This window comes from Lupinus angustifolius, unplaced genomic scaffold, assembly GCF_001865875.1.
Source record: "Lupinus angustifolius cultivar Tanjil unplaced genomic scaffold, LupAngTanjil_v1.0 Scaffold_17_6, whole genome shotgun sequence".
NCBI lineage: Eukaryota > Viridiplantae > Streptophyta > Magnoliopsida > Fabales > Fabaceae > Lupinus > Lupinus angustifolius.
The window spans coordinates 55-71,375 of NW_017718983.1; the positions used below are offsets into that span (position 1 = coordinate 55).

General features: G+C 31.7%; 7 protein-coding genes and 3 non-coding genes across 17 annotated transcripts; 3 read left to right on the plus strand and 7 right to left on the minus strand.

Annotated features, from left to right (window-relative positions):
• Positions 1-1,593: 1,593 nt before the first annotated feature.
• LOC109338025 (non-specific lipid-transfer protein-like 1) lies at positions 1,594-3,397 on the plus strand. Its single transcript, XM_019575153.1, has 4 exons — positions 1,594-1,801; positions 1,891-1,951; positions 2,849-2,951; positions 3,065-3,397. Exons 1-4 carry the CDS (start codon positions 1,673-1,675, stop codon positions 3,144-3,146), a joined length of 375 nt encoding a protein of 124 aa, XP_019430698.1. The 5' UTR covers positions 1,594-1,672; the 3' UTR covers positions 3,147-3,397.
• A 1,803-nt stretch (positions 3,398-5,200) lies between these two features.
• Positions 5,201-10,424, minus strand: LOC109338031 (protein WEAK CHLOROPLAST MOVEMENT UNDER BLUE LIGHT 1-like). Of its 3 annotated transcripts, none has more exons than XM_019575164.1 (4): positions 10,291-10,424; positions 9,816-9,947; positions 8,501-9,474; positions 5,201-7,626 (listed from the first exon to the last, which is right to left on the minus strand). In XM_019575164.1, exons 3-4 carry the CDS (start codon positions 9,440-9,442, stop codon positions 5,764-5,766), a joined length of 2,805 nt encoding a protein of 934 aa, XP_019430709.1. In that variant the 5' UTR covers positions 9,443-9,474; positions 9,816-9,947; positions 10,291-10,424; the 3' UTR covers positions 5,201-5,763. The 3 variants fall into 3 exon arrangements, with proteins under 3 accessions (XP_019430709.1, XP_019430710.1, XP_019430708.1); XM_019575165.1 differs by lacking the exon at positions 9,816-9,947 and having other exon boundaries at positions 8,501-8,853; positions 9,073-9,474; positions 10,291-10,423; XM_019575163.1 differs by lacking the exon at positions 9,816-9,947.
• Positions 10,425-13,048: 2,624 nt separating this feature from the next.
• TRNAG-GCC lies at positions 13,049-13,119 on the minus strand. The gene has a single exon. It is a non-coding gene; the product is annotated as a tRNA-Gly (tRNA).
• A 2,552-nt stretch (positions 13,120-15,671) lies between these two features.
• Positions 15,672-15,742, minus strand: TRNAG-GCC. The gene has a single exon. It is a non-coding gene; the product is annotated as a tRNA-Gly (tRNA).
• A 2,157-nt stretch (positions 15,743-17,899) lies between these two features.
• TRNAG-GCC lies at positions 17,900-17,970 on the minus strand. The gene has a single exon. It is a non-coding gene; the product is annotated as a tRNA-Gly (tRNA).
• Positions 17,971-19,431: 1,461 nt separating this feature from the next.
• On the minus strand, positions 19,432-23,112 carry LOC109338033 (polyadenylate-binding protein RBP47C-like). 2 transcript variants are annotated; one of them, XM_019575166.1, is made up of 6 exons: positions 22,597-23,112; positions 21,301-21,766; positions 20,652-20,707; positions 20,437-20,567; positions 20,233-20,329; positions 19,432-19,887 (listed from the first exon to the last, which is right to left on the minus strand). In XM_019575166.1, the coding sequence occupies exons 1-6, from the start codon at positions 22,960-22,962 to the stop codon at positions 19,723-19,725; spliced, it is 1,281 nt and encodes a 426-aa protein (XP_019430711.1). In that variant the 5' UTR covers positions 22,963-23,112; the 3' UTR covers positions 19,432-19,722. The 2 variants fall into 2 exon arrangements, with proteins under 2 accessions (XP_019430711.1, XP_019430712.1); XM_019575167.1 differs by having other exon boundaries at positions 19,432-19,884; positions 22,597-23,109.
• A 13,974-nt stretch (positions 23,113-37,086) lies between these two features.
• Positions 37,087-46,112, plus strand: LOC109338026. 4 transcript variants are annotated; one of them, XM_019575155.1, is made up of 16 exons: positions 37,087-37,225; positions 38,123-38,528; positions 38,629-38,854; positions 38,931-39,176; positions 39,294-39,409; positions 39,819-39,917; positions 40,010-40,097; positions 40,787-41,016; positions 41,425-41,606; positions 41,830-42,029; positions 42,963-43,295; positions 43,412-43,513; positions 43,680-43,977; positions 44,763-44,911; positions 44,995-45,279; positions 45,814-46,112. In XM_019575155.1, exons 2-16 carry the CDS (start codon positions 38,233-38,235, stop codon positions 46,021-46,023), a joined length of 3,060 nt encoding a protein of 1,019 aa, XP_019430700.1. In that variant the 5' UTR covers positions 37,087-37,225; positions 38,123-38,232; the 3' UTR covers positions 46,024-46,112. The 4 variants fall into 4 exon arrangements, with proteins under 4 accessions (XP_019430700.1, XP_019430701.1, XP_019430699.1 ...); XM_019575156.1 differs by having other exon boundaries at positions 37,087-37,220; XM_019575158.1 differs by lacking the exon at positions 37,087-37,225 and adding an exon at positions 37,380-37,490.
• A 491-nt stretch (positions 46,113-46,603) lies between these two features.
• Positions 46,604-49,754, minus strand: LOC109338029 (probable inactive heme oxygenase 2, chloroplastic). 2 transcript variants are annotated; one of them, XM_019575161.1, is made up of 5 exons: positions 49,241-49,754; positions 48,267-48,490; positions 47,372-47,479; positions 47,132-47,267; positions 46,604-46,864 (listed from the first exon to the last, which is right to left on the minus strand). In XM_019575161.1, exons 1-4 carry the CDS (start codon positions 49,632-49,634, stop codon positions 47,175-47,177), a joined length of 819 nt encoding a protein of 272 aa, XP_019430706.1. In that variant the 5' UTR covers positions 49,635-49,754; the 3' UTR covers positions 46,604-46,864; positions 47,132-47,174. The 2 variants fall into 2 exon arrangements, with proteins under 2 accessions (XP_019430706.1, XP_019430707.1); XM_019575162.1 differs by lacking the exon at positions 46,604-46,864 and adding an exon at positions 46,897-46,960 and having other exon boundaries at positions 47,177-47,267.
• Positions 49,755-54,509: 4,755 nt separating this feature from the next.
• Positions 54,510-57,991, plus strand: LOC109338027 (patatin-like protein 2). Its single transcript, XM_019575159.1, has 7 exons — positions 54,510-54,828; positions 54,971-55,152; positions 55,456-55,645; positions 55,997-56,158; positions 56,604-56,906; positions 57,508-57,683; positions 57,798-57,991. Exons 1-7 carry the CDS (start codon positions 54,691-54,693, stop codon positions 57,871-57,873), a joined length of 1,227 nt encoding a protein of 408 aa, XP_019430704.1. The 5' UTR covers positions 54,510-54,690; the 3' UTR covers positions 57,874-57,991.
• A 1,535-nt stretch (positions 57,992-59,526) lies between these two features.
• Positions 59,527-64,109, minus strand: LOC109338028. Its single transcript, XM_019575160.1, has 7 exons — positions 63,737-64,109; positions 63,121-63,209; positions 62,896-63,037; positions 60,749-60,826; positions 60,483-60,605; positions 59,993-60,255; positions 59,527-59,711 (listed from the first exon to the last, which is right to left on the minus strand). Exons 1-7 carry the CDS (start codon positions 63,903-63,905, stop codon positions 59,601-59,603), a joined length of 975 nt encoding a protein of 324 aa, XP_019430705.1. The 5' UTR covers positions 63,906-64,109; the 3' UTR covers positions 59,527-59,600.
• Positions 64,110-71,321: the final 7,212 nt, after the last annotated feature.

Here is a 71,321-nt window from a genome sequence, read left to right on the forward strand (position 1 = left end):
ATGTATATTAAGTACTTATGATCTTTTATATCTATGAAGATGTATATTCAGGAAATGTTGTATCATTTCAGTTACCGTTAGGTAACCGGTTTTGATTTCCGCGTTATATGTTACTTAAAGTGATGTCCCATAAAAGAAAGGTTTTTAAAAGAAAACAATTTTATATCACCAATACAAAAAAAAAAAATTTACTCACTTTTCCGCGTAATAAATAAAGAGTATTTTTCGGGGCGTTACATTTTGTATGCTCTTTATCAACATTTTAATTGTGAACAATTATATTAAATTTGGTTGTATGAAATTCTCTATGGTAGACAATTATGTTGTCTTTAGTTTTGTTGTAAACATTAGTTTCTTTATTATGTTTTTTGTTGTATAAGCTAAATCTAATTAAATACACAATTAAGAAATAAAAATTGAAATATGTATAGTTTTAATGTCTTCTCATTTGATTTGATACATTATTTTGTTACTAGCTTAAAATGATATTTCCCAAAATAGGAAAAATAATATAATGCTTAACTTTATAACATTATTGTAATTTATAAATATTTATGCTTAGATATTACTCTATTTTTATTCAAAGTTCATAACACAATATTTATTATCAATTTTTTATTATAAGTTGTTTTGTAAATTTTCACCTTATGCTTATTACTAAGCCAAAAGTCCCAAAAAATATAATTTTTTAAAGGAAAACGGGTAGCCCAAACTGAGTCTGGTTTGATAAAGCACAATTGGGTCGGGCTAAAAATCCTGGATTATATTAAAACTGCATAATATGATACCTGAACCCTATAAGTTTTTGGGCTTTGGCGGCCGACCCGACTGAGCTCACCCATTTTGACACCTTTAAATCTAAACATTAGTTCAAATAACTTTCTGCAAAGTAACAAACGTTGTATGCTCATTTTTTAAATTACAATTCATTCCAATTTCTATTTAACGAACAACTCTAGTAGCTTATTGTTTGAGTAAAAAAACTAAAAGCTATTTGAAAAACTAAAAGCTTATGTTGCCAGTCAGTGTCTTGAGGTAGTGTTTAGAAAATGATAGTAATTTTTTATTATTCAATTACCAATTTTACCATTTAAAATTTTAAAAATTACATTACTTATCCTCATATTTCCATATTATATATATTATGAATAATGGAATGATAACTATAAACTTATAGAAGTTAATTACATTTTTGGAAAAATATTGAAACCGGCAAAAAAAAGGATATGAAAATAAAGTAAACAAAAGATAAAAATATTACATATCTGCTTATAATTAAGTAATAAAATAAATTAATGCAACTTTTCACGAAAATAATATAGTTTAATAAGGTAACTATACACTAATACAATGTAAGACTTAGTTAAATCTTATATGACCAAAAAATTAACAATTCAATTTCTAAAAATAATACTCATTATATACATTTCGAAATAAACTAATTTATTATCCTTCCAAAACTAAACTTTAGGTAAATGGGACATAGATAGAAGGTGACAGCTATTTTTCGGAAGAGATCCAGAGAATTAAGATAGAGTGTGATGTCCCACTCTTCTAACCCCCAACCTCTAAATAAATAACTCCAAAACCAAACCTGTACTCTTCAACTTTCTTTCTTTCTGCAATCTGCATCACCGAAGAAAAAGAGAGAGAGAGATATATATATATCAATATGGCCAATTCAGATAACGTAAAATCTGAAGCGATTTTGGATCAGATGAAGCTGCATCTCGCCACCGATGCAGGCAAAAATCTCGTCAAAAAGATTGGACTCGTTTATCAATTTCGTATTGCCCCTAAGGTTACCATCGATTACGTTTTTTTAATTATTTTTATCATCGGTGTTGTTGTTTCCCTTGATTAATTCTAATTTGTGTGCTGATTTTGTAGAAACTTGGATTCGATGAGGTTGTCTATACTGTTGATCTCAAGAAAGGAGAGGTCATCAAAGGTATGCTTCCTTTTTTTCTTGCGTCAATTTTTCATGGTTCAGTAAGGGTTGTTCACGGACACCGTACAAGTTTTTTTTATGTCGTCAAATGTTATTTTCTGAATTTAGTATTTATGCACCGACAATATAATAGTTTTTTCGTTCCAGACAATGTAAGAGTTTTTTATTCAATTATTAATTGTTAATTTGTTATTGAGTCTTAAATTAAAATAATACGCATTAAACTCTATTTCAAAATGGATTAAGCCACACTATAATCCATTTTATGAGTGTGGCTAGTGTGTAGGTATTGAGTTATCTCAAATTTCAAAATAGAGTACATATATGTATGCAAATGTCTGGGATCAGGTTTCCTCACTAGTTGTATAACTAATGAAGTTTTATTCTATAATACTTTCCCTTCACTTGCATTTTAATTTAAAACGTCAAAGTATATTAGGCTTCTTATACATTTCAATCAATCATACACACACACACACAGAGACTTATCTTATGAAACCCTTCTATTGATTCTGCTATATAAACTGCTGTATTCCTGTCACGTAAACGTTAACATGGTACTACTGTGAATTGCTCTCGTTGATGAGCAATTCACAGTAGTAGAGATAGATCAGACAACCAAAATGTTCCTCTACTGTATCTAATCTTATGTTTGTTGCTTGATTTCATTTCTTCCATGACAGAATGCTTTCAATTTTGTTCATATTATAGGCTGCGTCATGTAAATGACTAGGTAGCAATAAGGTAGCTAATAAACAACCATGGCAATTTTACTTTGAACTAGATTCTTCGTCTGTACTCGTATATAATTTGGCAAAGTTTTTCTGAGTTTTCCATATAGAAAATACCTCTGGTGTTGCAATGTATGAATGGTTATTTTGTTGTGTCTATATATAGGACCATATGAAGGAGGAAAGCCCGATGCAACCTTCTCATTTAAGGATGATGACTTTGTTAAGATTTCCTTAGGGAAGCTGAATCCACAGATTGCTTTCATGAGGTTCAACCTTTCAATGGATTTTCTTTATTTCTTATTTTCCAAATCCTTTTCGATTTTCTTATTTGTCTTTGTATTCATGTCCATTCATCTGTTGCGGCGATGAATGGGTACAGGGGTGCAATGAAGATTAAGGGAAGTCTGAGTGCTGCTCAGAAGTTCACTCCGGATATCTTCCCAAAACCTTCCAAGTTGTGAGCAAATATGTCTACTACTTGCACTATGTTGGTTGAATTATGTTTGGAAGCAATCAAATAAAATATATAACATCAAAATCTGAGAACTATATCTGTAGCCAATACATTGATGATTCCTGAAGTTGTAGATGGTTCATTAGTTTAATATTGTTGTGAACTCTGTAGGATATTAAGATAATGTTCTACAAATCTATCAAAGGGTTTTTAATTTCACTATAGTTGGAACACTTCATGATGCATTATTTAGAACTACCTCTGCATTCTTTTTGCCATTAATACTTGGACCATGGCATCACTCAGCCAATCGTTGAAATAATTTTCAAACTTGCTACTTCCTGTCCGACTGCTCCGTTTCAGTAATTGAGTTTTTATGAGATTAGGGTTGTGAAAAATCGGAACTTTATACTCTGAAATTGATTTCAATCGGTTTTTCTAAATTAAAATTGCGTTGTGGCTGAGATGTCCGTTATGTGGTCTCTGTTATGGCCATAGTGCCATTCCGTTGTGTTGATTTGCTGTGATTTTGTTCATATCATTAAAATGTTTCGGTATCAGGAACAGTCAATTAGGTCTGTTGGTTAGAAAAGTAAAACAAGTATTACTCGAAGATCCACTTAAATATTTTTTGGACAAATTCTAGTGTCAACCTGACAAAGTCTATACTGTTATGTGTATATCTTGGATGTTCCTCTAGCAACTAAACTCAACCAGACAACTTTTGGGTAAGCATAATTGAACTTAGATGACTCAACTCTGCAACATAACATCAAAAGAAAAAGGGAAGTGAGCAATGTCCACAGAAATAATGTGAAATGGAATGATTTAAATTAGATCTTGTCATGTGTGGACATGTAAAAGTGACAAATATCTGTCATTTCATAACAGTTTGTTCTTCTCAGTTAAATTTTGCATACAACTATATTCCCCTAACTAGCTAACATGATGAGTTCCACTGCCAAGTGCCTACTTATACTATATTGAAGTCTCTTTCTTGTTTTGAACTCTTAGAGCCTCCAAAAGCTAATCTGAATAAATTCATCAGTGATAATGGGTAACATCAATGCAAACAATGTATTTAAACATATAATCAGTTTTTTGTTGTTCCTCCTCCCATTCTTTCCATTTTCACTCAACATTGAACCATTATCTTCACATTAGACTCATGATCTAAAGAAAGATTATTTGTGTTAACCAATTATAATAACTGATTTACAAATAACCATTTTCAGATGACAACTTGTTTTCAAATGAAAATTAGTGTGAATATTGTTGCAGTTTATGCTGACCTTTATGTAGTTGAGGTAAGTTGCAGTAATGCAAGCCAATGTTAACGTGTTCACAAACCAAAATAAAGTGCAGTATATTATTCACTCAAATACTTCTCTCCCTATACACATCCTTTCTACCATATATTTCTAACATTGTTGATGGGCACCAATATTAATGGACAAGACTATGTTCTGTGGGAGATAAAGTTAAGGAAGCACCAAAATTAGATACTAGATACATGTATATAAAACTATATAATATATATACAAATAAGTCTTGTTGATGAGCATAAATAAATCTTGTTGGGCTATATACACAAATAATACTGATGCTGCTGCAAAAGGCTGATACCCAATGATCATTTGCATGAGTAAATTCTAGTAAGTAAGAAAAGTATTTCATAAGTGTTTTTTACAATTTAACACAGCATTCACCATTTTCACCATTATGTATATGACTTTTACTATAAAATCAATTGTGTTTAAACATCATGGATAATGTGCTGGCTGACAACAAGCATTTTTCTCTTCATAAAAATGGTTACAAAAAATGACCAACAAATCAAGTGAATGTATAAACCATCATGGTAGGTGTAAATGACAGTTTGAGTCCAATACTCCAATTAATGGATTATTTAGTGTATATATTTGTGGTTAATGGTTAATCTGTTAACCATCCAATACATATGATTAATATGGATTTAGATTAGAGTAAATTCATGCATGACAAGAATCCAAAGATCAACAATAATATCTTATAATAATGTTAACAACACACTCCTTTCAATGCTATATTAAACACATTTTCTATTAATCAATGATCTCATATAGGACTCTCTAAATGGAGGTGGATTCATGTGTTCCAAGTGAAATTGATACAATGGAAATGTACTTCAATATGCCAGCAACATGTCATTCAAACTTAAAAGTACTTCAAATCTCTCACCAAAAAACAAAAGCAAAAAAATAGTACTTGAGTTCTCAAACTCCAAAACTTTCTTTGATTTGATCAAACCTCACAAATCCTTACAACAAGCTGAGGTTCAACATATCATAAGCCTATACACAATACAAAATCATTTTATTTTCTCTTCCCACCAACAAAGATGAACTGATTTTTATGTCCTCGCAAAGCACTGAGCAGAACGCAATTCATAGTCCTCTGAGTGAGATGGAGTATAATTCAATCAACCAACCATACATACAGAAATCACTAGCATTTATAAGTATGGTATAATTTGGAATAGTCCAGCTTCAGCACTATCATGTAACTGTGAAATCATCTCCAAAAGGATGAGATGTTAAGATAACTTCAGCATCACAGTGCATTAGGTTCAATAGAGAGTACTCTCAATGAGTTGAATGTGACTTTCTTCTAGCAAAGAACATCAAAATCCGAGGAAAAAATGACTTTTTCTTCTTCTTCTTTACAATTGCTGTATCCAGGGATGATCCAGTTGCATTGCTGTTTGCATGAACATAAGCCTTTGGACTAGACAAGTACTGTACAGGAATGGCTGCATTATGAGATTGGTCCAAGTTCTTTGCTTCCTTGCTCCTATCATCTAAACTAGCCTTCTGGTTTTTAATCTGGTTCACAGTTCCTTTGCTTAATTCACCGGCTTTTCTTCTTTTCTCGTGTTCAGACCTCCACTTTCTTAATTCTTGTTCTACACCTAATTTTTCTTCCTTTGCCTTCTCAGCTTTATTCATGGCAATCTTCAAAGATTCCCTTCTTTCAGACATTTCTCTATTCACTTCATTCAACTTCTTCAAGGTTTTCAATTCAGACTCCTTGGCTAACTCAATCTCCAAATTAACAGCTGCAACCCTCATATTAGCTTCCTCTTCTGCTTGATGTGCTTGTTTGCTAAGCTGATAGTACTCCTCCAAAGAAAGTGTGACGCCACTTGATGCATCGAATTCATTGTTTCTTCTAGCTGATTCACTCTCTTGCAATGCTTTAATTGCCGCGATCGCCAACCTTTCAGAAGCCCTGGCAGCTTCTATTTCCTTTTGAGCTGCAAGTAATCTACTTTTCATTGTAGTTTCTCCAGCCTTGGCTTGATCAGCCCCCTCTTTTACTTTCCGAAGCTCTTCACGAGCTGCTTGAGCAAGCAAGTTGGCCCGATTAGCCTCTTCAGCTGCTTGTTGTAGTTTCTTGGGAAGTTGTGCCATTCTCTCCCGGCCTTGTTGTTCGTTATTTAGAACCAAAGCTATTTCGGATCTAGTCTTGTCCAGTTCAGCTTCAAGAGACGCAACTGTAATAGATGCCATTCCCTCTCTTTGCCTAATGGAAGCAAGAGCTGATTTATTCTGTTCAAGTTCATCTTTTAATGATATTGCAGAAATCTTTAAGTGTTTAACTTCCGAAGTTTCTTTCTCTATGTTAAGTTTTACTTCCTCAAGTTCCTTTTTGGCTGACGCAACCGCTGCTTGTATCTCAGTCTGTGTCTTCTTCTCTGGTTCCCCTTTCGATTCTCCTTCACCACCATCGGATTTCGAGTCCGTATAAGAGTTTAGTTCAGCTTTCAAATCAAGTAGCAAGGTAGAGGCTTTGTCCAGTTTAGATTTGAGATCCTTAGCAGACTCAATTTTCTGGTTGAGTCTCTTGACTTCTTCTTCTGCCTGCTTAAGTTCCTTCTCCCAATTGAGAGAATCTTGATCTCTTGCCATGACTGTTCCTATTTGTTGTTCCTCGGCTTCCATGTGTGCAGCATGTGCAGATTCCAATAACTCCTTTGTGGAAATTAGTTCAATAGTCAAGTCTTCCACAGTCTTCTCTACTTGCTTCGATGCACCAACAACTTCTTCAGCTTTTGTCATAGCTTCATCTTTTTCAATAACTAAGGAAGCATATTCCTTGCGCAAAGCGTCGAGCTCCTCTCTCACAGATGTTAAATCCATAATCGATGCTGTATACCTTGCTTTAGCAACCTCGAGTTGCGCTTTCGCTGCAACACTAGATTCTTCGGCAATACCTTGCTCCATTTCTTCCACTCTAAGCTTCGCAAGTTCTGAGTCCTGCCTAGCCTGATGCTCTTCTGTTTCGGCCCTCTCTAGGTTAAGTTTTAGTTCTTCTATAAGTCTCTTAGTGCTGTCCAGTTCCTGCAGTACTTGGACCTTTTCTTGTTCAGAAGCCTCTGATCTTTTTCGGTACACCGGGATCTCCTCCTGCACCTTTTGTAGTTCTTGTTCTACAATCTTGCGTTTCTGTAAATTCAGAGGGGAAAAAAACTAAACTTAATTGCGGTTCGAGCAGACAAAGCTAGTATCCGTAGTGAGGAATACAAAATAGTTATCTTCCTGACTCGAAGATAAATGGCATCGGATCCATGTAGCTCTAACCAACTAGTGGGAAAATGACTTTTTGTTTTTGGTAAGTTTTGTGATAGGAACCAAGTATGGAAGACACATCATTGCATTTCAAAGATAGCAATTATTTTCACATAAGGAAGACATAAATTAGTTGAAAAGACCCAAAATATAATTCCTCCCTCATTTCTGTTTAAAATCAATTCATAAACAATGAAATCGTAAAATGCAAATCATATATGAAATGCATGTGTTGTGATTTCATTATAGTTGAGGACAATGTATTTAACTTTCAGTATCACAAAATTCTTATTTTCTTGGTGATTAGTATTAGTAACATTAGTACCAGCAGAGTATCATCATCAAAAACTTTATCCTGTTTAACATTCAAAGCTGCTAATAAGTAACTCTCCCTTAATTCTAGGTGACACACATAAAAACCAATGTAGAAAACAAATGCATTTATATCTTAGTCTTTTCATAAAAATGAGATATGGTATACAATATGCTACCATATTGGTATGAACACAGCCATCAAAACAACCTTTCATAGTTCATTGTTGTCTATTAACAACCATAACTGCAGTTAATAATGAAAACAACACCGGAGACTATAGTTCCGGTCTTTTTCTCTCTTATCATCGCAAAATTGCCAAGAGAATTATTTCCTCATCAAAGCAGTAAAGTGATAGCGTAGCACTATTTTCGAGAAAAAAATTGTAAAGAAGGTACATTTAAATTACAATGTTGATATAAAAATATGGATATATACCTCCACAGTTTGCATCCTATGAGCCTTCCAATCCACAATTCCTCCAAACTTGGAAACGGCTTCTTTGACAGATTCAAATGGAGCTGTAGTATCAATAAGGGCCTTTCGCGCAGCCATTTGCTTCGAAAGTGTAGGTAAGTCAAGTGCTCCCACTGCAACATCGGTAACCTTGGTTTGAGGTGAATCGATCTCATTCTCCAATTGTTTTGTCTCTGAAGGGGAATCCAAGAGTTTCATCTGATTATCAATATCACTGCCAGCACTGACATTAGAACCATCAACCTGATGCACCTTAAAGATATCTTCTAAACTTCCGGGTTCAAAATTTGCAGCCGCTGTTCCCTGCTGGCTTTCTTCTATTACATAATCCGTAGCGTTCGGGATTGAACTTGAAGCTGAACTATCTATGTGAACATCAGTAAACTCGGTTTCAGGTAGATTTATCTTTAGTTCTTTGAGCTCATTATGCAACTCTTTTGTTTCAGAAGATGAAGTTGAGAGTTTCATCAAATTATCAACATCACTGATAGAAGTGACAGCAAAACCATCAACCTGCTGCCCTTTAAAGATATCTTCTAAGGCTCCGGGTTCAAAATTTGCGGCTACAGTTCCCTGATGGCTTTGTTCTGTTACATGAACCATTGTAGCATTTGAGGGTGAAGCTGAATTATCTATGGGAAGATATTCACCTTGTCCTAATATTTGACCTTCATAAACATTTGGTGACATTGCTAATTCAGATAACTCAGTCACTAGCAAATGAGTCTCAAGCTCCACTACGTTATTACTAAATGTGTTGATGGATCCTTCAATGGAAGAGTGATTATCATGTGGATTTGTCACTTCAACATTTTCTTTAGGGGTTTCTGCCAATGAAATCAGTTCAGCTTCAGCACTTGTTGAAGAGGATTTTGAGTGTGCCTTGCTTTCAACATCTTCCATCTGTAAGAAGCGGTTGAGAGCGCTAAAGATATCTGGAAGACAAGTAGTAAATAAAATCCTTATATGACCGAGGTTTACGCAAATTGATTAAAAAAATGACGACTTATGTGAAACAGAACATTCCAAATTTGTATGCAACTTGATACTTATATGTGTGTATAGTTCTCCACTTACGAAGGTAAGACTGCATATATTTACCCTTACCATATCCCACTAAATGGGAGTCTCGTGCAGGGGACCATAACCCTATTTTGTGTATGTAGTTCTCCTTACAAGGAGAGTTCTTTTGCTCAAATTTAGGCTACAGAAAAAGTAATAACTCCTTTTTCCTAAACAATTAGACCTATACATTAAACCATACGTACTTGCTAACCTTTTGAAGACAAAGGTATAAGCTTTCAATTGTTAACCATATTGGGTAACTGTGGACATATTTTTCTGTTGAGGGGCACATGAATCAGTGATCATAGCTTTGCCAATTTTAGCTGGGTTGTTGAAAATTCTTCTTATATATGTATATATCAATAGATAAAAGAAAAACTAAAACTTATGGTAAAATCCAAATATGGCTAGCAAAAGCTACAAATATCATATCTTCAAACTTTGTTTCCACTCCTATAAAAGTCCATGCAATTATTCAACCATGTAGGAAAAAAATTATATCCGGCTATAGTTACAATTCATAAATACTAATCCAAAATTTTCAAGCCAGAAAACTTATGACTATATCTATATCCATGTACTAACAAAATTCTAATGATTTTTTTTACTAAAGGGCCTTAATGGATAGGGAGAAAATGAAAGTCAAAGAACAAAACATAACAAAGGATGCAGAGAGAAGAACATACCAGGAATAAGCAGAAACCAAACTAATGATTGAGAGTTAGCAGATATTAATGATCACTGTAAAGTCTGAGGAGGAAAAACAAAGGAAATTAAAATTAGCTTCTGCAAAAATAAACACAAGGAGGAAAAAAGTTTTAGCTAAAATTGGAATAGAGAAATTAACTTGAAAAGGTCAATGGTGCACAGTTAGTGGAGCCTACCTTGTTACACAAACAATACAATATCCATTTTATGCTCTTTCTTTATTATTTCTTAAAAATTTCCAATAAGGTCGTTTTGTTAAAATTAAGTCAAAAGATTGTGATGTTTTTATTCAATGTGTGTGCTACTCCTATTAGTATTATTTGTTGTGAAACACTGGGTACTACAGGAAATGTCAAGCACCATTAGATAATGTAATATTTTTTTTGGTTTCCACTGCTATCCTCACAGTACTGGAGGGTAATCCTATCCAATATCCGAGCTAAGAACATTATGTGAGGTTAACTCTCTTAATGGGTATTTTTTTCATCTACAAGAATTGAACCCAAAACCTTGCTTAAGGGGAATCAAACATGTACCACTTGGACCAACACCGGTTAGTTGATAATGTAATATTACTTGTAATAATATTAATAATAATAAGCAAATAGTGATATATTCATTGATATTATATGATTTTTATACACCATCATTACATCATTCATATTTAAAAAAATTAATGCAAATGAACGAGAGATAATATAATAATTATATATAAATATGTACACACAACATACAATAGATTTTGCAGTGTATTGTTATTATTACAGTTACAAGAGACAAAAAGTTGTTTCAAGATCATCTCATAGTAGCCACCGTGTGACCTTATCCCTTGTGAGCCAAGCCAACTAGGATATTTGAGGTGGCAGATTCAGCTTTATTTCTTTTTGTTGTTTTGTTTTTAACTTTTTCTAACCATGCTTTTCATCTTTTTATGTTTTCCAATGTAAGATGAACTTTTCTTTTCTCACACGTTACATTTACACTATTATACACGGTATGTTTTAGTCTTTTAGAATGTAACATAAAAAATTATACACGGTATGTTTTAGAATGTAACATAAAAAATTGCTAAACACATCACTTATCCTAAGTTATGGACTAATACATACACGTGAGGAGCATTGTTGTATAAGTAAATATGATATGATTGTGAATTTCACCCCAAAAAAATTGTTTTGACTTGTGAATTAAATCACATGAGAGTATAAAAAGAGAGAAGTATTAATTTTTTTATAAAAAAAAGAGCTCTATTTGCACCAGCTGGGAATCAAACTCAAGTCCACTGGTGCTTTGATGTTTACTGGTTTATGGTTTATTATATTCAAATATTCAATCAAAATTTATTTTAAGATAATAATACTATAGTGAATATAATATTTATTAAATTTCAGAGCATAGATTTTATTTGGTATGAGAACTTAATATCGAAAAATAATATTGGACAATTATTAAATTGTTTTACATTGTTTTATTATATACTACATAACTCTAGTAGGACTTGGCTTAACTCCTTCCCACCGTTAATTGGTGAAATTGCAAATAAAGATTAAAAGATACAATACATTAATGTTAATTTTAGCCTCTCAAATTTTTCTTTGTATTTTAGTTTTTACTTTAGTTGATTATTTTGGTTTTAATCTCTATTATCCATAGTACTGGAATGCGATGAGAATGAGAAATTTATAAATTTGGTGTTACATGTTAGTATATCTATCTAGTACTAGAAATGACCTACACTTATCCATGATATATCAATGCAACAATAGGTCATACACCAATTGATATGGCATGAGACATATGTGAGTCTTAATCACATTATTACTAAAAGATAAGTGAATTCTTTTAGAATATACAATGATCAAAATCTAAAAAGGGGAAGTAGATAGACTAAAACCAACGTTCCACTTGCCTAATCATCATCACCTTGAAACCAAACATCGTCATTTTATAAGATGTCAAATCCTCTTCAACATAAACAAAGTTGAAGAGAGAGACATGTTCATGAGAACCTTCATGCCTTCCACCAAACTAATTGGTGGCTATAGAGTCTTCTCTTACCTCGACCCCTTGAACCCAACCATGACATCCTTAAATGCATTGTTTTCCTTCGATTGAAACTATGTCGCGACAATTTGATCCCTAAGTTTTGGTATGGTTGAGTAAAATTATCTCTAAAGGGAAAGCAAGTTTTAGTGATACTAATGAGCAAACGATGTTTAACTTTGTAATTCGATCGCTTGATTCAAATCCTATAGACAACACTTTTTAGGATGCAATGGTCCTAAAATAGTTCAAAAATGGGTTCTATTTTCTTAGTCTCATACACCCATTTTGAAACTTGGTCTTCCCAAGCTTCTAAAATACACTGTTCTACACATTTTGTTATCCTCTAGATTTTGTTAGAAAATATTGCCGGAAGTTCTACTTTTTTTCTACTAGTGTTAAGATTTTTTCAATGAGAAGAAGCTATGTAGTTAAGTTCTGAATTATAATTACTCGTGAGAGTACTCATAATCGATTTACTCTAAGCTATGTGAGCAACTCAATTAGTTAATATATTGCACAAGTATTTGCTATTGCACTATTACTTTCCTATCTACTAGGTCTCATTGCAGAATTGCAAACCATGTAATGAAAAAAAATAGAGCTCAGAAGCACATATTTTCATCTAAGAGATGATAGTGATTGACCAACAGTCACAGAAATGCTTATTATCGTCATAGCTCTAAATATCAATGCACCAGCCGGGAATCGAACCCGGGTCTGTACCGTGGCAGGGTACTATTCTACCACTAGACCACTGGTGCTTCATGTTTAACTCATTACGATTTAATATGTAAAAATGACACTGGTCATTAGACTCCAAAAGACTATTTGAAAGAGCAAATTGTCTCATACTTTACTATTATATATAGGATATTCCTTAACTCCTTCCCATTAGCACCTCCTAAAATTTCAAACTTGTTGTCACCATTCTCTATCTTCACTCTTCCCATGCTCCATGACAATGAAAGTCCATGGTGGTTAAAGGCTTCTCATTTGGGGTCCCACAAATAATTATATAATTATACCAAATGGTTTAGATTAAGATATGGTCTAAAGAGTATAGCTTTTTTTGTAAAAAATATTGCTGATGGCTGCACAATCTTTCAATTCTACATAGTGTTTGTAAAACTAAGTAGAATATACATGCAAGTAAAGTATTTTTGATTGTTTCCTCAAAATTATTGCAGAAGGAGTTTGTTGATCAGTACAGAAGTTTTTCTCAACTTGTGGCGAAGGTTTACCCTACTGAGAATATCCCTTCTGTAGCTGAGATGAGAGACCTTTTGGCTTCCATGTAAATGTTTGTGTTTTGTTTTTTTGGTGTGCAAAAAGTCATGCTAAATGTTTGTGCATATATATTTATTTTTTCCCATCTTATTCGATGTAAAATCTTTCATTTCTTCCATTGTATGTAATTTATTTATTATTCAATGAAGTATATCCTTTTATAATACTTTTTTATCATTTCAAAATAGCATTTTCAAGCCCAACCTCCTTGCCATATTCAAGCCTTTATACATATCAAAATAACCTAATATTCTAGGTATGATAGAGCATTCTACATATATATAATTATACTGATAGTCATAGTTTATCATAGCATTGTATAAATATAAAAGTATGAGTAATTTTTTTGTGAGAACAATGAAGGTGAATAAAGGATAGAATGTCTAATTTTGAAAAGCTTGCGCGAATAATGAAACTAATATATAAGTGGTATGTGTAATTTTTAAAATTTACTCCGCAGAAACGAACTTATTTTTGGACAATCACAAACACATTGTATAACTAGTTCAATTACAAATTGACATAACAAAAATTTGCTCTTTGCAGAATTACAACAACATGACCTGTAATTTAAAAAAAAACGGAGCACAGAAGCACATATTTTCATCTAGGAGATGATAGTGATTGACCAACAAACACAGAAGTGCTAATTATCCTCATAGCACTATATAAGTTGCACCAGCCGGGAATCGAACCCGGGTCGGTACTGTGGCAGGGCACTATTCTACCACTAGACCACTGGTGCTATGATGTAAGCAATTTAAGATATAACAATTATATAGAGTATAACCGTCACTAAAACCCAAACCCAACCTAACACACTCCTTCAGTTTGAATCGATTGTAATTGGATCCAAATATGATCGGACTTTATCGAGTCTATGACTAAATTCGAGTTCAAAAATTAGACTTGTTCAATATTTAGGTTCAGGTAAGGAGCAAACATGACCTAGTCCGACCTATCCTATGATAACTCATTCATCATATATTGTATGCGTGTCTATTCAATTGTGTATAGAGTAACGATATCTTTTTAATCGAAAGTATCATTGATTATATAATTTTTCATCATATATGATATATACATGATTAGCATTATATATACACATATATCATTTCATATGTCAAATTACATATCCATAATAACATGTAATATTGAGAAGAATTTATCTAAAATGGATATGCATTATATTTAATCGAGTGTAGAGTCAGGTTCAGTTTCAAAGGTTGACCCAATTGATATTTAGAGTCAAGTTATCTTCAAATTTATGGTCAAGTTCGAGTTCAAAAAATAATCAGACCAATATTTAGGGCGAGTAAGGAACAAGTCTTACCTCACTCATGCTCATCCCTATCTCCCCTAGCAATTGAAAAAATTTCAAACTACATACTAAAAGAGATAAATCATGTATATGTGCAAATGTTGATTTTAGTTTCTCAAATTTTTCTTTAATTTTTAGTTCCTACTTTAGCTTATTGCTTTAGTCTCTCTATGATATGTCAACTCCAGAATTGATCATGTTATCAATTGATATGACATGAATTATATGTAAGTATTAACCACATTATCACTAAAGACTAAGTGAAAAATTCTAGAATATACAATGACCAAAATCCAAAATAAAATAAAATATGAAATAAAACCATAATTTAATAAATTTGTTTGGAACCAAAACATATTTAAATCATAGGAAAAATGATATCATTTTTACATCACTAATTCTAATTCAATGTGTTCCAAAAAACATATTTTATACAATTACTTTTTATAGGCAAAATTATTATTTTTTATTTTAAAGAGGAGGGGAATGAAAGCACATTTACAAGGGTTTGAAACCATTTGACAACTTTGATTAAAAAAGTAAGGGAAAGGGTAGGGATAACATTAATAGTATTATAAGCATGGGTTGATAAGATCATGCTATGCCCTCTTTTGTGAATCTTTAACACACATTTTCATCTAAGAGATGACAGTGATTGACCAACAAACACAGAAATGCTTATTATCATCACAGCTCTAAATGAGATGCACCAGCCGGGAATCGAACCCGGGTCTGTACCGTGGCAGGGTACTATTCTACCACTAGACCACTGGTGCCTCATGTTTAACTGGTTACGATTTACTATTTGCTATGAGAACTTAATATGTAAAAATGACGCTGGTCATTAGACTCCAAAAGACTATTTAAAAGAGCAAATTCTCATACTTTACTGTTATATATAGGATATTCCTTAACTCCTACCCATTAGCACCTCCTAAAAATTTCAAAGTAACAACCAAAAGAGACAATAGATACAAATATAGATAACGTTGATATTAGTCTCTAACTTTTTTAGTTTTAAGTTTTTACTTTAGTTGATTGCTTTGATTTTAGTATCTATCAATGATATGTCAACANAGACAAATGAACAATTCAAGAATATGCAAGGACTAAAATCCAAAGAAATAAAGTATATGGACTAAAACCAAAATTTGGTAAATTTTTTAAGAATGAAAGCTCACTTTCATGTAAAGTCATTTGACAACTTTAATTAAAAAATAAGTGAAATGTAAAGATAAATTTATTTGTCCTCAGCAAAATTATCAAATTTTAGTGTAAGAATAAAATTACTAGTATTATAGATATGGGTTGATAAGATCATGCTATGTCCTCTTTTGCCTATCTTTCACACATGGGATACTTGTTTTTTTACAGTTTCAGTGACTTCAAAGTATAATAAAATCACACTTTAAATGGAATAAAACATGGGTCATCATGATTCATCTACCAATTATTGGTTCTGAAAATGCATGAATCCAATGTATAAAGAAGAGTGTTATTAGTTCAGAGTGTATACAAGAAGCATATAGAGAATGTCATGTGTATAATGCAAAGGAGGAGTGACTGATTCCAAATAATCACGTAATCTTAAAATAAGGAAAATATATTAGATAATGCAAATGAGTGACTGATTTGGAGGAATAAAGTAACCTTATTTATAAAGGTTTATATATTCTTGAGAGTATTTCTTGTGAGTCATGATGTAATGATAAGATTGTTATCTCATGACTTGTAGATCATGATTTCAAATCCTAAAAACAATCTTTTTATTAACAAAGATAAGACTACATACATCTATACTTCTCAGACCCTAGTAGGTAGAAACCTTATGCACTAGGCCTTCCTCTTTTGAGAGTATGTTGTGCTTTTTTTAATAAGAATATAAGATGTGTGAGAAGACATGTTATAGTTTTATTGATGAGTTGTTACATGTTATATCTATCCCTCTCTATTCTATTCCATTTACACAAACATATTATCAGTCTTTGTCTTTCTACAACCTAATCAGTTCCATTAAATAATCTTTATTTGCTAGTGTAATCTATAGCAAATAAATCCATCAGTACATGTTAGAAACAGAATGATGCTGTGGTAATTTAGCTTAGCTACTCATAAACTTTAGTAGCAAAAAGTTTATCAAAATGAAACATGGACATAGACAGCAGAGATAATATACATAAATTGTTCAATGTGCATATTGTTTTTGTACACCATTTTTCAACCTTTATAACAGACTGTATCATGTGCTCTACATAACACACAAAAATGATGTACAAATGGTACATCATAATAATGATGTACAATAGTATACATCATAACATTTTCCTTATGATGTAATACAAATGTACACATTAATTATTAACCAAAACTAAAATTGAGGAAACTGATTTGCAGGCATCATTATCCATATACACCATAGAAAACAAAATATGGGATGAAAAGCCATGCAAAAACATTACATACTATAATGCTATAAATGTGTTCATCACATAATAGCTTGGACTTAAAAATCATCTATGATGGTTCATGTTCTAGCTGGTGCATCACATCTTCAAAATTAGTAATCATACTATACACCTAAAAACTTCAGAATTCTGATCAAATAAAAGGAAGAACTCAAGTTAGAAATCCAATTAAAAAGGTATAATGTGAGTATAAAGTACGAAAATTAAAATCCTACAATGGAGTCTAAACAGATTATGTGCAACAGAAAATCAAACTTACCTATATAATTCTGGACAATAAAAAACACATTGTATAACTAGTTCAATTACAAATTGAGATAACAAAAATTTGCTCTTTGCAGAATTACAACAACATGACCATGTAATGTAAAAACATAGAGCTCAGAAGCACATATTTTCATCTTAATGATGATTGTGATTGACCAACAAACACAGAAGTGCTATTCATCATCATAGCCCTAAATCAGATGCACCAGCCGGGAATCGAACCCGGGTCTGTACCGTGGCAGGGTACTATTCTACCACTAGACCACTGGTGCTTGATGCGTAACTCTTTACGATTTACTGTATCCTATGAGAACTTAATATGTAAAAATGACACTGGACATTTGACTCCGAAAGACTATTTAAAAGAGCAAATTGTCTCATACTTTATTATTATATAAAGGATATTCCTTAACTCCTTCCTATTTTCCTATAAGCACCTCGTAAAATTTCGAACTTTTTGTCACCATTCTCTATCTTTGTTTTTCATACAATTTCATTCCCCAATGAATGGAGGAAATCATTATTTAGACCATAAATCCAAATTTGACCATATCATGTTTGTATTAATACTTTCATGTATTCTCTAAATACCTTCATGTAGATTAATTAATCAAGTAAAATACTTGCATATTTTCCTTTAGCATTTCTCTTGACTAATTTTTTTAAAATAATGACTTTTGCTCAATAGGATTAGTAGAAAGCTACCACAAGTCATTATTTTCAATTGATTCTATCTCCTCATTAATTATATTATCCATTTTGTACTTTTTATTTCTTAGTCATTTTCTTCCACTTTCAAATATTTTCATGATCTACTTATCAATTGTTGTTATTGTGAACAAAATGGTCTTTTTCTACTTGTTCTTTATCTTCAAAGATATGGGGTGTTCTTAGTTGCTCTTCTTTTTCATCTACAAGATGATTTTCTTCTTCATGAGTGAGATAAAACCAACATTTATGGTACCTTTGAGATGATAAAATTGTAAAACTTTAGTCATAACATATGGTAACTTTAAAATGCAAGAAGTGGTAGGTAACTTAAATATCCATAGTTTGGATAATGCAAGAAGAGTCAAGGAATGTCTAGATATCTACTCTGCTGAAGTTGATCTGTTTTAGACATGCACTGATTATGATTGGAAAAGAAGACATTAATTCTATTAAACTATACAACATTTCATTCCTTATGCAATGGTACAACCCTTCCTGAGAATTTTAGTGTTTTGATGTACAAAGTTCTTGTAAAAATAACATTGTTGTTTACATCTTATGGTGTCAGTAGTTATGCACCTCTTAATAGCAATACACTTTTCATTTTATCCATGAATGCACATGCAGAAACTCAAGGAAATTAAAGAACCTCTAAAGTTGAAGGTTCATAGAACTCATCAAAATGATTGAGATCTCAATCCTAATCCTAAACAAGTCAAACTTGAATTTTTCTTGCTTGAGTTGCTTCTAAGTAGCATAGTTACATGCCTTTATTTATACAGTGTAATATATATACACTGACAGTGTAAAGATTGCATCAACCATAGTCCATTTGTATTACTTTTATTCAAGAGTCAATGATGATTGAAAATGAATGAATTATGGATGATGCAGCAACAATGCAAAAAATCCTTACACTGTCGGTGCATACATCTTTTTCACTTATATATAATATAAGAGAGGAATTAATGCAATAACCCTAAAGCAACCAATGTCAAAGCTACAATATCAAGTGCATGATATAAATAAAACAAGCACACATGCTATCATACTTAAAAGCAATTATTCAGATAAATAAGTTTTGAGTTCCTCATTAGTCACTACTCCTATAAGTCTTAACAAATAATTAAATTGAATCCCTACAATGCGACCTTGGGATGTCAAAATTCAACTCCACTCCACAATTAGGAGGGGTTCTTATGAACTCAACAGACCAAATAGGTTACAAGGGAGAGAAGTTAATTTCCTCTTTCAAGCATGAAATGCTGTAGTGACTTGTGAGAGCTAGTTACTCATGCAACGCACTTAACTCATCAGCTAACTTGCTGTTGGTAGCCTCCATAAGCAGGGTAAGCTCCATAAGCAGCAGCATATATTCTCGGGTCGTGGGGAGGCGGCAAAGCATATCCGTATCCATCATAAACAGGGCCCCCGTAATACGCTCCATTCCAGGGGCTGCCGAAATCCATCCTAAACTGCTATCAAAAGATATAACAACTCAGAGAATTATCACAAATGCATTAAATCATAGACAGCAAGAAGAAAATGCAGTACTATAGCATTTGCAATCCAACTTATTTTGAGAAATGAGACAATAAAAAATGGAAAATTTATCTATTGATTATATTAAAAATCCAGTAAACCCCTTTAGACATTTTGTTCAAAATGATTACAGCAAACTTAAGCTAAGTTGATGCAAACAGCTGGGGACTAAATCAAAACCACTTTCTTTAATTAAGCTCGGCGCAATAAATGGCAGTCCTGGTTGGACTATAGGCCCTTCATTAAACAACAATCATACGAGAGAAAGAGAGAGAAATTGCCTGCTTATTAGCTGGATTGCGGCCCCAAGAAAGGCGAACTGTTTGCTTGCCTATCGTTGTACCATTTAGCTTCTGCAAGGCTTCTTCAGCATTATTTCTGAAAAGGTTGCTCAGATAACAGTATTGTAGTGATTACACCAGACGAAGGGATTAAAAAACATGTTTGGAAATTGTGCGAAGATTCGAAACAGACAGAACTTTTACCTGTTAGCAAATTGGACAAAGCCACAACCCTTTCCGACAGGTATCTTAACAGAGACTATCTCACCATACTGGGAAAATGACTGCCTAAGATCTTCATCTGTAACATCAGGGTCGAGTCCTCCAACAAATATCTGTAATGAATCGTGGGCAAGCTATTAGAAAATAGTAACCGGTCGTTTATTTGCAAAACATAATAAAAGAATTGAAAAACACACAGTTGTGTTCGTAGAATCCGCTTCTGCTTGGTTGGATGCACCATTTGATTGGCCTCCTAAACAAGGAAAGAGACAAAATCAATACATAGCTGGTAGAGATATTTCAAACTCTTGCAGCATCATGTGATGGAAAAACAAATGAAAATAAATGAGAAATGTGATAAGAACAAATTTAAGGGATCTAAAACCAAAGACAATGGAAAATATACACCACAGTGGACAAAATTGACACTTGAGCAGGCCTCACATAAGTAGAAGTAACTACTAAGTTAAATGGTTTTTCAACTACCTGAATACTTGTTCAATAAAATCAGCAAACAGATTCAATGTTCATTTTCATTGAGTAAAATACATGATAATAATTGCCATTTCGAGTAATTTATTCATCTTAAAAAGATATGACAATTTACTTCCTTCTAAATTGAAATCATCAGTTACTCTATAAAAACTACAGTTACTGTTTATATAATGAGTGGTGAAAAATAAACTTCTCAAAGTTCATCAGTAACCTGAAGCAGAACAAAGAAATCTGAGGATAAAGATTGGTAGCCAGAATCAACTTTTTAATGCAATGTAAAATGAACTTATCTTTTTCAAATAAAAAGATTACATTTGAGATATGAGAAGCAAGTGTTGTGATTTGGCATACCTTGTTGATAGCCAGATGATTTTCTCGGAGTTGCAGCACCGATACGCATAGCCCTGCTAGAACAGTGAACACCATTCATTTCAGTCATAGCCTGGGACCTCTCATTATCATCTCCAAACCTAACGAAACCATAGCCCCTTGAACGGCCGGTATTGACATCAAAAACAACTTTTGCAGATTTAACAGAAGGATATCTAGCAGAAAATGTTTCATGCAATAAGCTATCTGTAACATCTGCAGCTAAATCTCCAACAAAAATGGATAGATCCGGAACATTATCTGAACCCTTGTCTCCGGTACTAAATGTTGCCCAGTTCAGCCGGAAAGGTTGCTCTGTATTGGGCATCAAAATTCCAGCATAATTCTGTAAAACATTCTCAGCTGTAGCATGTGAATAAAATTCCACAAATCCATAACCCTCTGATAGACAAGTATGCTTATTGCGAATAACCTTGATAGAGGAAATCTGCAAAATATACAGAGTCAGAAGCAGTAGACTATAAATTTTTACTTGGTAGCGGCATTCTAACTGAAACAACAAGTACAAGAAACATTTTCTGCTGTAACAAACAAAGCTTTTAAAATTCAAGTTTATTTTCAACAAATTGGAGTGGTAGAAAAGTAACACTTGTACCACCTTTCCAAGTTATATAATTAAACCAAATTAGTTCAGACATGTACATAAAACCAGTTAGAGTTCCCATATATTTTCATTTTAAAGAAAATCAGGTGGTGCAAACATTACCAGGTTTAAGGAAATGAACTAGCTTGGTTTTCTTTCAGAATTTAATTTTGATACACTATTCTGTTACACTATCAACCAATCATGCAGCAGAACAATGACTTTTGAGGTAGTTATTACAAAAGTTAAATATTTTAATGCATGATTGATGACCGTGTGCTAACTAAAGCTAAAACTGCATAAAGACAAACTATTTCGCTTGTTGAAAAGTTGCACTATTTCTGGCTTTTATTTGAGCTTCAAATATCACAATTTAAAATAAGAAAAAACTTCTATATTCCACTGTGACCAAAAAACATAAACACTGCAATGTGAAAAAACCTTTCTAGTATACAAGTTAAGCTCTTCTTTTATATTCCATTCTTAACAACATGAAATTAATTTCCAAAGACCATTTCAAATTAAAAAAAAACACTACCAGATACATTTTTATATACACTGAGAACACTATACATAATTCACTAAACCCAAAACACGTGAAAATCATAACTATATAAAAATACGATTTTGAATTAAATATGACATATATAAGGAGAGAGAGAAAAACATAGAACCTCTCCAGTGGAAGCAAAACAACGATGTAGATAACTTTCATCCATCCAGTGAAACAAATCACCGACCCATATAGTTTTATTCTCTCCGCTTTTAGATCCATGATGATGATGCTGTTGCTGGTGATGTGTCACGTGCGGCACATGCTGATACTGGTGGTGGTGGTAAGGCAAGTAGGGTGGCGGCGGCGCGTAAGGTTGAGGCGGCAACATGTGGTGTGGCATTACCATAGCCGGGTACTGCACCGGTAACCAATGCTGCGCCACCGCTACATGTGGCGGCGGTTGCGGTTGACGGTGTTGTTGCGGCTGGTTCTGCTGCTCCGAGTGTTGTTGTGAGGAAGAATCAGAGTCGTTGGATTGTTGCATCTTAGTTAATGAACGGTGGTGATATTCTGGGTGTTTTGCTATAAAAGAATATGAGAGAGGTTTTTCCTCGTAAATAAGGAAAGAGAGAAACGTGAAAAGGATAAAGAAGAATGGAGTGAGAGAAAGAGAAGTGAGAGAAAGAGAAGAGAGAGAAAGGTTGAATCTTGAATTTGGAAGAGAGAGAGAGAGAGAGAGAGGTAAGGGTATAAGAGAGGATGAAGGATTCTGGGGTTACGCGGTTGTTGTTATGACCGTTGGATTAGAGGATGTGGTTTTATGAGGATCGTTGGATTGAATTTGAGGATGTTTTGTTATTATTACTTTTTGTTTCTGTATCCGCCGCCACCTTTTCCTCACTCTGCTATGCTGCTGCTCCATAATTTTTTTTTTTTTGGTTTTATGATTTTTCACCTTTTTTTCCTTCTAATTTTTAATATTTTTCTAGTTGTGATTTGTTGGATGAACTAGCAAGCACACCTAAATGATCAAATTGCACATGACCTAGAGTCTAGAACAAGTTTAAGTGTAAATAGATTATGTGATATTTTGGCTCAATTAAATAGGGTTTGAACTTAAGGGGTTCCTAATCAACATTTTATGTCATATGAAGAGTTCATCTAAATCATTATAAAATTGGTCAACGTTGAGTTTAGATAAGTGATTTTCGACCATATAAAATAGAAGTTTTTTGACCTTACAACTTGAAATTGGACGAGCCAAATCTTATAAAATATTGAATATAGACATCAAAATATGATATCTAAATTGATGTTGGACTTTTTAGTTTGGTCGAATTGAGCATGTATCATAATTATATTCGAACTCCTCAATTGATTTTGACTGAATAAAATATGAGTTATTTTTTAAAGTGGTATAGTCATGGCTAAAAATTGGATAGGCCAAATCCATTAAAATGTAGGCATGGACATCAAAATATGAGACCTAAATTAATGTAGAGCTTTTTAGTTAGATGGAATTGATCCGGTTTCAAAATCCTGCATATGCTCCTAACTTCTGATTAGGGATGGCAATAAAAACCGAACCCATGGGTACCCGCTCGAACCGAACCCAAATTTAATGGAGAAAACCCGATGTGATTGGGTTCGGGTTCGGGTTTGGTATAGCAAAGACCTTAACCCGAACCCGCCCCGAAGTAAGGTAATTCAATTTAAAATTTAAATTTCTATCATTTGCCAATTGTTTTTAATTTCTAATGTTACTTTATATACTATTGGATCTTCAAACATAAAAGAAATGAACTAATACAATAGAAAATAGAAATGTTAGAGTAAAATTACACGAAAATAATATTATATTTTTCTTAATACTTTAGCATTTTCGGGGATGGTATTTTTATTTTCAACCCCGTTGAGTTTGGATTCGGGTTTTGAATTTCGAATTCGGGTTTGGGTGTGTACAAACCTGACCCGCCCCGTTGCCATTCCTACTTCTGATGTACTTTTTCACCTTCCATGTATTGAAACAGTGTTGTTTCATGGAGACCAAAGTTGCACAACATCACTCACAAAGCCAGGTTCCTTCTCATAAGGATAAAGATCATATATCCTAAATAAATGATATCTCATATCATGTCTTAAGTTAATTAGAATGTATCATTTTATTACTTTTATTTTTAATTTTTTTTATTTTATTCACATATTAAAATATGACTGACTTGAAACATGAGATATCGTTGAAGCATGATCTCATCCAAAGCACAGATGTTTGTGAACTTTGCATGTTATGTAATCCAACGATTAAAAAGAATTTGTTTATCCAACGGTAAGTCCCAAGTCAAAGCATTATTTATAACTTTATCATGAAAATTAATGTAAAGTATTTCTTCGACATGTCTTTGAATATTTCCGATAAAACATAATTAAACATGCACACAATCATCTGAATCGTAATTATATCTTTATGTATAACTTATAATAATAAATGATAATACCAGTAATTATTGCAAAAACAATAGTAATAAAAATAATTATTACGCTTAATTATTAATTTATAATTTTAAACTGCGTTTTATGACTTACAATGATTAAAATATATACTTACATCCTGTTTTTCTAACTTAGTAATACCAAATGATGAACTGCAAAAATAACTATCTCCTAAAATTATGTAGTTAGTTATTGACCAACAATGCTTAAAGCCTTAAATTATTATCTCCCTTAACCTAAATCTAATATTGTCATATTACGTTTATATTTTTTAATATTTCAAATTTTACTCCTTCGTACAACTTTTATTAATATAAGTTTTAATGTACAATATTAAATTACATGAATTAAAAAATGAGGTAGCCTTTGTCAAATTGCTAGTAATAATATTAAAAAATTAATTGATAAAAATAATACTAATAGGTAATTATAGTAAAATCGCCAAAATAAACTACCAATAGATGGTAAAATTGTAGAAGATGAAGTATTATTCATCTATTTATCTACAGTTATTGTCTTCTTCTTCTATTGATAAAGGGAAATGATACGGATAAAAAAAGGGAAATGATAGCTAGATTTCAAGTTTTCAACTTACATCATAGTATTAATAAAAATAACTGACAATTATACGGGGTGAATGAATTTTGCTCTATTTTATTATTATCAAATATTCAATTTTATCTTAACATTTCTTTAAATTAGATTCGTCTTTACCACTTATAATTCTATTAATAAAGGGAAATGATAGCTAGATTTCAAGTTTTCAACTTACATCATAGTTTAATAAAAATAACTGACGATTATACGGGGTGAATTAATTTTGCTCTATTTTATTATTATCTAATATTCAACTTTATCTTAACATTTCTTTAAATTAGATTTGTCTTTACCACTTATAATGAATTTTATATTTTTATTATGTTACATTATATGATATGTTGTTATCGCAACTTGCAACAATTTAAATGGTACGAGTAATACTTATTGGCTTAGTCACGATCAGACCGCTCTCATTAAGACGTTTTGTGGCACTGTCCGAAATATGCAAGCAGACTATCAACCCCGCTGTCCCCAGGATAAAACAGCTCATATCTCTGTTATCGAATTCTTACTACATTGTAAGAACTGATCTCAAATACACCCACCACAATATTGCTACCACTATCAATTCTCGAAATTACCACAATATGACTACATATGTCAATTCTTTTTCCACAATAGTAACTATTAGTGTCAGTTCTCGAAATGCCCACAATATGACTACATGTGCCAATTCTTTTCCCTCAATATTGATTATTACTGTCAATCTCAAAATGCACACAATATGGCTGTTTGTGTCAATTCTAAGTACCACGAAAAGAATGGGGGGGGAGTTTGCCAGAAATGCATCGGCAGAAAATATGAGGGGGAAGAAAAAGTTGAATGAAAACGCATTCAACTAGGTGCGAGTCATAATGAGGGGAGAATGCCTCTATTTATAACACGATATTTTTTCTATGTTCCTCATCTTTACAATGTGAGATTTAGGAGTTGTTTTTTCAAAAAAAATTCTACGTGGAACTTGAGAGTTTTTTAGATTTCACAGCCAAAAGTTCACATTAATGACTTCCAACAATCCCCCACTTGAAATTAAAAAACGAATTTCGAGAATGTTTGTGGTCTCAATAAGATTGTGCATAAACAAATGTGTCATACGACTTGAACCTTTGCATAGTGAATAAGATCTAGATTTTACTAGAGTAACTCGTAGTTTTGAACTCTATCTCTAGCATCAAACCACACACAACCATTTCAAAGGTGTATTATGTAAAGCTTATGCATTAAAGGTCATGCACGTCTATCCCAATATAGTGAATGCTCTAGAAATTATGCCCCAAAATTTCATAGGAAGCGGCCCCCACTTCCATATTCACGTAGGTGGGTCTATCAAGAGTACCCATATAGCCTAGGTACTCTACTCCAATTGGAGTATAGATCTCTTTAAGAGTTTAACTCATCCTTACATATGTTGCAGGAGTCGTGCTTCTCATAATTTTATAGCATGTTCATTCTCATATCACTTCACAACTTGTTATTACTCATTGAACCTATTTCTTGAGATTTCTAGTGAGTTAGGTCGAGTTACTATCATGAATGGTCATCATTCCAAGGGCAATAGTTTCATACTCTTAGAAGTATTATGAACTTTCTCTCTAGCTAGTCCTTTCGTTAAAGGATCTGCTAAGTCATTCTCAATGCGTATATGATTCACTCTAACAGCTCATGTTGAGAGTAACTCTCTAATGATGTTGTGATTTCGACGAATTTGTCGTTTCTTACCGTTATAAAAGTGGTTCTCAACTTTTGCAATAGTCGCGGTACTATCACAATGAATCAACACAATTAAGATCGGGTTTTTCCATAGGAGAATCTCTGCAATCAAGTTTCTTAGCCAACTTGCTTATTTACTAGTTGTTGCTAGTGCTATCATTTCAGCTTCCATAGTAGATTGAGCCAAAAATAGTATGTTTTTTGACTTCCAAGAAATATCCTCACCAGCTATGCTAAATATATAGCCACTAGTTGCTTTGGAATCATCTGAAAGAGTGTTTCAATCAACATTGTTGAACCCTTCTAAAACAGCTGGAAACCTTTGGTAATGTAATCCAAGGTTTATCATTTTCTTAAGGTATCTCATTACCCTTTCTATAGCATGTCAATGTTCCAAACTATGGCTACTGGTAAACCTGCATAATAATCTCACAACATAGGCAATATCGGGTCTAGTGCAATTAGTGGCATACCAAAGGCTGTCAATGATGCTTGCATACTCAATTTGTCTTACACCTTCACCAGTGTTCCTAAAAAGTTTTACACTTAGATCATATAGTGTGTTAGCAGATTTATAGTCGAAGTATTTATATTACCTTGAGATCTTTTCTGCATAGTGAGATTGATCCAAAGAAATTCCTTCTTTTGATCTAGTAATTTTTATTTCAATGATTACACTTGCCTCTCCAAGGTCTTTCATATCAAAGTTGTTACACAACAATGATTTCATATTACTCACAACATGAATCATAGAACCAAATATGAGTAGGTTGTCTACATAGAGACATATGATAGTGCAAATGTAATTTTCTGATTTGTAATAAATGCATTTGTCATTTTCATTCACCTTAAACTCATTCGAGATCATTAAGCTTTTCATACCATTGTTTAGGTATTTGCTTAAGACCATACAATGGCTTATCTAACTTGTAAATCTTATTTTCTTGCTCATGTATAACAAAACCTTCAGGTTGTTCCAAATCACCATCTAAAAAAATAGTCTTAACATCCATTTAATGTACTAATAAATTGTTTATCGCAGTGAGCGATATTAGTACTCTAATAGATGTTATTCTAGTAACATGTGAAAATGTGTCGAAGAAATTTACATTCTCCCTTTGCCTGAAACATTTGGCTACAAGGCGAGCCTTGTATTTATCCATCGTACCATCATGTTTCAGTTTCTTTTTCAACACCCATTTACAATCAATAAGTTTGCAACCATGAGGCAAGTTAGCTAAATGTCAGGTCTTGTTAGACTCTAGAGAATTCATCTCATCATTTATGGCCTCTTGCCACAAATATAATCCAAAGAAGTCAAAGCTTATTGAGTGTTAATGGATCATCTTCCAATGTATTGGCTAAATAATCAGGTTCATACTCTCTAGCAGTCATTGCTCTCTTACTTCTTTTAGGTTCTATTTCTAACTCATCGTTATTATCATTATTGCTAATCACATGTATGTGATTAGTTGATGTGCCCTCACTATTCCTCAATTTAAAAAGGAATTTATTTTCATTGAACTCAGCATCATTAGACTCAATGATCACTTTGCGTTAATGTCATAAAATCTGTACGCCTTGTTGTTTACATCATACCCAATAAATAAACATTCATAGGCTTTGTGAGTTCAACTCTCTAGGGGCATACCATTTGAAATGATTTCATGATAAACAATTCTATATATCTCATAGGACTGAGACTCTATTAATTTATTATCAGTCATCTGATACTTGAGGTAACGACTATAACATACTTTTTAGTCTTCGCTTCCTCATTATCATATTTTTTTTTCAAATGTATACCAAATTAATTTGACAGACTTGTATGAGCTGTAGTAATCATAGAGATCACCTTACAACTCATTCAGAATGAAATTCTTACAAATGTAATCATTTTCATTCCAGAGAGTTACATCAATAGCTAGTTTATCCCTTTCCTTTTTCAGATTTTTCCGGCAGCATTGGGACATTGATTTTCAAAACGTGTACAACTTTTCTCATAGTCTATAAAAATTTCATCTTATGTTGTCACTGTTTGAAATTTGTTCTATCAAATTGAAATGGTTTGTTCATGTCAAAATTGTTCGGTCTAGTAATATTATCTACGAATATCATTGTAATAGAAACATCTTAAAATTGATGCTACCATAGCTTACAACAATTCTAAATGACACGAAATAATACTTACTGGTTGAGTCACGACTAGATCGTTCTCTTTAAGACGTTTCGTGGCACTGCTCAAAATGTGAAAGCAGACTATCAACCATACTGTCACTAGGATAAAACAGCTCAAATCTCTATTATTGAATTTTTACTGCATTGTAAGAACCGATCTCGAATACACTCACCACAATATGGCTACCAGTGCCATTTCTCGAAATTCCCACAATATGGCTACACGTGTCAATTCTTTTTCCACAATACTGACTACCAGTATCAGTTCTCGAAATGCCCACAATATGGCTACCTGTGTCAACTCTTTTCCCTCAATACTGACTACTAGTGTTAGTTCTCGAAATGCCCACGAGATGATTGTTTGTGCCAATTCTTAGTACCACGAAAAGAGAGGGGGAGAAGTTTGCTAGAAATGCATCAGTGGAAAATATGAAGGAGAAAGAAAAGGTTGAATGAAAGCGCATTCAACTTGGGGCAAGCTATAATGAAGGGAGAATGCCTCTATTTATAACATGAGATTTTTTTTCCATATTCATCATGTCTCCAATGTGGGACTTGGGGGTTGTTTTTTCAAAACTTTTCTATGTGGAACTCGAGAGTTTTTTAGATTTCACACCCAAAAGTTTTCACTAATGACTTCCAAGAAACTAAGTTTTAACAATGACAAACCTAATCTCTTAGTAGATTTGGACCGGGGAGAGCAAGATTCGACCATATTCGCTTACCTGGTTTGGCATCATCATGATTAGACCTAAATATATGGTCAAGTGTCATGGGTCTAGGCTGATTTCAACTTCAAAAATTAGACTTAGACAATATTTAAAGCGGGTATGGGGCAAACGTGACCCAATCCACCCCGTCCAATGATCACATGGCATCTCTTAGGTCAAAAGTATCGTTGCTTCTCTAATATTTTATCAAATATACATAATTAACAATATATATACATATATCATTTCATATATCAAATTACATATTCTTAATAATTATTAAAATATTGATAAGACTTTATCTAAAATATGTATACAATATGTTTAATCATGTCTAGATTCATGTTCAAAGGTTGTCTTAATCGACATTTAGAATAAGATTAACTTCATGTTTAGGGTCTAGTCTATGTTTAAAAAAATGATAATATCAATATTTATATTTGGGTAAGGAACAAGTCTTACATAGACAAACTCAGCTTATGTTGAGCTCTAATTTGAACTCATCTCCTAAACTCTATAATACTAAAATGTAAGAAAAAATAAGATATTATATATTTCAAATTATTTAATTAAAAAATAAATAGAAACATGAACCATATTTTACCATAATCTCTGCCTAGAGGATCTGAACCCGTGTTGGTAATAGAAATCATTGCATGGGTATAATAGAAAGATGTTGACAGCATGTGTATACAACAGGCAATTGAATACTTGGATCTTTATTTCGGGGTTGTCATTTGTCTCAATCTCATCAAAGTTTGATGAACATGCATGTAACAATTGTAAATGCCACATGTAATAATATTAGACAAATGTTACAATTTTGTGCAGATTGATCTATGCGAACCAATTAAGATCACTTACTAGAACGAGCCACAAGGCGTCGGAGGGTGGTCCAAAAGAATCGAAAGGCTGATGAGGATGTCAATCCTGATGCATTGGAAGAAACAGATTGGATCCTTCTATGCTAAATTTGTTGGAGAATGAACAACAACTTCTTAGGAAGTGCAAAAGGAGACAGAGAAAGAATGAGATAATTTATTTAATGATAATGTATGAATTTTATACATTGTCATTATATTATTCATCGTTTATGTATAATCATCATTGACTTTTTAAAAAAAATAATAAAAATAAGTGAAAAAACATTTACACTAATAGTGTATAGATATTATTGTGATAGATAAAATGAGCAAATTAATGTACATAAAGTAAGAATGAGGATCTCTTTATCAATGGAGGGGAGAGAGCTACTTACTTAAAGAGTAATTTTTTAATTTACTTCACATCTTAGCCTTTCTAAGGAAGTCAAATAATTTAAACTAGTGAATAAATTTAAATCATTAGATTTCTCTATAATTGATAGCTAAAATATAAATTCTTGAAGTAAGTGGATCCCTCTATTACACTGAAGAGAGAAAAATTCATTGTCTCTTTTTATTTTCATTGACAAAATGATGATTTCATTACATATATAAAAAAAATATAAATATCACATCTTATTATTATTATTTTCTTTCATATTTTCAACAACATGCCTCTCTAGTATCTACTCCTAAAGTAAGTGGAACAAATCAAATATAATGAGAGAGAAAGGACTAAATATAATAAGGAGGTGACTATTACAATAAGATTGTCAATACTCTTCTAAAGTTATTTTTTTAAATATATTTTCATGGTTCTTTCAATTCTTAATTAAAGTTCATATTTTTTGAGTTCGACATTAAAACGTTTAAACCCACTCCTAAACTTAGGTTCAGGTGCAAATTGGTCTAGAATGTAAAAAATTTGGTTGAATGCATAGATGTGCTTGGCATAAGGGTATTATCGTACTTTAGAATCATTCACATTACCAAAGTATTCCTTCACTGAAGAAGAAATCCTATTTTGGCAACATCTAAGATACTCATTCTCCTTTTTTTACTATATAAAATCTTTGTCTCTAACAACATTTGTTTATATTTTTTTGAAGAGTCAATAATAATTTAAAATAAATGATAAATAATAAATAATAGACTGACGTGTATGAAATTCTTACACTATTGTTGCATACATTTTTTCTCATATTACATTTTATAAAGTAAAACAAATGTATATGTAATCAGTGTGTTTATAATGATGTGTACCTTTTTCTTTTGAGTATGTCTGTATTTCAAATCAATGCTACACAATCACCCTTTCATGGGGTATAAATGGCAAAATGAGTATTGCATGCCTACGGGCTCGCCTACATATTCTGCATTTTTGTGTGGATAGTGCATATAAATTTTATTCAATTGCTCGTTTTGTCCGACCTATTTGCTTAAGAAGCATGCAGACATTTCTAATGGTCAATGTCAGTGGCATGTGGACATAATATAAGAAAAAAGAAAAGAAAAAATTTAATAAATTGTGATGTAATGTGATTTAATGTTTCAAAAAAATTGTGATGTAATATAATTTAGTCAACTTTACAGAAAACATCAATTTTTAAAATTTTTTATTATCTTTTAACTACTTTATTTAATTTATTTTTATTTTATTATATTAATTTTTTATTTTTAAATTATTCGTCAATGTTTGCATGCCGTCCATGTGCCCGTTAGCCCGTTTTAAAACGACATGACATGTCATTTTATCTGTTAAGTTAATACGGGCATGTCTACCGGGCTTAAATTGTGGCGGATATTTGGAGGCACAGGTGAAACAGTCCAGACTACCTGTTTTTGGTTTCCCACAGATATCCTCGCACTGGAGGCAATCCTGTCCGAGCTGGGCACATCCACAGGTAAGTGAGGCTAACTCTCCCAACGGGCATTTTTTCCATCCACAAGACTTGAACCCGGGTTCTTGCTTAAGGGGAATCAAACATGTACCACTTGAACCAATGCTCGTTGGTTAATGTCACTTAATTTGAAAATGGCATAAAACCTTTCATATTTTGATATTTAAGAAAATAATATAATATATACACAATTAATACAAACTTGTGTTTATAAAGTAAGTAATATATATATCCACTGGTAGGATCTCTAGATCTGTGTTCAATCCCCTTCTTGAGAAGATTCAGAGGCGGATAGGTACGTGGAAGTATAATCTTTTTAATAAAGCGGCCAGACTCTGTCTCGCCAAATTTGTGCTTACGTCTCTACCTACTTACACCATGCAAAATATGTGGCTTCTATATAGTATTTGTAGAGAAATTGATAGGATGACTAGGAATTTTGTTTGGGGTCGTGACATTAACAAAATAAAATCTCAATATAGTAAAGTGGGATACTATTATTGTGCATAAAAGTGATGGTGGGCTTGGGATTCGCGATTCTCGTTATGCCAATGTGTCTTTATTGGGTAAGCTTGGATGAGATCTGCTACAAGATAATAATAACAAGATTTGGTGCAAGGTCATGAAAAGCAAATATTTAGGGAATAAGTCGATGTTACATGCTACAAATAAGTCATATGCTTCTCCAATCTGGAAGGGTATTTTGAAGGCCTTCTTGGACCTAAAAGATGATTTTTCCTTGAACTTAGGAGATGGAAACTACTCCCTTTAGTATGTGAATTGGATGGAGATAGGTCAATTATGATCTATGGTGGACTATGTTCATATTTCTGATCCTCAGATGCATATGAAAGATCTTTGGCAAGATGGTGGTTAAAAATTTGATAGCCTATGCACTTACCTTCCTAGTCATGTGAAAGAGATCATAAGTGAGATTTCAGTTCCTACTACTTCTGTCACCAGATTTCTTGGAGTTGGGATAATAACTCTTCGGGCAGTTACTCAACGAATTCATGTTACTGGTGGTTAAAACATAGTGTTGGGGTTGGCAGTCTTCCTTTTTCTTGGAGATACTTATGGAGATTACATGTTCCTGAAAAGGTGAGATTTCTTTGTTGGCTCACAGCTCATGATTCGCTTCCAACCAATTTACTCAAGTTCAATAGAAAATTGGTAAACTCTCCTAACTGTTGGCGGTGTTATGGCGTAGCTGAAGATCTTTTGCATACTTTTCGTGATTGTGGTAACTTTGTTCTTCTTTGGCAACGGTTGGGGTTTAATGATTCAGCTTTCTGGAACAATCTCTCCTCTACATCTTGGGTGGATTCAAATTCTAGGCTTGCTCAAGGTCATCTTTTCCTCGCGGGTATCTGGTGGGCATGAAGATGGCAAAATAATTTAGTATTCACTAATACTTCCTGGGAGATTGATTATGTTATAAGAAATATTCATCATGATGTCAATGATTGGAGCAATGTGGATAATTTTGTAGTTGGCCCTACCTTGTCGAAGGTTTTCTGGTGCAAACCTCATAATGGTAAAGTGAAGCTTAATGTAGATGGTAGGTATAATTTGAGAGATAAAATATGGGGTTGGAGGAGTTATTCGCGATTATGATGGTTTGTGGATCTCTGGCTTCTCGAGAAAATTTGGAATGGACACTCCTATTTAATCAAAATTGTTAGCTATGGAATACAGTCCTCTCTTGGCTTGGAATTTAGGCCATCAATCACTTATTTTGTAAAGTGATTGCTTGGAGGCGATTAATATCATTTTGGAGAAGATGTGTATTCGTATGAATAATATTAATATCATTGTTCACAATATTCGTCATTTGCTTTCTAGAGATTGAGATATGCATATTAATCATGTTTTCAAAGAGGGGAATATGTTGGCTGACTATATGACTTCTCTTAGTGCTTCATAAGAGGAGGATGTGATAATTTGGGATTTGTGATCCAAGTTCAGCGAATGGATAATTCTAATTTGTTTTAGTTTCTAGTTCTGTTTATTTTCAATGTACCAAAAATATATATATGATATTTCTTATTATTAAAAGTCAATAATAATTAGCACATAAATTAATATGCAAAAAAATATAAAAAATTCTTACATTATCAATACATAAATATTAATCTCTTAAATGAAATTATCATTCACATTTCCCTTTTCTAAATAAGATCAGAACTTTGTAGTAGACAAGTGAACCTTCTTTCCTTCTTTTGCTTTCTCACTGATATAGGTGATAACATAATGTCCCTTGATCCTTGATTTTGACCCACATTTTGTAGGACCCAATGGCATTAGCAAGGCCTATACATTTTGGGCCTAGCTGCAACAAGGCACTGATAGAGGTATTCCTTGACGAGTCCAATTATAGAAAAAGACTTGCGTGAAGACGAAACGATACAGAAACAACTAATAAGATCTTGATAATATATTAATTTTTTAATTCTAATTAAATTTAATTTTAAATAATAGTATCAAACAATGTAAAATATAATTATTTTCAAATATGACGTGTTACATGGGTCTCAAGTTTTTCTCCCAACTCTGACCGTAATGAAAGTTGCAACCAATAGAAACCTTATAAAGCTGATTTTGGGAGAAAACGCAAGGAATGAAGCCACCGCAGAAAAATTGAATACAATGTGAAGGCCAGTCAAACTTCTTCTATATAACATTTTTGTCCAACTTATGTCATAATCAAGTACTAGAAAAAACTTACAACAAAAGAATACAAGAGTTTAGTTTAATATCTATTTAGGCGTAAATTTTGTGGGTGTAATATTTAAGTATTTATATATATTTATTATATTATTCATCATTAAAATTATTTTTTGAATATTTGACAATGATTAATGATTAATACTGTGATAGTATATAAAATCATATACTCCAGTACATATATTTTTTCCTCAAATTTTTTATATGGTCAGTAGTGTTACAAACTTTTGCACTATATATATGAGAATGAGAAAAATGTGTATGAAAACTTAACCAACACAACATATTTCAAGACACAGGTTTGTTATTTGAAGACACATGTTTGTTATTAGTGCTATCATTTAATAATAAATTTTAATTGGAATTGAATTTTTAATGTGTTGTCAATCATCTATTGACTGTTTTTACATAGATATTTCTTCACACAAGTCTTTTTTCATGAGAATAAAATATTTCATCATAACATAAGATAAGTAAAAGTATGACATGCGTACTATTTTGATAAGTTTTAGATATATTTTTAAAAAAATGATTAAATAATATATATGTCATAAATCTAGTGGTTGAAGGAAATAAATTATATTCTTATATCATGACATACTTTATTATATATATTATCTATACTAATAGATAAAGGGAAAACATAAAACAACTACACATTGAATATTTTATGTTTCCCTATTTTATCTTTTATAACTTCTAATTTCATGTTTATCCATACCAATACTAATAAACATAAAATTACTACCCGAAATATTTTATGTTTCTTTATTTTAACTTTTATAACTTTTAATTTCATGTTTATATAAATTTCTATAATCTGTATATCTATATTTATACTATTAATAAAACCAAAACAAATAATAAGCACCACTATGACATAATTTTTATATTACAAATTTATCCTTTGAACATCGCTCATTAATAACTAATATAAACTTCCATTGCTTTCATTTTTTATATTAATATATCATTAATATTCAGACACTCTCTTATTTATATTTTTGTTCTCTATTGAGTTCATATATTGCATTTTTATATTTAAATTGTTTTTCTTAAATTGTACAACATGAAGCTGATACATTATATATTAGAAAAAATATGAATGCAGGTTAATAGGCATAAAGTGCCGGTTGACACGCTAGTGACAATAAAGCTATTGATACTAGTTATCTCCATGGGGAGTATATCCACTGTCCCACTTTACGTACAATCACATCTAATTGGTTGAAAAAAATTATTTAAGTTAAAATTTTAATTATTAAAATAATGGGACAGCAGATGCGTACCCATCTCCATATGTCCTATTTTTTTTAGCTTTTAGATTTTTTTATAAAAAATAATTAAATATGACATAATGATATAACTAATATAAGTAGAGACTTTATTTTTCTTTATTACAAAATATATAACTAGAAATTTGTTGTGGCATATGTTGATGTGATGTCAATAGCGTAATTCCAATTAGATTGTAACAACATGGTTTCACAAGTAATAGTTAGTTTTATGTTGTAAAGTCATGGTCGTAGTTCAAAAGAATATGCTGTTGCCAATGTCCCTTTTCACATGTTAACCATAAATTGCACGCACTTCACATGCGTTCCATTTTTCTCACGATAACAAGTTTGGTATCACGCTCTCTCTTTCTTAGTTTTCGTGTCTCTTTTGTTTTCTGTTTTTTAATCATTAGGAACATTGCTTATGCTTGTGTATTTGTGTTGTTTCATGTGTGTAACTGACAGCTTTTTTGATTATAACATGTTCGTTTCTTTTATGGTTTTTTTTTGTTGTCTTTGCTTGTTATTATGAATGAGCTATGTTTTTTGTTTTTAAGATTTCGTTTCCCAATATATTCATTGCTTTCTTATGTTGTTTTGCCTTAAAACTTGCATGGTAAGGGGAGTTAGGGTTTTGATCAATCTCTTACTAAATTTGATTGATTTTTGTTAACTGTTCACTTTAAGTTAAGTGCTTAATAGAATCTAGTTTTGTAGTTTATTATATTACTAAGTCTTCTTTGTTATTTTAATTTTTAGTTCCCTGAGTTTCATTTACTATGAGCTTGGATGAACTTTCATTATGGCTATTATTTTCTAGGAATGAGATATGCATCATTAATTTAGTGTACATTGAACATGGCTAGATATGGAAGCATTGGGAAATTTAATTAGCAAAATCAAGAGAAAGCTGAATGCCTAGAATGAGTTCTTATATAGAGAAACGGATTTGTGGTAGGATGGTGGAGAATTTGATTGTAGAAAATAGATTATGAAAAAACGGATTTCAATTATTTCCAATTTTGACCAAGGATTTGCTTAGGCAGCCCTGAATAATTACAACTATTACATTTTTATTTATGTTCTTCGATCAAATTTTTATTGTTGATCTGTGTCCCGTGACTCTAGCTCCGCGCGTACTTAGATTATCTGATGGTATTGGTGTTTCTCTTGCTGTTGATGATGTGATGCTGTTACCTAAATTACCATAAAAATACTAACACTATGTATTATTTTCATCTTTTACAGGATTATTTTGGTGCTTTCACAATGATCTTCTGGAACTCCTAAAAATTGGGTTTATTTGCAAGAGTTTTAATACATTAGTGACATCTTGTTTTTAAAATATTGGAAGTGGAATGATCACTGATAAGCAGTCTGGTTTTCTTGATACACTCAAAATGGAGCGGGTTAGAACTATTCTAACCTACACTTACCCTTACCCTCATGAGCATTCCCGCCATGCCGTAATTGCTGTTGCTGTTGGTTGCCTCTTTTTCATCTCATCCGACAATATACAGACCCTTGTAGAAAAATTAGACAACAATATTAAGTGGTGGTCTATGTATGCCTGCCTGTTTGGGTTCTTTTATTTCTTTTCATCACCATTTATAAGGAAGACTATCAAGCCGAGCTATTCAAATTTTAGTCGATGGTGAGTTTCTTTAACAAATTTATTATTGTGCATGTGTTATTTTGTATTTTTATGTGAAAGTACTTATGGGATTAGAAATAATATGGTATCCACTTTGCAGGTACATAACCTGGATTCTAGTGGCTGCTGTGAATCATCTACCTAGTTTTTTGTCAATGGGGGTGGACCTAAGGATGAATCTATCTTTGTTTCTGACGATATATGTTTCTTCTATAGTGTTTCTTCTTGTCTTCCATATTATATTTTATGGCCTCTGGTATATCGGCCTTGTTTCACGTGTGGCTGGAAAGAGACCAGAGATCTTGACAATTCTTCAAAACTGCGCTGTAAGTTCGGAAGATGATTTTTTGCGTCTTTAAAACACTTGATATTGTTCTGATGCCTTTCTTCTTCTTCTAATAGGTGCTTAGTGTGGCCTGCTGTGTATTTTATAGCCATTGTGGTAACCGTGCCATGCTGAGAGAAAGACCGCTTGATCGAAGAAACTCTAACTGGTTTTCTTTCTGGAAGAAAGAAGAGAGAAACACATGGCTTGCTAAGTTTCTCCGAATGAATGAGTTGAAGGACCAAGTTTGCTCATCTTGGTTTGCTCCAGTTGGATCTGCAAGTGATTATCCTCTTTTATCGAAGTGGGTTATTTATGGCAAGGTACTTAATAAGTTAACATCATTATGTGATTTATGCAATCTTCTGTATTAGATCATGTCTATTTATGTTCTGGTACTTTACAAGCTTTGACGTTGTAATTATTTTTTGTTATTTTAGATACCTTGCAATGGCTCGTGCCCTGGTTCATCAGATAAGATTTCCCCAATCTACTCACTTTGGGCCACATTTGTTGGACTTTACATTGCAAATTATGTGGTTGAAAGGTCAACAGGGTGAGTGGTTCTTTATTTTTGATTTTATAATGTGCTAAATTTTGTGACTTTCTTTATTTCCTTTTCGGGTTCAAACTACAATTTGTATCATACTGGCATTCTAATGTTAGATTTCATTGGAGATTACTGCCACTAAAAGGTCAATAACATATGTATTATTGTGGACCATATTAAAAGGTCAATAACATCAATGGAGATTACTGCCATTAAAAGATTTTATTTTGCATTGTACTGTATTATTTTGGACTATATTTCGTTGCGCTAAGCAATATGCATCGGTGACATGAGGCATTCGTTCAATATTGAACACTTCACAATATTTTAGAAATAGTACTGCATTTTGATATTATGGACCTTTTATTTTCATTAATTCGCTTACCATCTGTTTTTATGCCTGCAAAATGAACAGGTGGGCTCTCACTCATCCGTTATCTGTTGAAGAATATGAGAAGTTGAAGAAGAAGCAGATGAAGCCTGACTTTTTGGACATGGTTCCCTGGTACTCTGGGTATGTATTTAAACTATTCTGTTTCCCAATTACGGTCTTGTAGTTGGACATAAATATGTTCTTACACCTGCTATCAATTCTAAATGATGCAGAACATCAGCTGATTTATTCAAAACAGCTTTTGATCTCCTGGTATCTGTGACCGTTTTCGTTGGGCGTTTTGACATGCGTACGATGCAGGTAACATTCTATATGGCTTGAAACACTTAGCTGACTACTTTATATTCCATGAAGTAATCAATTTAAAATCACTGTCACAGCAAGCATGTGCATACCTTTTCAGGGGATTCTTAGTTACTCCAAATCTGGTTTCAGACAATCTTAAAAGGATAATATTTTTATATATTGTTGGCAATTGCTTTAAAGAAAAGGTGGCTCAGTGCACGAGGCTCTCATTTAGTAGGGTCTGGGAAGGGTAGATGTACGCAGTCTTGCCCCAGTCTTATATTGTTGACAATGACTTTGTATTGGTATTTTCCTCCTTTAAGAACACAACTCATCAAACATTAGAAATCAACTGCTTTTACAACAGACAAATTTTCATGCTTTTGTTTTTATCACAAGAAACATTCCTCTTAGTGCAATATATATTATGCTCTCCAGATTTTGTTTTAAATTTTTATGTGCAGTTAATGGCATCCTATTGAGTCTACTGAACTGGAATTTCCTTGTATATGTAGTTAAATTTGTATAAAAAATCTTTAAAAAGTGTTCATAGATGACTTTAAAAAGTCGTCTTTAGAGTTGATTGATTATTATATATTACATTCAGATGCCAATGAGTTTTGCTTTGTCTTATCATTAGCCTTGTTACAAGAATATAAATTTGATATTTGTGAGGGTGTAACAAGTCTTATTTTCATCAACAGGCAGCAATGAGTAAGGTTCACGATGGAAATCAACAAGGTGATCTTCTATATGATCATTTCAGTGAGAAGGATGATTTTTGGTTTGACTTCATGGCTGATACTGGTGATGGTGGGAACTCATCTTATGCTGTTGCACGGTTACTTGCTCAGCCTTCCCTTCGTGCATTGAAAGGTCTTTCTGTGCATACCCTACGTCGTGCAGATTTGCTACTAATTGGAGGTGATCTCGCGTAAGTTGGCTACTCTTATTCGATCTGGCTGGTTTCACGTGATGTGATCAATTTTTACTTGCAAACTTCTTCAGTATGTTAATTTGACACCAGTTAAAGCGGTGGTTTAAATACCTAAAGTCTAAAATCAAATCATGAATAATGGAATTCTGAGTTTTCAGTAATTAATTTTGGATTATCCAGAACATTTTGTGAAGGGCTCATAACCAGAGGCCACATCATTTACTTTTACATTATCTGTTGTCTTGCTAGGACAATACCAGCTTCTCTTATTGCATCAATAATGATGTTGAGATAAAGGGTCCTTACTACAGAATTTTTTAATTTAGAGAGTTTTAAAATCTTATTTTTTCGAAAGTGTCTCATGGCTATTTACTTTGCAATGACTTCATATTGGTCCTATTGCAGGTATCCTAATCCATCAGCGTTTACATATGAAAGGCGTCTTTTTCTTCCTTTTGAGTATGCTCTCCAACCTCCTCCTTGGTATAAAGCAGAGCAGATAGCTGTCAACAAGCCCGAAGTACCTTGTGGGGCCGAATTAAAACAGTACATTGGACCTCAGTGTTTTATTATTCCTGGAAACCATGGTTAGTTTTAGCTCCTGGTTCTAGCTCCATATTTGTATGTCCTTTCTCAATGAATTCATTTAATAGATCATTGTCACACTTCTCCCTTTCCTATCTATTATCTACTTTTATTATGTTTGTTTCAGTCATTTTACCTTATTTCATTTTCCAGAAGACTTTTAAATAGTGTTTTTGTGCCGAACACCAATACGATACAGTAAACATCACTATTTTTTTGCTTCAGACTGGTTTGATGGACTCCAGACATTTATGAGGTATATATGTCATAGAAGTTGGTTAGGTGGATGGTTCATGCCTCAGAGAAAGAGTTATTTTGCTTTGCAACTCCCTAAAAGGTGGTGGATTTTTGGGCTTGATTTGGCGCTCCATGGTGATATTGATGTGTATCAGTTCAAATTCTTCTCAGAATTGGTAAAGGAGAAGGTATAATATTCTGCAGTTTCTTCATTTTAGTGTGGTGAAATACTTCATGAATGTTTTGGTTCACATATTTTCTTGTAGCGAATGTGTTTGACATTATAGTTTGTTTTTTATTCTACTGTCACTTTTGGTAGAATGACTGAAAGGGTCAGCACATCAAGACTCAGACTGAGTCGCTGATTCATAAAATATTAGTTGTGTGCACGCAAGCCTTTTGTGGTTCCTCATTGTATTTTGACCTTCTTGGGAATTACACTTATGATTTTGTTTCAAATTTTCAGCCATGTATGCATATTTGCCAATAACTAAGCATTTTACCTAGGACCACTACTTGCAATGCATCTTTGTAATGGTTCCTAGTTACATTGAATGGCCACAACTGTTTGAAAATTTTGAAATATCGAAGTTTTAATTTAGTTTTGAAGTGAACTGTTTATTATATATAGGTGACCAGGCTCTCTCAAAATTAAAATTTTGTTTATGCCTCTGGAACATAATTTTATTTTACTATTTTTTGGTACAGTGCTTGCCTCTTATTAATAGGGATTCTTTTATTGAAGCTTTTTGGTTTAATATAATGATTGATCTAAGTGATGATATTTAACTATGAAATACTTATTGTGAGAGGTAGCAAACGAGTGAGCGAAAAGTATAGCATTGCCCAATTAATTTTGTATAGTCTCCTTCAATACTTTTATCGTAGGTTGTCTCCTGCTATATATTTATTCCTAAGTCCCTTATTCATAGATTTTATAGTTATGCTATTTGGACACTTCTTTTATCATGATCTTGTTGCTTATGAATCTTTGTTCAATTCTACAAACAACAGAAGCTTTGATTAATCGGCTATTCAGATATTTTTTTAGTGTTTTGCTTGTATTGTTTGACTTATTCGGCTGATTTACCACACATGTTTACATGACCATTTTTATGAAGGTTCAAGAGGATGACTCTGTGATCATTATAACTCATGAACCAACTTGGCTTACTGACTGGTATTGGCATGATGCTACTGCAAAGAATGTTACACACCTTATTAATGATTATTTAAAAGGAAGATGCAAGCTTCGAATGGCTGGGGACTTGCATCATTACATGCGCCATTCTCACGTAAAGTCGGATGGGCCTGTCCATGTTCACCATCTACTTGTAAATGGTTGTGGTGGAGCATTTCTGCATCCCACCCATGTCTTCAGTAAATTCGAAAAACATAATGAAGTTTCCTATGAATGCAAGGCTGCATATCCTTCCTTCGATGATTCGAGAAGAGTATGTAGAACATTAATAGTTTGCTTAGTTTTCCATTTTTTATTGTTTTATTCTGATTTTTAATCTATCTGCTTTCTAGCCCATTATGGTGTAACATGTTTTCTTGTTTTATGCAGATTGCATTAGGAAATATCCTGAAGTTTCGAAAGAAGAACTGGCAGTTCGATTTTATTGGCGGCATTATATATTTTATACTGGTGTTTTCAATGTTTCCACATGTGAGTTTCCCTATTTCTGTGTTATTTTCAGACCATTGGATTCCTGTTCTTTCCTTTAGGCTTCTTCAGTAACCAAAGCAGAGATTAGCATATTGGTTATCTGATTCGGTCATATTATTATTATAATTTATCCCTAAGATGCAAAAAATTTTAATCTTATTTCTAGTGTCAGCTGAGTCACATCCTGCAACATGATACATTTTCTGGTCACATAAGGAGTTTCTTTGGAACTGTGTGGAATGGATTTATACACATCTTGGAGCATTCTTGTGTATCACTAGCAGGAGCTATACTATTGCTAATTGCAGCTTATGCTTTTGTTCCATCCAAAGTGTCACGGAAGAAGCGAGCAATAATTGGAATTCTTCATGTTTCTGCTCACCTCGCTGCAGCGTTGATTCTCATGTTACTTCTTGAACTAGGCGTTGAAATATGCATCCGGCATAAATTGCTGGCAACTTCAGGTTATGTTTCATTCCTGTTTAATGTTTAGTATTGATATAATTTGTTGCTTGTACTGCAAAGTCTTAAGACAAATTAACATATTATTTAATTATTTATTGAAGGCTTTATTACAGTTGTTAGTTTCCCTGAATTTTAATTGCTGCCCCCCTTTTAACATTCTTAGCTCTAAGCGTTGTTAACACGAAGTGGGAGGATAACAATATAGCTATTGAAGTAAAAGGGTGACTCAATACATGAGACTCCCACCTAGTAGGGTCTGAGGAGGGTAGATATGCAACCTTACTCCGTCAGTGGAGAGGTTGTTTCCAAAATTTGAACCCATGACTTTGAGTCACTAAACAACAACCTTACCAATGAATCGGGGCTCGCCCACTGAAATGAGCTTCTAACTAGAAAGAGCGAAAGTTTTATTGTCTTCATTGTATGTAACTTTGCAAAGTGACATCATATGGGTGCATCCATGAGGACTTTGTCATAGTTATACAATGCTTACTAAATCTACACATTATAATTATTCATTTATTCATTTTGGTGGAAATTGTAGTGCTAAATATCGTATCTTTGGTTCAATGTTGGAAGCCAGATTCAATAGGTAGACGATTAATTGATACAACTTAGCTTAATTGATTACTTACAACAACAACCAAGTCTTAATCCACTAGGTGGGACTAGCTTAGTTGATTACTTATCAAAATAAATTGCTGAAGTAGATTATGATACTTCATAAAGTAGTATTTTTTCTGTGATAATGTTTCGATCATAATAACAAGTTTTTTTAATCCAGGGTATCACACTTTGTATCAGTGGTATCGATCAGTGGAAAGTGAGCACTTTCCAGATCCAACTGGCCTCAGAGCTCGTATCGAACAATGGACATTTGGACTTTATCCAGCATGTATCAAGTATCTAATGTCTGCTTTTGATGTGCCAGAGGTAAGAAACTAAGAAAGTTCTTTGGTCTATTTCAGTTTTGATTGTTCTTATTGTGGATATTGTAATGGAAATGATTTTCTCAGGTCATGGCCGTCTCGCGAAGCAATATTTGCAAGCATGGGTTGCAGTCTCTATCCAGAGGGGTTGCTATGACATATTATGCTTCCGTCTTCCTTTATTTTTGGGTCTTCTCAACCCCAGTTGTTTCGTTAGTGTTTGGGAGCTACTTATACATTTGCATCAATTGGCTTCACTTACACTTTGATGAAGCCTTTTCGTCTCTCCGAATAGCCAATTACAAAGCGTTCACACGATTTCACATCAAATCTGATGGTGATCTCGAAGTTTTTACTCTGGCTGTTGATAAGGTAAGATACTAGCATTCATTTCATTACTGTTTTATATAAGGTCAAGTGCTGAATTGGTTCAAGTTAAAATTGCTACATAACTTGGATACCTGCAGTAACTTTGATAGTGATTGCTGGATGATTTCAAACTGTTTTCTTTGATGTTTCTACTTGTATTTTTTGACCTAAATTCTTTGATGATGTTTTAGTCTTAAATGTGTATAAATAAATGTATTATACTTTACTACCGCTTTATCATTGCAATTAATGTAAGCTTTGAGAACATGATATTTCTTAGATGGTGTTTGGTGTGTGGACAATGGAGCATGATAGAACAAATGTTCTGTTCTCTTTGGCCTGTTTTACTTTTCAGTATATTGTCTTTATGCACCAAACACAAAACAAGCATGTATGTTCTTTTCCGTCCTGGTTTGACGTGTTTGCCAAACACTACCTAAGAGTCATTGCACTTTTTCCAGGATGCTTGAGATATTTTTAAAATCATAACTATACTCCTTTGGTTTATTAAAGAGGGTATACATCTTCATTGCACAGGTTCCGAAGGCGTGGAAGCTTGATCCTAAATGGGAGGGAGAGACAAAACATCCCCAACAGTTGAGCCATATGAGAAGGTTTCCTAGCAAATGGAGTGCAGCCACTTCCCACCAAGATCCATTAAAAACGGTCAAAATTGTTGACCATTTTGTTATTGAACGAACAAATAAGAAAGACAGTGGTAATGTAGATAAAGAACCAGTTCAATGATCCATTGATCTAGTTCCCCTATTTGTAACATTATTTAGGAAGCAATTTAAAGAAATGGAAGGAAAAAATGTAGCTCCTTTATCTGTTTTTTCACCTCTTATCTAATTTTGCTAGTTCAATGGTCATTGGTATCAAAATGACAGTCCCTAAGGTGGTGTCCCTTGGGACATAAAATCAAACGAGCTACATCTTCTGTCCCAAAGTTTATATCATTCCATATACTTGCTGGTCATTGGTCAAAAAAATAAAACATGAATTAAATATAAATTAAGTTTATATTTTTTAGCCATGAGAATGAAATGGTATATGGAGTAGTGCACTTCTTGATAGAGAAGATGTGCTCCAAAATCAAACATGGGATATGATGGGAATACATATCATCTTCGGTAATAGACTGGATGGAGGAATGATACATGATACAAATAAAACATTCAATGGTCCCTAATTCTAAGTTGTTTTTTAATAAAGCCTTAGGATCTTGCTGACCATTAAAGCATTTGCCAAAAAAATTATAACTAAGGGAGAAGTAATTACCAGTTGAGAGATAGAGAGGTATTTTACTTAGATGTCACAACAAATGAAATTTCTACACATTGTAGCTAAGATACATCTCTAATGAAAATTTGAATAATTATCTTTTTATCCAATAAATACAATTCCTTATCAATGAAAAATGGGTAAATCCATAAGAGTTAAGGCACATACTAAACTAATATGAAATAGACATCAATGTGAGACATGACATCAACAATATATGCCTCAAACAATCTAATATCCAATGTAGCAGCATGTCATGACTTCTGGGCTTATCCACCAGGACCACCACACACTATATATGCAACTGCAATGTAAGAAGTAGGGACATTGAGAGACACATTGAAACATGGGGTCATGCTACTTATTCACACTCCTCTATCATAATATTAGTTTTTTAGTTTACAAAATTATCATAATTGGAGAGCTAATAGCCTCGCCCTAAAAAAATTAAATCTATCATTTTTAAGCATTAAAAGTCAACCAAGCAAACATTTATCTCATTTAAGAATCGAATACATTAGAGCACATGTTTACAAGTTAAGGGAAGAAAAGAAATGTTTAGAAAACTTACCATAAAAAGGTCAGTTTTGTTGATAAAAGGAATCAAAGGTTGTCTATAAGATGATCAGCCGAACAATCTGTCCCATATGCCGGAATGACTTGGTCGTTTCTTTTAAGCATCTGTTTTTTTCATCTCGAGACCAATGCTGCATCACCCATAATCACAATGAATAATAAATAAAGTAGTAATTAGGATGCAGCATCCAAATATAATACCAAAGCCACAATTAAAGCATTCTTAGTAATCAACCTCTGAAAGCATGTTAAGATTCTCTCGAACACCTTTCAGCAATTCTGTTACTTCTCCTTCCCATTTGTAAAATTCCAGCTCCTTCCCTTCCAGAAGACTTTTAGAAACCTAAAAGATAGAATAGAATGATAAGCTTAAAAAGTACTTGATGTTTTCACATTGTTTACATAAGGAATTCATTAGTCCTGATTCTAAGTTGACTACAAGAATTAAGCACCTATTAATATTGGAAAGACAAAATATGAATTCATTTTTAACAAAATGCATGAGTAGATATGGGTTTATATGCACATTCTGTGTGTACTTAAGAGCCCAAAGCTTGTTCTATAGATGCAACACTTGTCTTCAAAACCAAGCTATCATCCAATATATCTGCTGAAATTAAGGGAATGGAGTCCAATCTATTGTTCACACCATATTCTATATAGTTGTTTGATATTATGGCCTTTTATTCCAAGATCGCTCTCAAGGATTATTACTCGTAAAACATAAAATGGATACTAAAGTAGCTATATAAAAACTTATATAAGCACATTCTTCTTTTCCAAGCTTCTGTAGATGGAATTCCAAAACAATGACAAAAGCAGGATGCATGGAAATGCAATATGGAGTTATGGTTTGATAACAATCTATTTTGCACTATATCTTCCTAATGGCCTTATGTCATCAACTTTTAAATACTCAATTCACTTTTTATCCAAAACTATCATCAGATTATCTGCTAATTCATCCATCAAGACTGGCCCACCATACGAAGACTCTCTGAAACCCCCTTTAGGACAGGAAATACCATTATACTCCTAGACATAGTTATCATAAACTAGATACATGAAAAAAACGAAAAGTTAAATAATAAAATATAGATTAAATCCCAATAGAAGGGAAGCAATTGAACCTGCTTTGCTATGACCTGACCACCAGATATATGAGAAAAATATATGTTGTAGAAATGGGAGAGAAACAAGGGTGCGCTCCTCTCACCAAGTTCCTCCAAATATTCAGCATAACTAAGCCCTGGAGAGCTGGGATTTGGGATCACAACTCCTTGTTCCTTAAACCCTTCTAGATCCTTGGAAAGCCCTTCTGATCTTTCCAATCCAGTCTTCCTGAAGTACGCATCTGCAAAGTACAAACACATCAACACAAACAAATTCATCTTATAAAATTACAGATGTTTTAAGCTTACTTGATACCCTCATACCCCCAGTATCCGAAAATCACTTTGGACTCGACTAAGAGTGAGATTGAGTAAACAACTACAGCACTTATCTAATATGCTTTTCTGTAATAAACTAAAAATAACTAATTTTCATAAGAAAATAACTTACAAACACATAGGCAATGTTTGGCTCTTAGAGCTACAAGCTTATAATCCAACCGAAGGCTGATAAGCTTCCTAGAAGTTTATAACCTAGAGGCTCAAAGTCAAGAGCTAATACTCAAGCCAAATCAAAATTGTTTCTAAGATCAGCCGATAAGCTACCTAATTGATGTAAAATAAGATCAGCATTCAGCCACTAGCTTATTACCCCATGAACTACCTCAAGTAGCTTATCAAATACGAGTTTATAAGTTCATAGGTTATTGAAATAAGTCTCTTTACCAAACACCTATAAGCATATTAACTTTTCGGCAAATAAGCTACCTGATGGCATTAACAAAAACACTTATAAGCTATTTTCATAAATCATTTTCATGAAGTTCTTCTCCTAACTCCAAATAAGCTTTCTATAACCTCAAGCCGCCCTAACTACAGCTTTCTATAACCTCAACCCTTCCCATTTTAATTACAGCAATTATAAACCCTAAACCCTAATTTTTTTAATCGATTCTCATTCACTCATTGATTCCAATTGTAATTAGACTTACAAGAAACATTTTCTGATTCATCAACAATGCGTTCAACCGTGTCGAAAACGAGCTTAGAATCAACCAAGTAACTGATGAACCCTTCCATAGAAGGTTGCCACGTATCAGAATCTCCTCCTTCTCCCTCTCCACGATCTTGAGCTTTCGTATTACGAAGTTTCATTGCAACGAACCTCATCTCTTCAGTTATACCAGTGCTTTCTCCAGGGTACATCTTCCGATACCTGTTCCTCTTCTTTAACACTGGCGGCGCAGAATTCACCGAAGAAGCGAAGCAGCAACGAATTTGAGTCGGAGAATTTGTGGTGGTTGAGATTTTGGAGAATAAGCTGTTATGGTTCGGGGAAAATGAGAAGCAATATAGTTGTTGAATGGGTTTCGCCATTAACAACATCGTTTCTTTCCAAAAGTGATTATTCTCTAGTGCTTATTGTGTTGTGTTTGTTGATTATCCGAAAAGCAGAAAGTAAAGTGTAAGGAAATGATGGGGAGGATAACACTAACTGTGATGCTAGAATTTAGAAAATGAGAGAATTCTTTGCATTACTTTTATTTCTTTTCGATTTTTCCTTCAAAAACAATAAATATAATACTTTCTGTGATAAATAGTGTGTCTAGTGAGTAGTGAGGTGTGGAGTTTTTTATTTTAGGATATGAAAAAATAATTACATATTTTGGCCAGTTCTTTATCAAAATGTTACGATACTCATAATTAGGAGTAAATAGGACCTGACTTTACCTGCTTATTCGTTATGGACCAATCATGATTGGGATCGAATAGAATTGGGTTTCATCGAGTATAGGGTTGTGTTCGAGTTCAAAAATTAGATTTTGTCAATATCTAGAGACGGGTAGGGACCAAGCATGACCTGTCCGACCTGTTACATTGTCACTCATTCATCATGTTTGTGTGTCTTTATTCAAATGAATGTTTACACAATAATGACACATCTTTAATAGATAGAAAGTATTAGTGATTCTCTAAATTTTTTTCACCTTATATACATTACTAATAATATTATATACACATATCATTTTATATGTCAAATTAAATATTTATAATAATAATAAAAATATTCAGATGACTTTATCTAAAATAAATATGCATTATATTTAATCGGTTCTAGGGTCAGATATGAGTTTAAAAGCTGACACGATCACCAATATGTAGGATTGAGTAAATGACAAATCTTAACTCACTCCTACTCACCTGACATATTAGTATTTTAGGTTAGAATAAAGACTGCCTAAGGTTTATTGCTGAATATTGATAAGCAAAGATCATCTCCAAATATCGGAGAGACAAAAGTTTAGGTACTTGATAAGACTAACTAGTGAAATAGTATAAGTTCATCAACAAACTTATTCTAGTTTGGTGACATTACTCTATCTCATACTTATAAAATAAAATATGCTCATAACTTATATGTCATAAGTAGGGGTGGCAATATGGGCTTGAGCCGACAGGCCAGCCTGTTCGAATAGCTATTTTTAGCGGGCCGGGCTCAGGATCTTAGCCCAAAAACCCATATTCAACCCGTTTTAGTAGCCCGTTTTTTAGACGGGCCAAGGAGGGCCGGGCCAGGCTGGCCCGGCGGGCCATTGTTAAAAAATAAAAAACTAAAGTGTGTGACACTGTGTTGTGCGTGGGGCGTGGCAACTAGCAGACTCTCTTAGCATAAACCACAAACCATTAAACTACTTCTCTCTTAGCATAAACCACAAACCACTTCACACTTGCATTGTGCAAAAAGCCATAAACCAGTAAACTCGAATCCATTTTCCACTTTCCAGCTCTCTTGGCATACTGATCTCAGACTCTCTTAGCATCCATTTTTCAGCTCACTCCTCACTCCTGAGGTTCTATTTTATGTTAAAATTGTTTTGTTTGATCTCCATTTCTTATTCCATTAACATCCATTTTTCAAAGACGTTGATGATGATAATAATAGAAAAGTAGAGGCATATTCTTCTAACAGAGCATCTAATATTTAAAAATTGAAATTTATGACTTAGAAGTTTTATTGTGAACTAATAATCTAAAAGTTGAAGACTATGTTGGTTTCTTCTTTAGAATTTACAAGTTTTAAGCTAAGATGTTATGTTGTTATTGTAATATTGTAGACTTATGTTTGTGATTTTTTGTTTTAAAAGACATTTATCAAGTTTGTTGATTATTTTTTGTCTAAAAGCTTTAATTATGTACATTTTGGAGGGGGGAAACAGGCCAGCCCATCAACCTGCCAGCCCTGCAAAATATGGGTTGAACTGACATTTTGAGCCCTTTTAACAATACAGGCCAGACCGGACCAGCCCTTATTTTGGCGAGCCAAAGGCGGGATGGGCCGGGCCTGGCTCACATTGCCGCCCCTAGTCATAAGTAACTTATCATATATAGGCCATGTAAGTTAGTTGGCTCAAAAACTTTGAACTAGTTTATAAGTGAGCTGTGTTAAACAAAACTAAAGTAGCTATGAGTTTAGAAGTTGAGGATGAAAATCTAGGAACTGATAAGTTAGTTGAACATAACATAATTATTTGTTAAAATCAGTTGATAAACTAACCGATAGGAAAAATAAAATAAACCCAGAACCTATAAGTCATAAACTATTAGTGTCCTCTGAATTCTAAACTAATAAGCATCAATTGAATTTATTTCTTCACTTGTTAATAAAAACAATCATCTTTTTGCGTCAATGAAAAATTAGTTCCTCTTTTCTTAACCTTCTTCGATATAAAAAATAGTCTTGTTAAGGATCAATTTCTATGAGATCCTCTTCCCTTACCTTTTAGTTTTAGAATCGTCCATTGATTTTTCTCTTACACTAATTTGGTAAGGATTAATGCATGTAGGTGACGTGTAACATATATCAATCTAAACTAATAGTTGAATCCTCTTCCCCTAACTTTCTTCTATTTAAAAAATATAGTTAATTCTATAAGTTTGCAACTAGCATACTTTCATTCGATAGTTTTTTTTAATTTCTTATCAATGTTTTAAAACTATAAGCAACAATGTACAAACATCCGTAAAGGTAAACATCACCTTAATCATCATGTATGTTAAGGTTTTCTTAATATTATATATCTTTTTGAACTAAACAATATATTTCTTATCATTCGGAGCTGAAACATTGAGATGAATATTTAGGAGACCTCAGTCTTTGGATAAAAAAGGAATGAGAAGCCATAGTGTCTGAAAGCATTATTAATGACAATTTTAATCGATATTATTTTATAATTATATTCTAGCAAAGTCTGAACAATCTAACATAAATATATAAGCCTTTTGAATTAAGATATGATGTGAGATATGTTTTTGATGCCATTTTTATTTGGCTTATTGGTTGAATAAAATAATAACTTAAAAAAGAGATGAATATTGGAGAGGGCGGTAGTAGATGGATCCATGTATAGGGTCCTTCCTGTGGAACGCTGGAATGCTAGACACGGTGTTTTATTAGATGATACATATAGAAATCATTACCCATTCTATTTTATTTTATTTGGTGTCTATATCCAATTAAAAAGTCTTATTTAATTGAAAATAAAAATTATAATATTAGAAATTATTATTTGTACATTATTTTATAAAGTTTGTTAACTTGGTATATGAGGACAAATTTTTTTTTTGAGACAGATGATCTTTGTCCTAGATGATACATGGCTGCTATACAAGTTTGAAAAAGAACAATTAGGCTTATTGCCAAGTGTTATGTCATTTGTGATAATCTTTAGTCTATTGATTAGTCATTGTTATGACTTTTGGGCTCCTGCTTCATAAGATACAAATATATTTTTATTTAACAAATAAAATTTGTGAAAGTAATCTTTGTGGCTGTAAGCATCATGTCTTGAAATTATGTTTATATCAAGTTGAGGCTACAAACATACTTTAATGACGTTGGTATATGTCTGCAAACATATTTAATAAGCAATCTGCCATGCATGGAGGCTCACATAGAAAAAGAGATGAAGAAAAAGCTGGGATTTGTTGTTTTCTACCGGTGGCTTGTGAGAATGGAAAAAGAAATATTATTAAATTAACTTCTTCTTTTTATACCGTTAAAGATATCTCGTCCCATGATTAAGGAACTAATCCATTTTTGAATATGCAAACACTTATCCCATCAAATGTCGCTTTTAAGAATAAAACCATTGACTTTTTTATATTTCTAGAATCTAAAATAACTTTACACCATTAAACCAACTATTTGATTTGATAAGATCAGGTTGATAAGTATATATATTTATTGTGTAATTATAATTTGACTGGGTCAAAAGGAAAAAACCATGCATGCCTATGTGTTATACTTCATGCAACTTATGAATTTATAAGTAGGAACTTATTCAATTAAGATTGTTTACTAAATACCACCATATAATATATTCTTTAGTCAAATAAATAAATCAACTAACATATATAAATGATCTTATTATCTTATCAATCACAGTATTTTTTTAACACCTGTTAAGTATCAACTAACTTTCAAATGAAGGTTTTTTTATACAGTCATTGTTATTCGACAGAGAATTGAATTTTAACTCCATTAACAAATTAGTTTACATAGCTGTAATAAAATCGAATATATAGCATCATATATACTTAAGAAACCAATTATAAAGCAAATGGGTTGAGTCTTGTTTGTGATGTGAATCAAAGTCTAAATGTTCTATAACATACTAGTTCTTTTACTTATTAAATTGTCTTATCGCTATAACTACGAAGAAGGTGAGTTAAGGTTGAAAAAGTAGCAAGAAAAAGTAGACCTGTGAAGTAGGAAGAAGGTTCAACATGAATTTAGTCATCATAGATTCACAGAATACTTGTAACAAACGACTCTGAATTTATAAGTTTGTCTAATTCCTCCTCAATAAACTAAGAAAGTTGTGTTCCAACACTCCCACGTTATTACGAACAACTTCTTGGTCTAATGATATAAGGTCCAACCAGATCCCAAGTAAACCAAAAATGTTGATAGTTTAATTCTTGAAAGCGATACTTATTCGGAGGGGTACTCACACACTCAAAAAAGAATTAATTTCTTATCATAAAGTGAGAGATACACTTGATAATACCAAAAACTTCAATGTTTATTGTCAAATCAACAGTTTGGACCATAAAACATTTCCAGTGGGGAAGATATTTTAATTCTGCAGCCTCTGACTAAGTCTTCAAGTGACACTAATTTCTCCTCTTTGATCTTTAGACTAAGAACTAATCAAATGGCATGGGGTCATGCCACTATATATATATTAGCACTTTCACTCTAATCTCACAACCCATGCAAACCTGAATTTTTTTAGTTAACATCAATTTCTGCACAAAAAGAAACTATAGCCTTAATTTGCTTTTAGGTTTTTCTTCAGCATTTATCTTTACACAAAAACCTCAAGAAGGTACATAATTTTGTGCACACAAACCTTCAATTTGCCTTTCCAATAAATCTATGGAGAGAAAATCATCCCTTGAAAAAATTCAGCCCCCAACTTATGGGAACTTAGTAACCATTCTAAGCATTGATGGTGGTGGTATTAGGGGTCTCATCCCTGCAACCATTCTTGAATTCCTAGAATCAAAGCTTCAGGTATGAATTATAGCTATATTTGTTTTTGGTATAATTAAGGGTATCCCGTTATCCCTCACTCTATAATTAAGGAAATAATCTCTTTCGCGGTGTGTGACTGTCCTCGAACAAGTGTCATATGAATGTTGATGTGGTGATGCAGGAGTTGGATGGTGAGGATGCAAGGCTTGCAGACTACTTTGATGTGATATCAGGAACAAGTACAGGAGGTCTTGTTACTGCTATGTTAACTGCTCCAGATCAAAACAAACGTCCACTTTTTGCTGCTAAAGATATCAAGCCCTTTTACCTCCAACATTGTCCAAGAATTTTCCCACAACATAGGTAATTAGCATTTGGGATAGAACATAGAAAGAATTCATGTTCTTTCTTTTTTTGCCCTAGAATTCATGCTCTTTCTATTTTATGTTTATGTTAAATGTACTTGTGTTGAGAAATAAGTCTCATATCGTCTCTCTCATTTTCTTGGGCATGGTTTAAATACTTGTTATACTACTTTTTTCATTGCCAAATAGATTTGAGATGGAACTTTAACATGTTATCATATTCAAAGTCTAAATTCTCTTCGGTTATCATATGCTAAATAACACAATTATAATTGATGTTTTTGGGTTCAATTACTTGCAGAGGCCTTTGTGGGACAATATTAGCAAATTTAATGAGATCTTTAGGAGGACCCAAATACAATGGGAAATACCTCCATGGGGTTGTAAGAGAGAAGCTTGGAAACATTCGTTTGCATGAGACAATAACCAACGTTGTAATTCCCACCTTTGACATCAAGTGCTTGCAGCCAACCATTTTCTCTTCTTATCAGGTTTGTTTCCTTTTCTCCTACCACATTTGATGGAATATAAGTCCTATAATTTCTAATTTTATGTTATTTTATTACTTCTATTAACCAAATATAGTTTGGTAGATTTAATAATAGAGACAAAATGGATGAAAGTTTTGTAGCTCTCATTGTATTATATATTATTTATATTTAATTATTATTAACTCTTTAAATAAATATAAAATAAGTGAATCATAATTGATGTACCGTATGTGCATAAATTAATAATAATAATAATAATATACATTTTGGTTGGTAAATTAATAATATGTTTATTGTTTTATTAGTAGAAACAAATAGATCATATACTAAAGAGATTTGAAATTCATGCAGCTTAAGAAGTCACCTTGCTTAGATGCTAAACTCTCAGACATATGCATCAGTACTTCTGCTGCACCTACTTATCTTCCTGCACATAATTTCAAGATCCAAGATCCAAAAGGGAAAATACATGAATTCAACCTCATTGATGGTGGTGTTTGTGCAAATAACCCGGTATGTATTAATACCCACTAATTAATTGTCATTGAAAATTTTACTTAATCTTCATTAATGACAAACTCAAAATTTAAGCTATGGAACAACACAAGTATATATATGTAGCACTAAAAATATAATATGTTACTTTTTATTTGCATATAATATATTACTAATGCTATTATAATGTGTGAACAATTTGTATACATAATATATGGTATAGAAGAAGTTGAAAATGTGTGAAATATCAATAACTATGATTTTGGTGTAATCATGGGCCTCAATAATTGTAGCCGTTATGAATTGAATCTCTAACGTTTTGGTCTTTTTTGGGATTATATAATTAAATCAACGCCTTTTTTGTATCAATAATTATGATAATATCACTAGCTTTGTCCTTAATTCTGATTATATATTGAAACTAATACTACTTTTATAATCTTTTGGGAATTTTATGATGTAGACTTTAGTTGCTATGAATGAAGTAACAAGACAGATCATTCAAGAAAATTCTGATTTCTTTCCAATCAAGCCAATGGAATATAGTCGATTCTTAATAATTTCAATAGGCACTGGGACACCAAAAAATGAAGAAAAATTCAATGCAAATATGGCTTCAAAATGGGGGCTCTTGGGTTGGCTAACCCATGGTGGGTCTACTCCCTTAATCGATGTTTTTAGTCAATCAAGTGCTGATATGGTGGATTTCCATTTAGCTACTGTTACTCAAGCATTTCACTCAGAAAATAACTACCTTCGTATACAGGTAAATTAAACTCCATAACATATAAATTTATAAGAAAATTTGTATGCATTAATAATACATAAGTTTGGTACACTGTCACTCACTACATTATTTAGTATTTATGTTTAATTATTGACTGTTCAAGAAGAAAAAAAGTAATACAAATGAATGGTAGATATATATTGACTGTATATAAATCTTTATATTGATAGTGCATAAATATTACACTTTATTCGTATCTAGCTAGCTCTTCCTTTTGAAATAGAGAAAAAATGTATTCAGTGAAAGTGTATGAATTTTATATATTGCAATTTTATCATTTATCATTAGTTCTTTGAAAAAATTAATACAAATGAAGATTGGATGAAGTAGTGAACATGTGTAAATCTTTTTTACATTGTCAACACATCATTCATCATTAATCTATATTACTTTTATTTGAAACTCAATGCTAGTTAACATATAAATTGTGAATGATTTGCTGACAATATAAAAAACAATTACACTATAATGTATACCTATTAAATTGATTTTTAGAATGAGAATGGATATGTAAATAACATAAGAATATATAAGCCAAATGTTAAGAATAAAATGATGAAATTTGTTCAACATGATATAGGATGATACATTGATTGGAGCAAACTCTTCAGTTGATATATCTACTAAGGAGAACTTGGAGAAACTTTGTCAAATTGGTGAGAATCTATTAAAGACACCTGTCTCTAGGATCAATTTAGAGAATGGTCGATCAGAGCCAATAGAAAATGGAGAAACCAATGAAGAAGCTCTCATAAGGTAAAAATCAATTTGAAAGACATATTTGTTTATTTAATTAACATACTTATTCAAATTCACTTTTAAACTATGTTTATATTAAAGCATTTGATTCTAAATTTCTAATGTATGTAGGTTTGCAAAAATACTTTCACATGAAAGAAGACTCCGTGAAATGAGATCTCCACACACTAAGAAAGCCTTCTACTAATGCAATTTCTTTATTTTATATTTCATAGGACATTTGATTCTATTAGTTTTAGTGATTTGATTATTCTTTAGAGTTTTAAGACCCCTTATCAAAATATTGTAATAATAGTACTTTGTTATTTTTTGAGTCTCGATAATAATGGTTGTAGATGAACGGATAATAATAAATTATCATTGTTGATTTGTTATTATAATATTTATACACCGTTAATATAAAGATTTATATATAGTCAGTATATTATTTATCATTTATTTGTGTTATTTTTTTAAAAATCAATAATAATACATGAATAAGTGGATGTATGTTATGATAATATATAAAACTCATATAACCATAATACATACATTTTTATCTCATTCTCTAATGGTCAGTGTAAAAGTCAACTTGACACTCCTTTAGAATTTAGAATTGGGAGTCGGAATTTCATTAATTCACTTAATGTGAAAAATTACAAATGCAACATTTGTTCCGACATTGATGGTAGTTTCCAAGTTCTTGTATGACATTGCTTTTGGAGCATAATTGCTTGTAAAAATTCCAACTTAATAAAAGTTAATCTACAAATCTAGACTTCCTTCAAAATGCCTTTTGAGGTTATAATTTACATATTATGATATTTAGTTGCAAAAAGTGATATCATAAAGAAATATGGTGATACTTACATTTTCATAAATACCACAAAGTAAGGAAATTTTGTGCATCAAATATCAATAACAACAACAAAAAATGGACCATTCATTTCCAACAATTTAATTTGTATAAAATTATATTTAAATTGAGATTAATCCTACACTACCTATTTATCAGGTAATTGGTTGAAACATGTTATTATTAAAATTAGATGTAGACTGAGATTATCACCACCCAAGACATCACCACTAAACATTAGAACAATCTCTATCAATTGATCTATGCATATTGGAGATTTGTATGAACATTTTGGGCTGTTAGATTCTTAGAGTACACAAACTTGCAAACTTGACAATATGGTGAATGATATCTAAGTGTAATATCTATGTCAGCCTAAAGATTTATGCACAGTTAATATTGTTCATCATTAATTACATGTGTTTGGTTGACATTCATGACCAAATTCGATCCTCCAATACCAATTGAATCACAATATAGTGTCAAATTTGGAAACCCTTCAGGATCTGCTTGTTACTTGGTAGGTATGTAGTGTGTGTATTGCATGTATGAATAGAAAACAAAGCAAACAAAGATGATCAACAAACATCAGAAACAACAACTATATCACATCTCCCACAGATACAATGAATTATGATATCAGATAGTTTACAACAAAACAACTTCCTTATTGATTAAGTTACCTCTCATCATTGTTAAACCAAATCCTTTGCTCCTCATTTCAATTCTTTAACAAAAATAGGAAAAAAATGTAATATCTATGTATTGTCCGTGTAAAGATTTATACACAGTCAATATATCATCCATCATTTATTTGTATTACTTTTTTTGAAGAGTCAATGATAACAAAAACAAAACATGAATAGTAGATGATGCAATGATAATGTATAAAACTCGTACACTGTCGGTACATACTTTTTTTTTTCTCATAGGAAAAGAGTGTAATGTTGAAGAACTAGTATACATCCACAAAGGCTGACAAAGGCTTTGCCTTAGCTACCTTTCTGTGCCTGTAACTTGAAATGTAGCTCTGAACTCAGATTGAACATGTTATGTTAACATCAGTGTGTTTATTGTACTTATGCTCCAACAACTCCAGATGCCCATGGAATTATCACTGGTGCAGACGGGTGTGAATTTCGATACCATTCCGGGTACCTATCCTTAAAAGTTGGTTTGGGTTTCTCAGCCTGGATTCAGATTATCAAGATTATATTAGTCAGGGGAGAACATTTAGACTAGGCAAAAGTTAAACATTCAGGTGTATTTTGCCAAATCTAACAAAGGTAGTTTTTGTAGATATGTCAGAACACAACAGAACAAAACATGAGTTTTGTTTCATTGGTGTATACCGTAAACAGAATAAATCAAGATAACAAACACTTCCATAGAATAAAGTATATCAAACACTATGCAGATACATAAAGATGCAAACCAGTTAATAATCACATTGGTGGAGCGCAAAACTTACATATTTTAGCCAACATTCCATATATTTGTGCTGATAGATATCCGGAGAATGACACCCAAACTCGGATGGGCAATAAACCCAAATATTGCATTTCTTTTCGCCTTCTTTGGCACTTTTAGCTTGGTCCAAGCAAGCTTGACAGCAATCAGCTGCACTATCTTTATGGTGAGTAAGACCCCATCTTACTGCATCACCGCCATAATCCGTATGAAGTTCAGCATTGCACTCAGGTTGAAGGGGCCTGCCTGGAAGGATGTCCTCCTCTGGAGAAAATGCATACTCAGTAAATACAAAGATTAACTTTCTGCATCAAAAAATATATGCAGATTTCGAGATTCTACCACATAATGCGAGCAGGTTAATTTGTTAACTGAATCCAACTTTATAAACATGAACTTTCTGTTTTTTTTGAGGGAGGGGATAATAGAGACAATGATGAGACTGAAAAGGAAGATGTGAAAAATATTTTGACTTGAGAAATCGATATTACCAAACTCCTCTACACCCTCAGGTTTGTCAACATGTTCTTCGTTAGTAACATTGACTGGTATCCAAAGGCCTATTTCTTCAGAAAACGCGTCCCAATCAGACTCCAAAGCTCTTGCTAGTATCCCTAGGAAGTTGAAATAAACCATTCACTACTAGTGTGCAAAGAAACAAACATAATCTAAAAGTAACACATGTTCAACTCAAATGCTTATTTATTTATTATTAAGAACACAATCAACTCAAATATCAGAAAATCAGTGTTCATACCTGCCTCTTCATGAGAGATGGTTGAGTTGGATGTCCCTCTAACTTTCAGTCTTTCCTTGCGCCAATTTTCAACTGCTTCTGTATAGAAAAAATCAATGCTAAAAATATGTTAGTAATAAATATCTTCCAAATTTTTAAATTCACATGACACCACCAAATTAAATGCATAAAACAAAATGGCTTATTAAGTCATAAAACAAGTAGGTAAAATCCCCATTCTCTACCCATTTTGGAAGTTATAGAAGAGGAACCTCATTCCAACACAAAATTTAGCCACATGATATCAAAGAAATAACTGATTATGCACAATTAGAAGGGCAATATACTTTATATACTGTGAAAAACAATATTAAAAAATTCAAAATACAAAAGAATGGGCATCTCAATGCACAAGACTCTTACTTGGTGGGGTCTGAGGAAGGTAATATACACAGTCTTACTCTATTTCGCCTTTTTTCAAAGGGAGTACAATAATTGAATCGAGTTAACCCGTTAAACTCTAATGGTATGGTATTATGAGAGGAAAAGAAACAAGAACATCCAGCAATTAGGTTATGTCTTACTAAAGATTTCTCTCTTGTTTCTACCCCTGCTTCCAAACCCCCAAAAGGAAACAATAGATCCCACAGTTCCAGATGGAATCTTCAAATGGACATCATAAAGTCTAATGCTTTGATTTTCAGTCCAAAATAAAGTCAGTTCCCATTTCACATTTTAACTGGATACCAGATTTACCTGTCGGTCTCTCCACCTCGTGATAATTTCTATCTTTCACTTTTGTTTTATCGAGTATTTCATGATAATAATTAACATTTTAATCAAAGAATGTGATTCAATTTGGTCATACATTTGTTTAAATATCAAACGTGTAATCAATATTTCGCTCTTGCAAAGAATGAAATTGAATAAATCCATTTCTAGTTAACTATTAATTTCCATTTTAAGGCTATACAAAATGGTCTCAAAAGGGTGTAGGGTGAGTGAATAGTTATTAACAATGTTACGCATTATAGTTACCAGTACATGTTTCAAAACCTTGAAAGTTCTTGTTTTTAAGCCTGGATAAGAGCCAATTATGCAACAAGCCACTATTTCAGTGTCATCCAACTTGACATGAAGTTAATGATCACCTTATCATCCAATAAGATAAATATATCCAGCAGAAGTTATTTATACCATCCAAAATGGTGTCTTCCTAAGTTTCGGAGTGACTGAAGAAAGGAATGGAGAAAAGGGATAGCTGGTGATCATGTCAAAGTAATTTTCACAAAAACGTAATCCAATTTACATACTGGAACATCGAACAGCTGGTTTCCTCCTTGAGCAACAAAACATACACAAAATGACTAGACGAAAAGCAACAAAAATATCAAAATGAAAAAGCAACACCTATAACACATCATATCTAGTTGAGTTCATCTATGCTGCAACCCTTCTAGTTAGGCAGTTATGCACTGCAAAGGGGGCGAGCCAGTGTTCTCTGAACTCTGAAGGACAGTGAAAAGTCAAATCATTCAAGTGTCAATGATTGTGTTAATATGAGGTCATGATCCTCTTGCATCATATAGTGATAGCATTAGTTCTAGCACCAATTCAGAAAAATCAAATTCAATCAAGTTCACAGTGAACATTTTTCACCACATCTCTTACACTTATGGATAACCATCAAGCTGTGTTACACCAAACAGGCACGTACCAGGTCGTGGTTTGACATTTTATCAAAACTAGAGCACGCATTCGTTGCATGAATAAGGTATACATGATGGCATCAGTTATCATGTAAAATTGGAATTAATTTTCCTATTATAAGATAAAAATTGATAAACAAGCAACAGTGAGACCTTGCACTTTGCACCTCTTTCAAACAGCATTAACCAAGTACATGACAGCTCCTGCCATCCTTTTTGTAATTAGAAGTTTTAGCGTAAAGAGTGTTATTAATACAGAGAATGTTTCTCAAATTCTCAATGTTAAGCTAATCATAGAAGAAATAATACATTCTTATTCTTATCAGCACAACTTAAGGTTCAATTCCAGTGAGCGACAATTGTTGAGAGGGACAACCACAAACCCTGAAGGGAATTAGTTTCTTATCCATAGGGTGAGGGGATACCCTTGGTTATACGAAAAAAAGAGCATAAACTCACCTTGCTCCTTAGCCCTGCCTGTGCTATTGTTATTCAAGCTCCTTAGTCTCTCCAAGATCTCATCAACTATTCTTTGTTTCAAATGCCGAGGCAACTCAACTGCCACATCTTTACTTGAAAACTCCCCTTCTAATTCCTTCACCTTTCTTTGCACAAAGGTTTTACCAACATTAACTTGAGTTTAACTTCAAAACAAGTTATAGTAAAACAAGTTCTCATTCTTACCCATTTCATTAACTCCACTGGTTTATATTCCTTCCGGATTCGGATAGATTCTTCCATTTTCTTTATCTGATCTGGTTTATACACCACAACTGAAAATTCAAGAGAAACCAAACCAAAAATAGGTTAACAACAAAAATTGATTTTTTATTTCCAGACTCAAACAAGCACCATCTACAGAACACATAGGTCATATTCTACGAATTTAGATCTTCTATGTCATTCACATATTCCCAACCCAATACCACCAAATTTGACAAATATGTATTAAATAAAAATGAAGTTAGTTTTTAAATTTAACATTTGTATACTTGATTGGTTTGAGACAGAGAGACAAAGTTATTTCCGCACAAATGATTTCTATTCATATTCTATATCTAAAAAGTAAAAAAAAATGTAATTCCACTAGAAGAGGTGAAACTAAGGTAGAGTTTGGTCTATAAACAGAACTGGCAGAAGAGTTTAAAAGCAAAACACTTCACATAACATCATGTTCCATATACTATTATGTCATATTTCAAAAAACTACCTTTGTTTCCTTTTTTATGTTTTTGTTTTACCCTTTTTGCTATAATTGAGAAAACAACAAGAAATAGATATAGAGATTGAAATGACTTACTGTTTCTGGAAACACTACCAGAATAGATATAGAGAGAGGAAGAGAGAGAACGAAGACAATAGAGGGAAACAGCAATGTTGAAAAAACAAACTATGAGAGTGATTTTCTTGTAAGAACAAATCCACTTTCCTCTTTGTTGAAGAAATGAACCACACTCTTCTCTTGCCATCTCATTTATTTACTTTTTTATCCTCGTCCCACCATTGCCCACTTTCTCTTTCTTTGGAAACTGAGAATAAAGGTTGCAACTTTGTTAATAGATCTTCAAAATTGACGTGTTTGTTGTTGTGGGTTGTTCTTACTGAGAACGTTTGATTGGCTTTTTTGTTGTTGTCTGATTTAGGTGGTGGGAATTTCATGAATCACCTAATCAATTTGGTGGTTCCTGACATATTGGTGATAGTGTTATTAGTTGTATTAAATGATTACAAATTATGATTTAATATGTATACTTTGATAGTGTAAGTATTTTTACACTTGACCAATTTCTACTATTGATATGTTCATTATTATTGACTTTCAAATAAAAATATTATAAATTAATGGTGGATGATGTGTTGACTGTCAATGCATAAATTTTAAACTCTAAAAATTAATGTTTTGTGATTAAATTATGAGTATAATATTTATATGGTATCATTAAAAAGATAAATTCAATATATTATTTATCATTTATTTATATTATTTTTTTAAAAATCAACAATTGTTAATGTCAAATGATGCACTAACAATAGATAAAATTTAATACATATATTTTTAACTCAATAAATTATTGCCTACATCTATGTGATACTTGATGAATGTATCTATTTCTATGCAACATGAGTGGGAAAAAATTATATTTATTTATTATTTTCTTTAAGAGTAATAATAATTAAATATGAATGTGATAGTATATAAAATTTATATCTTATTGAATATATTATTTATCTTAATCTATTATTCAATGGATTTTTTAATAATAGGAGTTAGGTCTAATTGTTGTAACATAATAGCTTATATCATGTTTTAAGTATATCCATAAATATCCTGTCATGCAAATTTCATGGCAGTATAATTATTGAGAAAAAAGATATATGTTTGACAGTGTAAGAATTTTTACATTATTATTGTATTATTTACTATTAATGTTAGTTATCAAAATAACATTTTTTGTTAATCTCATCTGTAATGATATTCATTTTGAGCCTTCGAATGGAAGCTTCAATGGTGCAATCTATAATTAATATTCAATTAAAAACACATATACACATGCCTTTGTAAGACTAGAAATTATTTTTAATTTTGTTTGACTTATATGCTGCGCATTATTAGAGATTCTCTTATCTTTATTAGAGTTTCTAACTTTCTATATTAGAGGTTCTCTGATATTATGCCCTTATCTCTGTCTAAAGGAAACAATAGACTAAGTAATATAACCCTTCCAGAAGTTGAAGAACCTAAACTTTTTTCTTGGTCTTGTGATATTAAAATGGTTGCTGCACACTAACATAGATATATAATTGGTATATAGTTAGTTTATGTTAAGATTTGATTTCTATAGAGTATATCTAAAAAAAACTTGTTGTGAGAGATAAATATTAGTATCACACTTACTATAAGAGAACATATTCATCATAAACTTGGTATCTTAAATATAATAAGATCACATTTCTATCCTTAGATCCACAAGTAAAAATAATATCTTGTTTTCCTGGAGATCGATTCTTTTTCTTTCTAGCAGATTTCTCCCTTTCTTGCTAATAAATAATAACTCACACAATGTTGTTTTTAAATGTGTATAATTTTGTAAGCTACATGATAAGTGATCCCAAAAACATAAGAACATGATAATCATAAGAAATAATTTAATTTTTATAGTTCTAAGGATCATGAATTATATGTTGCATAAAACTCCACTAATCTGTTGCATAATTTCTGACTTGCATAGTCTTCATACATACAAATAATCTTGGTTTAGGCATCATTCAGAACGTTTAAGACATTGGTAATAATGAGGAATCAAATTACAATATGTAACATGAAAACCAAGGGAGAAAATATATATATATATAACAAATCCCAAAATCCACCCGAATAAGGAGTATATCTTCTATTTCATAATGTGTGTTATTATATGTATCATAATGTGTGTTATTATATGAAGTGATACAATTTGTGGGACGACAGATGCGCTCCTTGTTGGATGGGCCAACATGTAAGAGACCATGTGTTTTCCAATCCAAATCATATACAACGTGGGTAGATGTAATCATCAATAAATTATTAACATGTCATTTAATAATTGTTGGTAGCTTGTCATGTTAACCGGGCCGGCAAGAAAATTTTGTAGGCTAAGATACTATGCTCATAAACACATTTATCTTACATTAAATTATTTAAAATTAATGCTTTAAATGTGTTCTTAATCATCATTATTGAACTTACATGTTAATAACATACATGTTACTCGTATACTTTATATGAGAGTGATGGAGAGCTTTGAAAGCATGATGTTAACATATATTGTATAGAGAAAAAATAATGATTAAAAACAGAATTAAATGGCCTAAACATTTAGAAAACATAAGAATTTGATGGTAATATTAGATAATTAAAAAGCAAACATAACAAATCAGAAGCAAAATAGTGAAAAACAATGAGAAAATTATAGAAGCTCTTTAGACAATAAAACTTTTAAAAGGCAAGAAGCAAACCATAGGTATGAGTAACTAAAATGCCCGTAAAATTTGAATATTGAGAGGTATTCTTTATACGACCACATGTATACTGCAAGGTTAATCATTGAAGAGTATGAGGAAATATTAAATGACTTCTTAGTATTGATAATAATATATGTATTACTTTGAAAAGTTCTTAAAAGATTGTGTAAATTCTCAATGGTGAAAATGAAAATATTGAATGCAATGGAAAGTGGCATTAAATGGAAAATAAAAAAATTCCTAGTTGTGTACCCAAATAGAAAAGTAAATAAAAAATGTTATTACATATGCAACAATTAATTGAACATATAATCAGCGAAGAGTCTTATGTAAAAATTTAAACAATAATAAAATCTCTAAATTGGAACAATAATAATTTAAATCAATAATGATTTAATTCGAAAATGACAATTAAATCACTAAATATTTTAATTTCTTACCTTCGGGAACTGGAAAATTGGTAAAAAATACGTTTTACATATGAAAATAAGTAATTAACTAAATATTAATCACTTTATAATCTATATATTTGGATGACTAATAGATAAAATAAAACTTATGTTGTCCATTGTTAATATTGTTTTTAAGATATGTTCCATATTATTACTATTTAATATTGCAATACTAACATGTGAATATTATAATCAAATCTAAACTCTAAAAAATATATACATAATGAGCATTACTTAAATTAAGGAATAAAAAATAATTAAAACAAATATAAATCAAATATGTGTTACAATACATACAATATATATCTTATGATTATTTTTAATATAATGAATGTAGAAGAATCAATTTCATTATCACAATTAAATCAAATCAAAGATATGACTTTATTTTAAGCAAAAAATGTTGTTTTTTTAATAGGGTCAATGATATTATACATTTATATCTATAATGAGCCGTGTCTAAAATTAAGGAATCAGAAATAACTTTGATTGAAATTGTATTAGTATTTGAATTAGTCATTTTCCTAAGATTATTATTCTATTTTTGGTGGTTGATTTTACCTACAGGAAAGGGATAGAAAAATACATCGTTATACTTTATATTGTTCTGTATGAAGATGAAGGGCATGAGATCTCATAATGTATTGATCAACACATCATTATCATATTAATTTAGAAATCAACAATAAATTTATAACTCGTTATTATTTGACTATAAAATAAGATTAATTTCAAAAAATGTATTATTATTATTTGACTCTAAAATAACTACAAACAAATAAAATTCAGAAATTGTTACTAATCTTAATAACTACTAACAAATATAAATAATAGAAAATTATTATTATTCCTTTTTATTATATTTCTTATTGTTACTATTTGAATACTACAAGAGTAACATTGCAATATTAGAATCAAATCTAAACTATAAACAAAATATGTTCATAATGAGTTCTAACATTAATGAATACATATTTGTTATGATTTATAAATATTTCGTATTACCTATTATATAATTAAACAATAAATGGTAATAAATTTATAATTATAATGAACATGATCTAAAGTTAAGGAATCGGAAATAATGATTATACTTTTATATTATATATCGTTATATAATGATTGTACTTTAATATTATATAATGTAACAACGACATATTAGTGTTTCTTAATGTAATGGCTACATTGTAACTGTGTGTATGAAAGAAGTTAATTTGCTAAACGTTTTATAATAACGTACATGGCCAATAAATGTTTCATAATATAGTGAAAATATTAATAAAATAAATTTTAAAATAACATACATTAACAATAAATGTTTCATAACGTAATGAAAATATTAATCAAGAAAATATTGATTATACATTTATATCTATAATGAGTAATGTCTAAAATTAAGGAATAAAAAATATTTATAACTATGTATAATACTTAATTATATAATAGGTAATATGAAATATTTATAATTCATAACAACAAATATGTATTCCTTAATGTTAGAACTCATTATGAACATATTTTGTTTATAGTTTAGATATGATTCTAATATTGCAATGTTACTGTTGTAGTATTCAAATAGTAACAATAAGAAATATAATAAAAAGGAATAATAATAATTTTCTATGATTTATATTTGTTAGTAGTTATTAAGATTAGTAACAGTAGTAACAATTTTTGAATTTTATTTGTTTGTAGTTATTTTAGAGTCAAATAATAATAATACGTTTTTTGAAATTAATCTTATTTTATAGTCAAATAATAATAAGCTCTAAATTTATTGTTGATTTCTAAATTAATATGATAATAAATGGTAATAAATTCATAATTTGAATTTTATGAAAATATATTATTACACTATTGCAATTCAAATATTATAAAGATTGCACTTTAATATTATATAACGTTATGTAATGATTGACCAATAAATATTTCATAATGTAGTGAAAATATTAATTAAGCAAATTTGTACAAGGCATAAAATCTCTTTCCTCAAATAAATGCAAATAATAACATATATTAAATTGCAAAATTTTCCATCTTAGAATATTGATTCAATTACGGTTGTGATCTTGAATCAATTTTCTAGTGGATCAAATTGAAAGTCTTAAGTACAATATAATACAAACTAAACTATATAATAAAAAATATAATCTTAAATCAAAATACGAATCTTTATACATCACAAAATGACATTAAACATAGGAAAAATGATATTATCACAAAATGTATCAAAATAATATCAAAATGACTATTAAAACACATACAATTTCTTGCTCTAATTTAGGTAAGATAACATATAATACATTCTCTAGTGTTTATTTTTAAATAATTATTTATTTACAAATTGAAAGGAAAATAATCAAAATACCAAATTGTCATAGACTATTATCTTTTTTCTTCCTCTGCATCATCTATTATTGTCAACGTCATTTTCAACAATTATATTACAACCTGGTAAAGACAATCCATATGCTCTTTGTTAAAATAATGATTACTTTTAGTAGAAAATTCTACAAACAAAATATTAGATACACAAATATATAGAAAACTAAGCTACAACAATGCTTTAAGGTTGAACCAACAATAAGAAACATCAAGAGTGAAATGAAAGAAGAATAAGAACCAAGAAGATAAAAAATCGGTGGAAGATAAGAAAAGTGATGAAATGAGGGAGTAAAAAGTAGAGAGATGATTCTATGCTTTAGAATAAAATGTTAGAGAAAGATATGGAAGAATAGAAAAAAGTGTGAGAGAAAGATAATGAGCTATTATCTTAAATTGAAATAAATAATAAAGACAATTTTTCATCTTATGTATGAGGTGAGATTGCACAATAAAAAGTAGAGAACTTTTTAGAGGAAATTTTTGCATAAGTATTGACATGTGTCACTTGCTGATGTGATAAAAGTTAGTATTAACATGTGTCTATTGCTAATGTGGCAAAAGTTTTTTTGTTAAATAGTAAATAGATACAGTAATTTCAAACCCAAAACTAATCTTTTAATTTTTATTTATTACCTAAAACTAAAAGAAATTAAATCACCAATTATTAAAAAAATGCCATAAGTGTAATGACTAAAATTCTTGACAAAATCTTACATATATCTACATCATTCGTTTTATAAGTACATATAATTTTAATTGAATAAATACATAACTAATGATATGGATATGTATGAGATCATTTATTTGGAACCATTTAATAATTTCTCCACTATGCATGAGAACTTAATCCATGTCCATATAAATTTTTTCATGGAAAATGATATATTCTCCTACACCATAAGAAAAGTAATATCTATATCTATACTATATATAAAGCCAAAACATGGTGTAACTTCCACCATGGTGTAATTTTCACTTTCTATTTTGCCCTTCACATTATTTAATTTTTACAAAAAACCATAAATCCTAATTAATCATCACCTACACATTAATTAACCACATTTCTCACCTTAAACTATACATTATCATTAACACGCAAAAATTATAATATAAAGTACACTGAATACAACAAATATATTCTAATTATAAAAAATGAAATATATAAAAACTGAATATATAATATCATGTAATATTGACCGGAGGCACGAAATGTCTTAACGTACATTTCGTGTCTTCCGGTCAATAGACACGAAATGTCTTAATGTCTTAATGTACATTTGTCTCTTGTATATTATAAAGTAATATTTTATTTATTTATTTATAATTAATTTAATAATAACATATTAACTTTCCTATAGTACGTAAAGATTTGGTAAGATGATATATTATTATTCAACTTTTCTGGAAGACGAGTATAACTAAATCATATAGTTTGAACATGAAGGAAATAATCATACTTCCATAAATTTGGGTATATTTTTTTCTCAAACTAGCGCAAGTAATGGGGTGTAGTAAGATGTAGTTTAACATACGTAATTGAATTTTGATACGTGATAGCAAAACTGCTAGGGAAGTCGGATATTTATAGCTCGCAAAAAACATATAAAAGTCAAAATGTTTCTGGCTATAATTTAGAGTAATTGGTTGGGCATCTCATACGCCCAAAAGAATATAAAAATGAATAATTGTATAATCTTGGGTTTACTCTCTAAACAAAAATATACTGTCTCAAATTATGTATTACACAAATGACAATAAAACAAATATAAATAATAATAAATGTAAACTTTTTAATTGAAATACTATATTTTCATTGGTATAAGATAAAATTTAAAATATAATTTAAGATAACATATATGTGAACTCTCTTCTTATCATCAGAATAATGTGTTACAGGATAGCCACTCAGCCATAGCTATAATATTAAGCCATGAAAAGTTTACTAAGTGAGCCATCTAAGGCTAATTAGGAAAATGATACTTAGGAAAATGATAGAGCAAAATACTTGGATATGAATAAAGTTTGGCATGTGATTATGCATTTAGT

Bases quoted from the DNA above. Each gene is read 5' to 3' on its own strand.
- LOC109338025 (XM_019575153.1), top strand. From the start codon at position 1,673: ATGGCCAATTCAGATAACGTAAAATCTGAAGCGATTTTGGATCAGATG. The intron at 1,952-2,848 runs GTATGCTTCCTT...GTCTATATATAG, and splicing joins GAAAGGAGAGGTCATCAAAG to GACCATATGAAGGAGGAAAG. The intron at 2,952-3,064 runs GTTCAACCTTTC...GAATGGGTACAG, and splicing joins CCACAGATTGCTTTCATGAG to GGGTGCAATGAAGATTAAGG.
- LOC109338026 (XM_019575155.1), top strand. From the start codon at position 38,233: ATGATCACTGATAAGCAGTCTGGTTTTCTTGATACACTCAAAATGGAG. The intron at 43,296-43,411 runs GTATGTAGAACA...TGTTTTATGCAG, and splicing joins CCTTCGATGATTCGAGAAGA to ATTGCATTAGGAAATATCCT. The intron at 44,912-44,994 runs GTAAGAAACTAA...TGATTTTCTCAG, and splicing joins CTGCTTTTGATGTGCCAGAG to GTCATGGCCGTCTCGCGAAG.
- LOC109338031 (XM_019575163.1), bottom strand. From the start codon at position 9,442: ATGGAAGATGTTGAAAGCAAGGCACACTCAAAATCCTCTTCAACAAGT. The intron at 7,627-8,500 runs GTATATATCCAT...CTGAATTTACAG, and splicing joins ATAGGATGCAAACTGTGGAG to AAACGCAAGATTGTAGAACA.
- LOC109338029 (XM_019575161.1), bottom strand. From the start codon at position 49,634: ATGTTGTTAATGGCGAAACCCATTCAACAACTATATTGCTTCTCATTT. The intron at 47,480-48,266 runs GTTCAATTGCTT...TCTATCTTTTAG, and splicing joins GTCAGGTCATAGCAAAGCAG to GTTTCTAAAAGTCTTCTGGA. The intron at 47,268-47,371 runs GTTGATTACTAA...TGGGTGATGCAG, and splicing joins ATCTTAACATGCTTTCAGAG to CATTGGTCTCGAGATGAAAA.
- LOC109338027 (XM_019575159.1), top strand. From the start codon at position 54,691: ATGGAGAGAAAATCATCCCTTGAAAAAATTCAGCCCCCAACTTATGGG. The intron at 55,646-55,996 runs GTTTGTTTCCTT...AAATTCATGCAG, and splicing joins CCATTTTCTCTTCTTATCAG to CTTAAGAAGTCACCTTGCTT. The intron at 56,907-57,507 runs GTAAATTAAACT...AACATGATATAG, and splicing joins ATAACTACCTTCGTATACAG to GATGATACATTGATTGGAGC.
- LOC109338028 (XM_019575160.1), bottom strand. From the start codon at position 63,905: ATGGCAAGAGAAGAGTGTGGTTCATTTCTTCAACAAAGAGGAAAGTGG. The intron at 63,210-63,736 runs GTAAGTCATTTC...TTGAATTTTCAG, and splicing joins TGGTAGTGTTTCCAGAAACA to TTGTGGTGTATAAACCAGAT. The intron at 59,712-59,992 runs GTAAGTTTTGCG...ATCTGAATCCAG, and splicing joins TGGAATGTTGGCTAAAATAT to GCTGAGAAACCCAAACCAAC.
- LOC109338033 (XM_019575166.1), bottom strand. From the start codon at position 22,962: ATGCAACAATCCAACGACTCTGATTCTTCCTCACAACAACACTCGGAG. The intron at 21,767-22,596 runs GTTCTATGTTTT...TATATTTTGCAG, and splicing joins GTTTTGCTTCCACTGGAGAG to ATTTCCTCTATCAAGGTTAT. The intron at 20,568-20,651 runs GTGTGTTTTTCA...GATTCATTACAG, and splicing joins CGGATTCTACGAACACAACT to ATATTTGTTGGAGGACTCGA.